At 42.9% G+C, this 71,884-nt stretch overlaps 4 protein-coding genes across 4 annotated transcripts; 1 reads left to right on the top strand and 3 right to left on the bottom strand.

The window, feature by feature from the left end:
* Positions 1-2,481: 2,481 nt before the first annotated feature.
* syngr3a (synaptogyrin 3a) lies at positions 2,482-10,077 on the top strand (the record flags this gene model as incomplete). Its single annotated transcript, XM_080724128.1, has 4 exons — positions 2,482-2,583; positions 7,189-7,423; positions 8,392-8,537; positions 9,862-10,077. 4 exons carry the CDS (start codon positions 2,482-2,484, stop codon positions 10,075-10,077), a joined length of 699 nt encoding a protein of 232 aa, XP_080580254.1.
* A 7,482-nt stretch (positions 10,078-17,559) lies between these two features.
* On the bottom strand, positions 17,560-32,752 carry znf598 (zinc finger protein 598). Its single transcript, XM_080724172.1, has 12 exons — positions 32,525-32,752; positions 31,085-31,197; positions 28,192-28,321; positions 25,795-26,006; positions 25,211-25,434; positions 24,531-24,627; positions 24,166-24,371; positions 23,493-24,036; positions 22,073-22,989; positions 21,358-21,538; positions 19,736-19,880; positions 17,560-19,268 (listed from the first exon to the last, which is right to left on the bottom strand). Exons 1-12 carry the CDS (start codon positions 32,705-32,707, stop codon positions 18,888-18,890), a joined length of 3,333 nt encoding a protein of 1,110 aa, XP_080580298.1. The 5' UTR covers positions 32,708-32,752; the 3' UTR covers positions 17,560-18,887.
* A 1,223-nt stretch (positions 32,753-33,975) lies between these two features.
* On the bottom strand, positions 33,976-42,434 carry slc25a17 (solute carrier family 25 member 17). The gene is made up of 9 exons (XM_080723912.1): positions 42,254-42,434; positions 41,685-41,745; positions 41,149-41,215; positions 39,906-40,057; positions 39,066-39,182; positions 37,722-37,870; positions 37,081-37,176; positions 36,673-36,758; positions 33,976-35,756 (listed from the first exon to the last, which is right to left on the bottom strand). The coding sequence occupies exons 1-9, from the start codon at positions 42,326-42,328 to the stop codon at positions 35,603-35,605; spliced, it is 957 nt and encodes a 318-aa protein (XP_080580038.1). The 5' UTR covers positions 42,329-42,434; the 3' UTR covers positions 33,976-35,602.
* Positions 42,435-44,110: 1,676 nt separating this feature from the next.
* Positions 44,111-49,522, bottom strand: rpusd1 (RNA pseudouridine synthase domain containing 1). The gene is made up of 6 exons (XM_080723768.1): positions 49,399-49,522; positions 48,256-48,488; positions 47,822-47,945; positions 46,899-47,001; positions 46,298-46,399; positions 44,111-44,848 (listed from the first exon to the last, which is right to left on the bottom strand). Exons 2-6 carry the CDS (start codon positions 48,453-48,455, stop codon positions 44,427-44,429), a joined length of 951 nt encoding a protein of 316 aa, XP_080579894.1. The 5' UTR covers positions 48,456-48,488; positions 49,399-49,522; the 3' UTR covers positions 44,111-44,426.
* Between the last annotated feature and the right edge of the window lie 22,362 nt (positions 49,523-71,884).

The raw sequence follows: 71,884 nt of genomic DNA, 5'->3' as shown, positions 1-71,884 counted from the left end.
TACCACCGTGGCCCGTTCGCTGGTTGAAAAACTGGTCGCCCCATCTGGGCGGTATGGTGTAAAATTTGTTAAGAAATTCTACAATAAACTGGGCGTCAGAAAAGACAGTTTTAAACTTGCCACAGTGACAACTGATGAAGTGTTTAAAAAACTGAGTGCCCTACCTCAACACAAGGCCACTGGCCTTGATAAAATTCCAGCTAGATTTCTCAGAGATTCAGCCGCCACCATTGCTCCAATAATTACCCACATAATTAACCTTTCCATCGAACAGGGTCATGTCCCACAGGACTTCAAACTAGCAAAAGTAACCCCCCTGCATAAAAAAGGTAGCAAACTAGACCCTGGAAACTACCGTCCCGTTTCCATTCTTAGCTCCATATCCAAAGTCATGGAGAAAATAGTCTACGAACAGATAGCAAGATATCTCGATGAGAATAATCTGATTTACGAGTTCCAATCTGGATTCAGAAAATCTCATTCCACTGACACATGCCTTCTCTATTTGACTGACCAAATCAAACGCGAAGCGGATGACGGCAAATATAGCGGCATGGTCATGATGGACCTCCAGAAGGCATTTGACACCGTAAATCATTCTATTCTGATTGAGAAACTAAAAGCCATCGGTCTTGACAGCGCAGCAGTGAGGTGGATGCAGTCTTACCTGGTGGGGAGGGAACAGGTGGTGGAGATTAACGGTACCCTGTCCCCCCCCCTCCCGGTAAACTGTGGTGTTCCTCAAGGTAGCATACTGGGACCTCTGTTGTTCCTAATATACGTGAACGACATGGCATCTGCTTGTGACTGCAACCTGTTCCTGTTCGCGGATGACTCGGCTCTCCTAGTCTCGGGCAAGGACCACTTGCAGGTTGAGAAGACACTTAACTCTGAACTAAGTAAGATCTGCACATGGCTTAACGACAACAAATTATCAATTCACCTGGGTAAAACAGAGTCCATCCTCTTTGGATCAAATCATAACCTCAAAAAAGTTGATAACTTCACAATCAAAGTGGGTGACAAGGTCATAACACGAAAAAACGAAATCTCTTACTTAGGATGTATCCTTGAAGCTAATCTTTCCAGTGAAAAGATGACTTCTAAAGTAATAAATAAAATCAACCAACGAACTCGTTTCCTACAGAGGATCGCCCCGATGGTCAATTCCAACACACTGAAGACCATAGCTGGTGCAATAATCCAGCCCCTCTTTGACTACGGAGTCCACGTATGGTATTGTGACGCCCCACAAGCCCTGAAAACTAAACTACAAACAGCCCAAAATAAACTAATTAGGGTCCTGCTTAGACTTCCCTATCAGACTCACCTCACCGCTACTCACCAGTTAAGAGTGGGGTGGCTCAGAGTAGTTGACAGAGTACAGCAACTTGCAATGGGCCTGGTGTACAAGATACACTACACCACTATGATACCCAAGTACCTGTCAAAATACTTTATAAACATTAAGGATGTCCATAATTACAACACCAGAGGCAGCGCCACAGATCACTTTCAACCCAGAGTCAAAACCAACAAAGGGTCAAACTCTTTTTTCTGCTATACCACCAAAATGTGGAAAGCCTTACCGAAGGCCACAAAGGAGTGTGGATCACTAGCATCCTTTAAAATTGCCCTGAAAAACCACTTACAGGCAGCAGCCGTTCGCAACTGGTAAAAAAGAATCTAGCCCAACCCTACCCTCCCCTGCCCCTTCTTTGTATATAGCCTACTGTTTGTTTTGACTTACTGTCTTCTATTTTGTTTTTCTTTACATATCTACTGCATAGTAGATCCTACTGTGTTCTATTTGTCTGTCATTCAATGTTATATGAGATACTTCAATGGTTTCCAGTGGAAATAAGCTTAGTCTTTTCATGGATCTCCTTTTAGTAGACCTTGTACCAGTGAACTGTACCGTCATGAAACTGTACCTTTTCCTATGCAAACTTCTAATAAAGTCTTCAATCAATCAATCAATCAATCAACTGCTACGTCCATGTCCACCTCTGCGCCAATGGCAAGCAGCGCCCTCTGCTGGTTGAAATCTGACCATGTGGGCGGTTGTGTTATGAACATAGGCCTACTGTAATAATTCCAGTGGGATGATGATGTGGTAAACAGTTTAACTACCAGAAGCACCAGATAGCATACCATCGATGACATAAGTATATTATACTGCCCCGTGATACATCTGGTTCCTATACCTATTGGTCCCTTTTTGTAATCACATCTGCACTGTGGACCGTTGCTGCTGATGCTGGGCGGTAGGTAGGTACTAGGTAGTAAGTAGAGGCTACCGTCATTGTGTGAGTGAGTGAGGAAACTGAACGCTAGCACGCGGGCCGGGCACACACACATCGGTCGTGCGCGCCCCCGAACACAGCAGCACACACAGTCGTGCGCCCCAGAGCACGCGCAAAGAGAGGATCTCCATCCAGCCGTGGAGCCGAGAGGAGCGCACCGAGAGAGCGACAGAAGATGGACGGAGTGGGATCGTTCGGAGCGGGCCGGGCCGGATCCACTGTCGACCCCATAGCCTTCGCCAAGCAGCCGCAGACCATCCTCCGGGTCCTGGCCTGGGTAAGACCGAGCCGAGCAGAGGGGCTTCTCTCTCTGTGGTCGCCGCTGCTGCTCAGTGGGACCCGTGACGTGTTCTAACCGCAAATAGGCTCCATAAATCTACCGATCACTGATGGGCAGGGTCTGTGTGGAAACTGACTGTGCTGCCTGCCTCCAGCCAGGCCTATAGGCTATGAATATATCACTCAGTGTGGATAAATCGTTCTGCTGTTCATTGTTATCCTGTAATAAATGAGAATTGGGTTGAATATTGAACGGGGCCCGGGCCTTGCAATTGATTTCCAGATGTTTTGGGCGACATAAAACAGGCCCATTAGGCTATTTATGTGAAACAGGCAGCCTATATGTCCGCTCATTCATATCAGTGTAGCCTGAAGGTGTCGACTAAAAGGATGCTGCGTGGCCTTATAGGCTATGGACCAATACATTTGTGTTGAAATGTTAAGAGACCACCATAATAATTCCTCAGCATTCCACAATAGCCGTCGCTCTTCATTCTCTGTAGGAATTATTGGAGTCGGCAAGCTTTGAGAATCGCTTTTCTTTTTCGCCCTGGACATTTTAACGTGAGAGGTTATTTCATACAGATACAATTTGTCTGTTTTGGGGATCTTTGAAATCTTTAAATGGAGAGAGATTAGCCTATGCCAATTTAGCAGAGAGAGCACGGTCGTCGTCCGCGGGGCCAGTCACGAGATGCGCGCGTCATTAGCATCTTTGATTGGTGGGTGATCATTACGCACGCCGGGGTCTGGAGACGTGGTGTTTTCCTAACGTTTCATTTAGGCCTACTGCATCATCACTCACTCACTGCTGCTTGGAATATCTAGATGGCAATTCTCTAACTTTGTTCAAAGGATCCTCAAATTAATATGTAGGCTGGCTATTTGACCCAGACCCCAATCTGAAAACATTTGGTTAAAATGTTTCACAAATAGCCTATTTATTTGAAACCAGTAGATCTATTTGATTTCGATGCTATTAACAAATGTTGCTGCATGGGGACCCAGCAGACTGGAAATAACTTAGCCTATTTTTATGCATAACTGTGAAGAGGTTATAGCATCATCTCTGACAGTTATGCATAATACATTTGGAAGATTTTCTGATTACAATAATTGCTCATGTAGCAGAGTGACTCACTGCCTCAGCCTGATTTCCTCAAAAGTCTAGTATCTCCCTTGGTTGATATAGGGATATCCCTTTGGATCAATGGTTAAGATATTGGACTTTAACGCGATAGACCCGGGTTTGAATACCGGGCGTTACACTCAGGTAGAAGACCCCAAAGATTATAGCAAAACAATATACTGCAGGTTCAAGTAATTTACATTGTTACTTAGTGGCTCAGAGCCTCTGCCTGATGAGCAAAAGCATAATATCGCCCTGGTCAAGGGAGAGTTCCCCTTTAGGCTAGTGGATAAGATGACGGCTTTCCATGTGGGAGACCCAGGTTCGAGAGGGAGAGAGAGAAAGGGAGTGAGAGAGAGAGGTCTATATATTCTGATAATCTTATACAGAGAGAGCATCCTTATCCTGATAATCTTATAGAGAGAGCATCCTTATATACCGGTACTCATAATCTTACTCAGCCATACAGTATGTCATATTGAACTGAAAGTGAGAACAGTGAGATGTTTTGACACAGCGACTGTTTTAGAATGTTATTGGAGATTATTGAACTGTTTTCTCTTGGGATCCATATCGAAAATTACACATCTTCTTCCAAGGCTCTCATTATAGCATGCTGCTTTATCTGTTTATCTTTATGTATTTGAATATATGCAGCAATTCTTTTGATACGACAAGTATACGTTAGCCTGAAGTGAAGTCTGTAACACATTCAAGTGGCTAAGCAATGTGAAATGCAAGGTACTGCATGCTCACTGTGAGTAACTTGGACCAAGATCATCACTACTGAGTTACAACATAGTAAGATATGTAGCCACTTTATCCCATTGTGTGTTTGAAGTGATCATATGACCGTCCTAAACCCTTGTGTGTGCGCGCGCTCGCATGCGTGCGCGTGGATGTGAGAGGTGTATAGTGTGGGAGCAGATCACATGGCCCTGTTCTGCCACCAAGTGTTTGTCAGCTGATTGTGTGTGTGTGTGTGTGTGTGTGTGTGTGTGTGTGTGTGTGTGTGTGTGTGTGTGTGTGTGTGTGTGTGTGTGTGTGTGTGTGTGTGTGCGCGCGTGCGTGCGTGCGTGCGTGCGTGTGTGAGTGTGTGTGTGTGTGTGTGTGTGTGTGTGTGTGTGTGAGAGAGAGTGAGAGTGAGAGAGAGAGTGAGAGAGAGAGAGAGTGTTTGTTTTGATTTGTTTAGTTGAGGTTTGTTTTTTTATTGGGGTATTTGTCAGGGTGAGATTCAAAAAGGTCACAAAAAGTATTGTGTAATAAAAAGAACATACCATTTAAAATGGAGTTGCAGTTAGTAACAAGTTGCACAACTACGCAATTGGAAGGTAGATTTCATATCCATTTCTCAATGATTTTGGTTAGTTTTCGTTTGTTTTATAAACACACATACGGTACACTTATTACTTTTGTAAATCTTTGCTTTTGACTCAATTCCGTTAACCCGTTATATTTTTCCATCCTAGTCTTTGTTATTTTGTTCGGTTTTAGTTAACTATTATAATCTTCTCTGTGCCCTTTGTTTCCTCTCTCCCTACTGTCCCCATATAACAAAGCATGAAATGGCAGGGGGAACAAAATGATCAGAGAATGAATTTAAAAGAGAGGAGGGAGTACAAGAGTACAAAGGAGAGCATTAAAGCAACATGTTATGAACATGAGCTTGTGCCGTTGCACTTGGATGGCACAGTCACAGAGAATGTTGGGAGGAAACCATGGGATACAAAGTTTCTGCCCGACAGCAACCCTTTCTGGATCTGGGCCCACTTTAAGCTAGAATTATTGAATGCTTTAACCAGTGAAAAATAGCAGATATACAAGCTCACAGTGCAGGTTTGAGGACCACTGACATAGTAGTCTCTCAAGAACAGACTAACTGAGCTCCAGTTAAGTGAAAAGGACCTTTTCTTTGACGATGGCTGGCCAGATTGCTGACATAGAAACATAGGTATTTTAGAAGGATTCAAAAGACACTTATAGAATCAGGTCAAAATTCTAATTTTCGCGATTTTTCAAAAATAGCAGATCTACAAGCTTGCAGCGCTGTGAGCTTGTATATCTGCTATTTTTCAATAGTTAAAGCATAAAATAATGATACACAATAATGTGTACCCGTTCTAAATGGGTTGAAACCTTGAAAGCATTCGTGGCCCATCCATCAATGGCTACTGGCCAGCCATTTGTCTGCCATTTTAAGTGCTCAGATGGGTGTGCTTCGTGTATTTTATTTGAATGATCAATATATCGATTGTGTTCCACCTTTGATCACCTAGCATAGAATACTTTAACTTCTTATTTATTGATATAACTTTTTATGTTAATGTTATTATCATTACAGTCTTAGCGTTTCACCAATTATTTGAGGGACCACTTGCAAAACCTTTTGGCGGCCCACCAGTGGGCCTTGACCCACAGGTTGAGAACCGGTGATCTTCAGCAGTTTACCAAACATTTTAGCTCGAGACCCAAAAGAGAATTTAGACATTTTTGCCCGGGAGACAAACTAGTGAAAATTGCCGATCTACAAGCTCACAACGTGGCGTGAAGCAACACGTTGTGAGCTTGTAGATCTGTTATTTCCACTAGTTTATTTTCACCTCTGACTACTTCTTAAAACATTTGTTTTCAAATTTATGGAATTTCTGAGATATTTCTTTTATTTATTCATGAAATTACTTGAAACATCATGAAAAGTATAGTTTTTCTGGTACAGTACAGTGACCTCATCTCCACCTCTGGAGCATGTGATGCAATGCGTACATCCAGCATCCTCACACATGAATACACATATTTCATCCACACAATTGCTCCATTTGTCTCACGCGCAAACCCACACACATAAATCATGCACTCGATTTTCACATGCACATACTGTACTGTACTCACTAACAAACAAACAAACAAACGAAAAACACACACACACACACACACACACACACACACACACACACACACACACACACACACACAGACACACAAACGCGCGCGCACTTGTACGCTCACATATAGCCCCAGGTCTGTGTGATTCTTGAAAGGAAGTGAAGCATCCACCGGAGACAGGAAATTAGGTCACGCCTTTGTTCTGTGCACGCTCACGTAAATGTTCATTCATACCATGTTCTGATGGGGTTTGTTTACTGAGGGTCTCACTCACTGAAAGTCACTCAGAAGAACAGAAACAGTAATTTATTTTCACCTTTAGAGTTATTTAGTTTAACCACATCACACCATTTTGCCCTATTTTGGGCATGTCTTAATAGGTCAACATTCATCTAAGATTGGCAAACATTCGGAACATATAGGCGATGTACAAGCGCACAACGTGTTGTAATGCAACTCGTTTAGTGTAGAGGGGAAAAGGAGGGGACCAATAGACCCCCTGAGGTGTAGACCCTGTTCAACGAATTATACAGTTTTAAGGTGGTTAACCCCCATTCTCTCTCACTTTCTGTCCTCCATCCTATTCCACAGATATTTTCGCTGGTGGTGTTCGCCTCCATTGTGAACGAAGGCTATGTCAACATGGGCAGTGAGCGTCTCCACTGTGTGTTCCACAAGAACGCTGATGCGTGCAACTATGGCGTGTTTGTCGGCCTGGTGGGCCTGCTGGCTTGCTCCTTCTTCTTCTTGCTGGACTACAAGTTTTCCTCCATCAGCTCGATCAAAGACAGGAAGAAGGCTGTGATGCTGGAAGTGGGCTTCTCGGGTGAGGAGATATATTAGTTATAGATACACTTAGTTATTATTGCCATGTAATCATCTTCACCCATACATACTGTTTACGTATTTATGTATGACAATACCTCTAGACTACCCAATGACTTGTTGTACACTTAGTGCATTTCTCTTATCAGGGTATTTAGTTTACGACAATGCCTTATGACGCATTTACCTTTTCGTCTTTTTGTATAGCAATTTGTTTTGTCAGCTAGTTTGTTTAGAACGATTTTCTAAGCGACACGTAGAGGGCGGTACCGCCATTAGCTGCGGTGTAAACAGTTGTATAAAGTAACTGCAAAGTACTGCACTTGAGTACAATCATATAGTCTGTCTTGATAAGCTGTTAAAAAATGGGAAGAATTGTAAGAATCAATTTTAGGGCCATAACTGGGGCTATAGATTTAGGTACACAATTAGACTTACAAACACATACACATAAGAACACACAATAATGCAAATACCCATTTTAATTTAGATGATAGAACCAGATAAAGATGTGGAACCAAAATACTGGGGTTTCCCCCAAGATGAACGAGTTCATTGTTTTAGTTTGCAAAATTGATTTTGGGCAGGAAGGCCTCAAGAGGTTTGACTTCACAATTCAGTGCTTTTTAAAAGAGGAAATGAAATGGCACACAAGTAAAATGATGAGGTTCTAAAATGATGGCCAAAATCAGAAAGAAGGAAGTCTAATTCTAAAGGGGGAACATTTGAAAAAAGAACACCTGGGCTAGGTTTGTATAGCATGAGAGAGATAGTGTGTGTGTGTGTGTGTGTGTGTGTGTGTGTGTGTGTGTGGTGTGTGTGTGTGTGTGTGTGTGTGCGTGCGTGCGTGCGTGCGTGCGTGCTTGCGTGCATGCGTGCGGAGCTAATCTCACAATCCACATTATTCTATAAATTTTATTGTATTTGACTCTCTCAGAGTAACCTAAACATTCTCATTGGCTTATTCAGGTTTTTGGACCTTCCTGTATTTTGTGAGTTTCTGCTTCCTGGCCAATCAGTGGTCTCGGACCACTCCTGATGAGCTGCCACTCAACCAGGGGGCGGACGCAGCTCGAGCCGCTATAGCCTTCTCTTTCTTCTCCATAATCACCTGGGTAACGTTTCTTAAAAATGTCATTGTTGTCATATACCACAGTGTTTCCCCTATATGCATTTTACTGTGGTGGCTTTGGCCGCCACAGCTTGATTTTTTGGAAAATTACTTTTTTTATATGATGCGCTTCGTGAGCTTGCAGGTGCATCACACAGCAGCTTGCGACAAAGTATGAATTGGGCCACCCGTGTTCTCGTACTCTCCTGGGTCTATAGATGCCTCAATGGTCCACGTCACACTGATAGTATGCGCACGCAGGTCGGCACCAAATGAACCACACTGCTCATAGGATGCGCTCACGTGTAAAAATACATTCCATCAAACTTTCAAATGCTGTTTTTCTCCCAGTGTGAAGGAAGAATGCTTAGGATTTTACTATGATCTCTGATCTTGAAATATGTAATCCTTGTTTTCTGTTGATTGTAAACAATAATAGCGATTCAAAACAGTTGCCCTTCAAACCCTTGCACCTCCATTTGCAGTCATCAGAACGGAGGGAACGCTCCACAGGTCTATGCCTGTGGCGCCGGCTCGCTAGAATGAGTTTTGTTTTGTTTTAGCATTTTCAATGTGTGCATTGAACTCCACACTGTAGGAATCTTCGCGTGCGTGCATTTGGAGCCCAGCCCGCCTATCTTGGAGTTACAACTCTATCCTATGGGAAACACTGCAAGCTTCACCCATATAATATATCGTAAACATAGACCATTTCCCGTTAATGGCTTTGTTTGTATTAGATTTAGCTTTTGTTTGCATTTTCTACAGTCATAAAAACATTACTGAACCTACCTGAGTGACAGAGTCAATATTGTCCAAGTGTGGCATGAAGTGTGGTGCAATCTATACCTTCCTCTGTCTTCCCTGATCTCTGTCTTCTCTCTCCTTCGTTTCCTCTGTCTTTCAGCCACATGCACACATAGACATCAAAGGGGGCTTGAGCCCCTGCCCTTTTATCCGTCTGTAAAAAGTGCCCTCTCCAGACCATGAATGCAGTTTTTACTATGGTGAAAGAAATGCAAATGCCCTCTTTCCATGCCATACCTGAATGCAGCATTCAAAAGAATTGCCTTCTCCAAACTCTCTCCTGAGCATCTCATGTTGAAAGAATTGCCCTCTCTTTGTAGAAATCCATGTATGCCACATCTCCAGCATTGCCTTTTTTATGCTGTGTTCAGGGTGCACCGAAAATAGCAGACCTCCAAGCTCACAACCCGTCGCAGGGCCTTTTGGAGGTCTGCTATTTTCGATATTTCCACGAAAAGGCACTTTTAGAAATGTCAGCCCCTGCCTCTCTAACATTCTCTGCGCGTCCCTGCTGTCTTTAGGCTGGTCTGACGGTGCGTGCGGTCCAGAAGTACCTCCTCGGGACCGACATGACCCTGTTCACCTCCGACCACGTGGATGGCATCCCGCCTGCTCAGCCCTACCCTTCCAACGTACCAGAGGGCACCACCACCACCACCGAGACCACGGACACCTACCAGAGTCCGCCATTCACCGAGAATAACGCAGCACCCACGTACCAGGTTCCCATTTACTAGGAAGTATACATTTAATGGATGAAGAGAGAGGTAGAGAGAGAGGGAGCGAGAGGGTTAGGCGGACGGGATGAGAGGAGAGTGGAAGGATACTGCTTTCTGTGATGTCATGCGTAATGTTGTCGTGATCACCACTTTATTTGGGTTGAGTTTCGATAGTGCAGAAGTGGCTTCCTCCAACACTGACTCCTGTCCATTCTTTTCTCTCCTTACTTAACATTCCTGCAATTTTCTACATGGACTATATGTAGTACTGGACAGGACACATAGCCTTTTATCTCCTGTAGCTAGTGTCTTAAGATTTATGGGGAAGAAAAGGACAGGAACTGTGGCCACTTTGTAGTATTGAAACTCGTCCTTGGTTCACCTTTCACAAAAAGGAGGGGTACAGACTGTCAACGCGTTAGTGACTCCACCAAAATCTTAGTGAGATTATGAAACAGTGCAGCAGTCTCTCACATACAGTAGCCTACGTTTAAAATAAATGTCAACTGTTCAGTCTTTGTAGCACCTCGGAAGCAATTGTTGCATTTTCCTTTCATGCCAAACAAAAAGGGGTGATTTAGGTATTATTTGTTGGTCCCCTTTCACTGCTGCAGTTACAACTGACGACATGTATTGAATCTGCATGTTTCTGAATTTAGAGAACAATTAAGTGCCATACTGTACTGTGTGTCTCAGAAAGTGACTTAAACTAGTAGTTTACCATATGCTGTAATGGAAAATGTAAAAAAAACTAGAAAAATAAACATGACAGCAACGATGACAATATTTGTGACCAAGTGCAATATCTCATGTTCTGTAGATAGATGGGTAGGTAGGTAGGTAGGTAGTTGGGTAGGTGAACCACTGTCACATTAAGCCATGTCTCAAATCACATCCTGCCTCTACTGCTTTGTAGCACACTAGAAGTCTACATTTGTCCTTAAACAGACTAAAGAAAAGACTTTAAATAAAAAGATAAAAAATACTTCTCATGGGTTTCATTTGTAGTACTACACGGCCATGTTGAGGACCAACACAGGTGTTTCAATTTGTCTTATTGGCATAGAAGTAATGTTCTTCGCCAATCAGAACACCTGTGTTGGTCCTCCTCAACATGGCCGATGTAGGACTACAAATGAAACCCATGAATTGATGACTTTCACAAGACTGGGCCACAAAGAAGAAAAAAAACGTAATTAGAGAAAATACTAATCTAACTGATTCACATTTTTGAATCAGAATAGGAACGTGTACTACACCAGGGATGCTACTCTCCAAGCTTGTGGGTTATTATTTGAGACACTGGCTAATGTTGAGTGTTTAAAAAGGGAGGGGTGAATGGGTAGGGGAGATTCTGGGCGAATCAAGTCTGTTTCTGTTTAATTTCTAGAAGCTGCCAAACTGCCCTGTGTTCTCATTGCCGTCTTCTGATTCTCACATCAGATCTACCTGTCGCTGGTTGTTATTTAATACAAAGAATTTAATTGTGTTCACAAAGCAGGAGCAACAGGCTTTTAACCACTTGAACCCTAGCTTCCCATTTCGGGTCCGAACACTAGGCAAAAATAGCAGACCTGCAAGCCCACACAGCGGGTCACAACAATGACACATTGTGAGCTTGTAGATTGACTAAAAAAATAAAATAAATATGTGTGTAGAGGGGGAAAAAAAGGAGTGGGCCTAGTAAACCCATGTGGGACTCCGGTCAACAAAGTAGCCTATATAGGGTTTAAGTGGCTAATTATTTGATGATGGAGAATGATTCAGCTTGGTGAGGAAGAGAAAAAGAGGAAATCAGCAATGTCTTTTTTTTTGGTGACTAGACTTATTTGATGTCCAAAAACATTTCTCTCTGTGCGTGTGTGTGTGTGTGTGTGTGTGTGTGTGTGTGTGTGTGTGTGTGTGTGTGTGTGTGTGTTTGGGGGGGACACGGTCAGATCATGGGGGGCCATATGGGTCATAATGTAGATAGATAGTTAACATGACAACCATGTAAGAGTAATACATGACTGTGTTGTGTTTCACATACATTTACCACTTATTGTATACGGTATGGGTGTGTGTCTGTATGGGCATGTGTCTGGCTAGTGTGGGAGCATGTGTGCCTTTGTGTGTGTGTGTGTGTGTGTGTGTGTGTGTGTGTGTGTGTGTGTGTGCGTGCGTGCGTGCGTGCGTGCGTGTGTGCGCACGTGTGTGTGTGTGTGTGTGAGTGTGCGTGCGTGTGTCTATGTGCTCATTCTTTATGTAATTTGTGTGTATGCCAGGCTGCCTGTTTGGTTTGACATTGTGTGTGCGTGTATATATCTATGTAATTATGGAAATCCACAAAGGTTTTGAGGTGTATACAGTTTTTCTTTTACGTTTATCTGAGGGTTTCTTTGTGGTTAGGAGGAATATACTGCTGGGGAGTTAGAATTCTAATTCTAGAATTGTGATCAACATTCCTGCCACTCAATCATAGACTGTCAACTAAACATTGTCTGGTATATTTTGTCACTTTCGAAACTATGAACCCAACAGATTTCTTTGTTGTTATTATTGATAATTATGAAGAATAAAGGAGCCAAATATGAAGAAAATACTGTTAACCGTCCGATATTATATTGCTATATTGATGACGCCTCATCTGCTCTCCTTATTATCTGGCCCAATGTAAACTGCACCCTCTGCAGGTGAGGAAAATTATAGCGCTGTAGGAGGGGTAGTAAGTGGCCACTCTCAGAGAAATCTGTGCAATTTTGAGGAACGTGCATGAAATAACTTTACTGAGAACGCTACATGTTGAATATGACTTTTAGTGTACTGTAAAATGTTTAATTCTTAAAAATGTAAAGAGTTGATTTGCAATTTGAGATTATATTGATTTTGCATTTATCTTAAAATTATTTGCATTGACATATTGATAGATTTCACTAGCCACCACCACGGAAATCCTCTTCTGTGTTCACGGAATTTGACTTTATTGAGAGAATAGCCTCTTGGCTTGTGCAATGACATCATCTCAGCCTAATGATTGAGGATCAATCATAGCCATACCCGTGGTGGTGTTGGGGGCGGGCGGTTAATGGGCATATCCATCATTTGACTCAAGGGGCTGGAAAATGTATACTGACATGGTTTCACGGCTAACTTTCTTACAACACATGTCCGCCGTGATTGTAATCTTACTCATAAACTCAGTCAGTGGGTCAATAAGAGACAGACTTCATTTAGTCTGGAGGGGTACAGACTAGTGCTGCTAAGTGTGGCTGCATTAGCATTGGGTTGGGCACCTTTTTTGGGGGGGGGTGGGGCCCAGGGTACATGTGGGTTTGGTCGGCTCCAAATGCTTTCAGGTTCTTTGGCGTAATTCCGGGGTCTCGTCTGGTCTGGGTGGGTGGTGAATGATCAGTGAACGTGCTATTAGCCCTATTCACGACCCGCCCACTCAGCATCCCCCGGGTGCTTAAGTCCCGTTTTGAAGGGGTAAATCCTACCATAGCCTATGGAGTTAGCACAGAAATCGCAAATTTAATGCAATTTCCGAATAGTAAAGTATAAAATACGGCTAGCATGATCAAGTACACAAGATACTAAACGGCACAAAGCACTATAATTTACTTTACTGTTAGAAATAATGATTTGTTGGCTTTAAGTCCAGTATAGTTTCCCCTTCTAAATTGAAGTCAGCACCCGGGGAAAACTGAGAAACGGAAGTAGGTGGGCGGGCCGTGAATAAGGCTAATTGGGGTTGTATAAACTACACCTGGGTATTAAGTACTCAGGGTTCGATTTGTAAAAAAAAGAACAAAGGATCACTTGAGCCCATTTTTAAATAATAGCGAATGATGCTGACATATTTTGACAAATTCTCACAAAGTTTGACAAATTTCCCAAAAGGAAATGTGAGTAGGGGCGGGCGATATGGAAAAATACAATATCACGATATTTTCCCAAGCTGTATCACGATCATACAGTCTATGATCACGATATACGATTTTATCACGGTTCTTTTTCAAGTTGGTTTTTATGGTTATTTTTCAAGTTACTTGACAAAAACTAGACTCTCTGGGTTCCTTTTGGGAGGTCTAAATTGAACTTTACAAGTATGTAACTCTGACAGTATACAAATGGAACCACATGGACCCTTATGGGTCCATTTGGTTCCATTTGTATACTGTCAGAGTTAAGGGGAGACATTGACATTTTAAAGTTTGAGAACTACTGATTTAGACAAAATGCTGGTTTAAATTGAATTCTGCAATGAATCTCTGTATTAACGATTAAACAGGGTTTTTTACAAGGCTCCCTCAATTGTATCACGATATATATACGATACCTCTGAAAAGGCATATCGTGGAGACATGATATATCACCATATCGCCCACCCCTAAATGTGAGTAATGTATTTAATTAAGACTGACCAGAAGAGGGCATGAAACATATCCCCCACCATCCATCCGCCCCCAGCAAATCGAACCCTGATGACTCTCCTCTGGTGTGGTTGCCTTCCATTTGGGTACCACGTAGTGCACGTGGTATACCCAGGGTTGGGTGTTACTGGGTAATATTAGTTCAGGTTGTATTACTGTTCTCAGTGCTTCAGTCTCTTCAGTGTGGTAGATCAGGGGTCTTCAACAGGGGGTCCGGGACCCCTAGGGAGTCCTCAGAGATACTAAATCTTTGTGTGATAGGGAAAAAAATCCTTTTTAGCCAGATAACTAGATTCTGAGAACTTTAACCAAAAATAGCAGATCTACATTACAAGCTCACAACGCCTCGCGCTGCGATCGGCTATATGTAGATCGGCTATTTTCGGCAAAGAGGTTTGGTGTAGAGGGGAGAAGTATTGACAGTTCACGTGGTTAAATATCTGAAAACACAAGTTGACATGAATCCAAAATACACTGATGATTGTGCCACTGTCAAATATGAAACTATATGGAATCTATGACAAGGTTGTGGGGGTCCCTGCTTCATCTCTCTCTCTCAGTTAAGGGGTCCTTGGCCTGAAAACGTTGAAGACCCCTGTGGTAGATAATACGTAATAACAGCATTCTCTCTGTGTTTTGTGCTCTGGTCTTAGGCCCATGTACACTATACCGTGGTATTGGTTTGATTGTAAAATTCAGTACGTTTATTGAAGTAAATGGAACCTGTGTGTGGTGCTGTCCAGGGTCTGGTTTGTCCTGTACTACTGATGATAATAATTACTAATAATGATTAATTATTTAATGAACATGATAATAATGATGATAATAATAACACACTCTTTGTTTAAAAAAAGAAAACATTTTTGTTGGACCAATCTTAAAGAGGCTTGCTGCACCAAAAATCTAAGTTTTCACACCCCATCACGTTATGCTATTTCAATCGAATAAATAAATAATGACACCATGCGGTGATGCAGTGTTTTTATATTAAAACATAAATTAGTGGATCATGTCACACAATTCCTTTGACCCAAGAATTGGTTGATGATAAAGGCCCAGCCAAACCAACAGCCAGGGACGTGCTGGCCATTGGGAAAAGCGGGACAACTCCTGAACGGCCGGTTCATTCCAGATTCCAGGCCGGCCTTCGTTCCATTTTGGGGGCTGGGCGGCCAACAAAGTAAATCGTCACTGTCGGGCAGAAACCTCGTATCTCCAAGTTTCAAATGTATACATTTTTTCGCAAAGCAAAGCCCTGCTTCATTAGGCCGTTGCACAAAAGTAGTGAAAACAGCAGATCTACAAGCACACAACGCCTCGCACCACGAGGCGTTGTGTGCTTGTAGATCGTCTGTTTTCACTAGTTTAAATCATTTTTAAAATGATAAATACATACAAGGTTTCCACCCGACAACGACGAAATACAACTCATGTACAGTAATTGGCCCACTGGCTTGTAACTTGTCATGATCTGAAATGGCAAATCTTTGAGTAGCAGCAGCGCTATAGAGAGACATATCTCTCTATAGCGCGCAATGAGGGCCTCTACAACTCTTTTTCCCGGGCTGAATCAGGGGCCCAGCACGTCCCTGCCAACAGCTAACGAATACATAAACCAGGGAAAATTGGTTTTGTGGTGTGCGGCCCCTTTAATATTGTAGTTTCTTTTTTTTCTGAGTTGTTTCTTCCTGTTCTGCTGGTGTTTGACCTCCTCTGTGTATAAAAGCTGTGTACAGAGATGTACATGTCACTGTCTATTATTATTATTATGAATGTCTCTGGACTGCAGACTGACTGTCACTTGAATAAATAAAGCAGACATGTTTTGGACCACTGGTCTCTCCATCGCTTGTTTTTAACATCAATTCACCTTGATAAGAGTTCACATGGTCTCAACATAATGTAGAATTGGAGAAACATACAACGCTGCCTCCATGTCATTATCAGACATTTCATCTGTAATGAAGTGCTCCAGGATTTAGTTTTATTACTGATCCTAACTGATAGAAATCTGCAGTTGAAACGGTTGAAACTGCAGGCAGAAACTATTAACCTAACCCCACTTGTCCTTTAGCCTCGTACCCGCCCTCTTCCGGAAACCATTTCATTTGTTTCTGGATAACGGAAGTTAGTCGTTTACTAGGCTACTTGTCCTTCATACTCTGGTTATAAATAAAGCCAAATTAAAATAATTCTTTCAAGGCATTGATGCACAAATCGGTATGCTTACTGTACCATGCCCAGTCATGTTTTCAGATTTTGGAGTACTGCAAGCTTAGTTTTTGTGCTTTGCACAACATCCAAAGCTGCACATGCACAGTTGCGCACGCGCGCGCGCGCACACACACACACACACACACACACACGTTTTCCCCTGGTTTGATTCCCACCCAGGGCACCTTACATGTCATTCCCCTCTACAAAAGTTATAATACTGTAGAATCTGTGGCTTGTAATGCAGGAGTGGATACTTTCCAGGCACTAATGAGAATTGACGACTGAATGATTCCCATAAATACCATTGTCATGCTGCTGTCAAAAACAAGTTTTAGTGTTGTGATTCTACCTGCCTGCCTTTGAAATATGTTTTCAATATTATAAAACATTTTATTCTGGCCTGGATGAATACAAGTTTCAACTGCCCCAAAAAGAATAGACAACTGTCACCCATTTGTTCCAAAAGGGTGTGCGGTGTTATGCGCACACGCACACACACGCGTAAACAATATCGTTTGTGTGAAATATTGTTGAAGGACAAGTGTCTCTGTGTTAAAATAAGAAAGAATGGCCTCCTGCTTTCCAGGTGTTGTCACAACCATCAAAATGTTAAATTGATCATTTAAAATCTTAAATAATCATTTATTGCTACTTAACGGCAATGTTGTGCTGTTTTTTAATGCATTGTTCATTAATAAAGTAAAGCATTGATCAGGTAGCAGCAATAACGTCACAGATCTAACTTCTAGTTTTAGATCTAGTTTTAAGCTAAACACAAGAGTCATTTCCCTTTAGGCTATTTATGGGGGGAAAACAATCACATAGTCAGAATACTAAAGAAACATATGGAAAGCAGGCAAGAAAACGGTTTAATTGCTTAAGGACAAAAATAAATGTTTCCCAAATTTAGAAACCACAAAAATCTTTTAAATTATAACCTGGGCAACTGAATCAACCATGGGTTTATAATAATAAAAGATAGCCACTTAAATCTTTTCGTTGACCAGCCAATAATCTGAATCTAATGCAGAGGATAGATGGGTCAAATAAATGGCACATTGAAGAAAAAATAAATTAAATAAACAGTGTGATTGAAAAAGTGATGAAGTCTTTTTGTAGGCTAATCCAGAAGATACCATGGGTTCATAATATGGCAGATTTCCAATGGAATGTTTGCAATGGGTTTTGATACATTGAGAAAATACTCTATAGTAAACTAAGGCTTATGATATTCAGAATTCTTTTCATCAAGATAGTCACACAAATCTTTTAGTCTTTTTTTAACTACATATCCAATTCATGATAATAATGACATAAAACATAATGGTTGCATTTATTTTGAAGAACAAAAAATTAGAAAATCTTTTAGGCTTGTGTTAACGACATACCTTATTTTATGCAAAAACCCTATGGGAATAAAACATTGGAAATCTGGAGCAGGAACCCATTGACAACTCACTTCCCAATTTCATGATGATCCATAAACCATAAACATGATTATGTGCAGCCCAAAGTCAGTCCCATTCCAAAACCGTCTTACTGTATGTACCTCTGCCAATCTGGACAGTATGTAAAAATGCTCAACTAAAACCAAGGAATCAAAGATTCCATTAGGAGTTCTTTTTTTGTCATCAAATTTGTTTTGTTAAATAAAAATTGTGGAAATGTGCAAGCACAAAAGGAACGAGAAAAACAAAAATATAAATCAATAATTAATTATACACAATTATTCTTGCATTAAGGAGCATTGTGTTGTACTCTTCAAGTAAAGCATTAGTCTCTTTTCCCTCTCTTTTTAAACAACAAATCACCAGTTTTTAATTGGGGTTGCCAGCTGGAGAAGGTCCACACTGATTCTGAGCTAAAATAAAGGGGGCAAATAGTCAATATGTGGCAACCCGTACTCATTCCAACTGTAGTTGCCAAAATGGTAAAACCTTTCAAACTTAGCAGATCAATCCTATATCCTCACCAGAACCTACTGAATGTAATGTACAACACAGCTCATCCTTTAGTCACCTTCTTAGTGAACTACAGGCCCCAAAACCTTCTCTGGCGCAGTCACCATGGAAATGGGCTCCTCCTCATCGCACTGGCCGGTACTGGGCTTTGTTCAGGCAGTAATAAGGGCACCTCTGGGTTCGCCTGCCAAGTGCCAATGTTGAGTGACGAGAGGGCGGAAGGCTGAAGCACGTGGGGCTAGCTGATGATGCGACTGATAGACTGCAGGGAAGGGAACTCCTCGTTCTGCCCGATGTGCAAGGTCTTGTGGGAGTTGAAGTCTTTTAGGGACAGCACCTGTCTGCAGGTGGGGCACACCTGGCAGTCCAGCTCGGCAGCCGCGTTGGCCGCAGGCGTGGCCGTCTGCCAGGCACTCTTCTTGTTCTTGTTTTTCTTTCCCCCTCCGCCGCCGCCTCCTGACTGTTTCTCCAGAGCCTTGGAGTCACCGTGGGCTGTTAACAGTTCCTGCTGTTTGTTGGTGTCTGGTAGGAGCACTAGCAGCTCATTGAAGATACGGTTGAAGTTGTCTCCCAGCAGATCCTTACAGCTACGATGGTACTGGGCTGCTGAAATCAGACCCTGAGAAGGAAGGAAGGAAGGAAGGAAGGAAGGAAGGAAGGAAGGAAGGAAGGAAGCAAGCAAGCAAGCAAGCGATTAGAGGGTCAAGTTCATATGGACTGAGGGAGATTTAGTTTTGATTGGTTCCTTAATGCAACCAGCCGAACTGGTGACAACAAGCTAAGCTTGTTTGTAAGCGTTTATGAGGTCTGTCTACTGCACTGTATAAAGCCCTTGATCATGACTTTAATTTACATAATTATATATGTATTTATTCTCTCTTTCCAAATGGCAGCAAAGAGCTGAAGGTTTCACATCAAATGTTACATAAGGTAAAAAGAATTGAAAATATAGAAACATTTGGTACAATTTTATTTCAAGGGGGGGGGGGAAATATCATTTAAAAAAAGATTGCAAATATGCATGTTAAGAGCTAAATGCAAACTTTCCATTAAGCCATGTGCCTAAATAATTTTAAGAAGCCCTACCTGTCTGAATTGTCCAGAGAAGTTTTTGAACTGGTTGAACTGGGACTCGTCATCGTGGAGGTAGTCTTTGATGGACTGGATCAGCTCCATGTTCCTCTGCTGGAAGTTCTCTGGCACCAGGTACACATGATCCACCTGGGGGGTACTGGGGAAACGCATGCATATTAACCCATTTAGAACGGGTACACATTTTGTGTTTCATTATTTTATGCTTTAACTATTGAAAAATAGCAGATATACAAGCTCACAGCGAGCTTGTAGATCTGCTATTTTTGTAAAATCATGAAAATTTGAATTTTGACCCGATTCTATGAGTGTCTTTTGATTCCTTCTAAGATTTTCTGAAAAACCTGTGTTTCTATGTCAGCAATCTGGCCAGCCATCGTCAAAGAAAAGGTCCTTTTCACTTAGCTGGAGCTCAGTTAGTCTGTTCTTGAGAGACTACCGTGTCAGTGGTTCTCAAACCTTTTCATGTGAAGGACCCCCAAAATGATATTTATTTGGCCACGGACCCGCATCTCAAAATATTTAGTTCCAGGGACCCCCCAGAAGCAAAATTTGAGTTACAAATGTTCGCTTTGAAAATACATATATTCAAAGATTTGCAAACATTTTCATGACTTTTTCAAAAATAGCAGATCTACAAGCTCTCAGCGCAGCACCGCGCTGTGAGCTTGTATATCTGCTATTTTTCACTGGTTAAAGCATTCAATAATGCTAGGCCTAAATGGGTTAAATTGATAGGCAGGCAGCGTGTGATACATAGGACATCAAATTAAAGTGATAAAAATCAGTGGTAAAATTAGAATCAATGATTACATTTTCTTTCCCTTCTTTCTAGCAGTCACTATTAGCCCACACACCCAACTCGATATTTCTGCCAAATGGTGTTGCTAGAGGAAGGGCCATGGGCTCACCAAAACCAATAAGGTTCATTCTTCTATCTGTCAGACATGTAAAGTGTCAACTTTCACTTTGGCCTGCCCTGAGAATAGAGGAAATGGCATCGCTAAAAGTGTTAAGTTTCATCCTCCAGGGAGTATGATATGAATGTGTTCCATGGCAATCCATCCATTAGTTTTATTTAGGGTACATTTTGGCGGGTGGTGGTGGTAGAGGAAAGCCAACAAACGGGACAATCTCACACAGAGAGAACTAACAAATTGATACAATAGGGATAAAAACATAGACTGTACAATTAACATCTGCAACAAAAACAGCAGACACATTACACCCAAAGAAGATCAAATCGAGGACATTAAGCAAATGCTTGTTTAAACAGTAGTGTTTTAAGCGGTTCTTACAAATACCCACAGACGCTGCAGACGCTCAGAACCTGTTGAAGGGCATTCCAGAGTCTGGGAGCTACAGACTGTAAGGCTCTGTCGCCTTTGGTTATTAATCTGGAGCATGGAGGGTCACAGCAAAATCTAGCCTGATATTTTCAAGACATGCTTGGGTTCAAAGTGGTGGACGGACAGACTGACCAACCAACATGACCATCCACTAGTGCGGATAAAAACTAAATGAAAATGTCAAGATGACAGGCAAAAGGGACATGTATTGGATGGACAGAATTACCCTGGTTTTGAGTACAATTGAAGGGGCTGGTCAGTACTCACCTGTCCAACACAGGCTCAATCACGTTGCTGTTGAGGGCGATGCCGGTGAAGCCGGGAGGGGGCTTACTGCCGGGAGGGGGCTTACTGGGCACGCTCCCCATGCCGGGCGGCGGTGGGGGCATGGTGGTGCACAGGGCAGGAGATGAAGCCTTTAGAGGAAAAGAGCTCTTGAAGCCTAAGCCTGAGACACACACACACACACACACACACACACACACACACACACACACACACACACACACACACACACACACACACACACACACACACACACACACACACACACACACACACACACACACACACACACACACTTATTAAACCATTCACATTTGCATGCACAACAAGTCTGATGTTATTGGATTATCATATTGCTAATAAATGTTTAATACCTTTAATAACCAGGGCTTAAATAATGAACTTAAACCTGATTCAAAAAGAGTCAGGTGAAAAGCAGAGGCTGGTTCACGTACATGGATGTGGGAACATGGCATAACATGTGAAGGGGCTTACTGTAACAACTAAATTGGGAGAAGCATTAAAATGAAAATGAAGATAAAGACACAAAGAGCCGGGAAAGAAATCTGATGCCGTATGAATGGTGAATGATTAAAATGTATTAGTAGAATGCTATCAGGGTTCGGTGACAGTGGGCAAAATGTTGAGGCAGTTCTAGGTAGTGATATAATTCTGTTCCACCTGCGCGTGTTCGTACCTGGTGGAGGTTTTGTAGAAATGAGGGCAGGGAACTCCTCCTCCTCTTCTGGAGGTGGGCTTGGATCAGGACGCTGGGCTGGCACCTTAGTTGCCTTCTTGGTGGCCGGGGAAGATGGTTTCTCCGAGAAGCCGTTGGTTAATTCGCTCAAGCCACCTCCTGACACCGCCGAGGCTGTTGCAAGGGCAGGGAACTCCTCCTGCCTCCTGCCGTTGCCAGTGGAAGCTTTGCTGGCCTTTTCTGGAACGTTCTCCTTCTGCACCTTCATTTCATTAGAAAGGTTAGCTGCTGTGGCGGTCACTGCCGTCTTCGGCTGCTGTTGTTGTGGCGGTTGATTCTTCTTCTTGCTGGCTTTGGCGGCTGTGGGCTTTGGGCTGGAGGGGTTAGAGGTCGTATTCGAGGGTTGACTGCTTCCTTTAATGGTGAGCAGTGAGGAGATGTCCAACATGGTGGGCACCGCCCGGAACTCCTGCTGTGTCAGCCCTCCACTCTCATTGTCCGAGGACGCAGGAGAACGGGCTGCCGGCGCGGGCTTGGGGTTCTCCGCCACTTTCTTTTTCCTCCGCGACGACATGGAGGAAGAGGCAGAGGTGAGGGTTTGGGGTCCAGAGGACAATGCGGGCGAGGGGGCAGAGGAAGGGGGGGCTTGATTGTTACGGCCGGAGGGGGGAACAGGCTTGGACGAGGCGGCGTGAGCCGACCAGGCTGAGCGGTTGCTCACTGAGGGCTTGAGAGGTCTGATCTTGGAGACGAGGGCAGGGAAGTCCTCCTCCTGGAAGTTGTTAGTGTTCCTGGGCTGAGCAGAGTACGCTGGGGTCATAGGCGTGCTCATTACGGAGACAGCCGACAGACTGGGGAAGTCATCCTCCTTCAAGGCTCCCTGGGTGGCCTTGGCTGCTGTCGGACCCGACTTCAGGCTGAAGGGGACAAACACATGCACAGATGCACACATGCACAAACATGCACAGACACACACACATTACTAACATTTCAGCACTGTGTGACTGCACAGAGAGAAAACTCATCATTCAAGTTTCATACATTTTAGTAAACCTTGTATACATTTTTGGTTTTGGACAAAGCTATAATGGTGTGGTACCGAAGGGCCCGGTCATCTAGAACAGGGTAGATCCGTTCATTATGGTATGAGTCTCTACAAAAGTAGACCAATCAAAGCAAACTACACAGCTCGGATGACACTTCTATGCAAATCACACCTCATCTCACTTTGCTAAGCTCACTTTAGCACACCTTTGTTGCTTCGTTTACAAACTGCAAACCTAGTAAATTGCGTTCCATAGCTAAAGATTGTGCAGAAATGCCATGTTATTAGACTGTGTCTTTTAAATACACCTTTGTCATTACATACTGAACATAGTCATAGACGTTTGTGTGTATGCAACCTTGTGCTAGGCTGTACCTAGGCATGGGTGGGGCAGATTTTCCTCCCAAAGCTGGAAAGTCGTCTTCTTCGTCCATTGGATTGCTATCTTTCATGGTCCTCATTGGCCTTGGCATGGGCTGGGCCGCTTTTCTTCCTCCCAAAGCCGGGAAGTCATCTTCTTCGTCCATTGGATTGCTATCTTTCATGGTCCTCATTGGCCTTGGCATGGGCTGGGCCGCTTTTCTTCCTCCCAAAGCCGGGAAGTCATCTTCTTTGTCCAGTGGATTGCTATCCTTCATGGTCCTCATTGTCCTAGGCATGGGCTGGGCTGCTTTTCTTCCCCCCAAAGCCGGGAAGTCATCTTCTTCGTCCAGTGGATTGCTATCCTTCATGGTCCTCACTGGCCTAGGCATGGGCTGGGCAGCCCTTCCTCCCAAAGCTGGAAAGTCATCTTCTTCGTCCAGCGGACTGCTATCCTTCATGGTCCTCACTGGCCTGGGCATGGGCGGGGCCGCTTTTCCTCCCAAAGCTGGAAAGTCATGATCTTCGTCCAGTGGATTGCTACTTCTCATCGTCCTCACTGTCAAAATGGGTCACACACAAGGAATCATGTTTCATGTACCACGAATGTTTCAATCACCTGGTCAATGGTCAGCACATTTAAAAAGGTTGAAGCAACAGACATAACTGTCCTTTGTTTTAGGTTTACCTGGAGGTTCTGGCATTGGTTTGATAAGTCCTGTTCTGTGTCTGGACTCCTCTGACTCTGTCCTGTCAGGCCTCTCCATCCTCTCGTGTCGTTCCTCTTTGCGGTGTTTGGCTGCGCCTCTGTCCTGCATGGCACCTCGCTCCTCCATCCTGCGCACCGCCATGGAGGCCCTCATGGCTGCCGCTACGTCCCTGTCCTCCTCCTCACTGCACACACACACACACACACACACACACACACACACACACACACACACACACACACACACACACACACACACACACACACACACAAACAACACAAGTAGTAAGACACAGCAGGACAATAAACTAAAGCCAACAACCCGACTCATCCAAGTCACTCACCGGGTGTACCTCCAGCTCTTCTGCTGTCCACCCTGAGTTCGTACTCTTCCTCCTCTAGCTTGGCGCACTTCCTCATAGTCCTCACCCGTCACAATAGCTGAGGACACACAGACACACACAGTCAGTGGTTGCCTTCATCTGTTGGGCTCGGACTGAACACAAGTCTCTGTCACTTTAGATTTGAACCACTTTAACCATTATTTTATGCTTTAACTATTAAAAAATAGCAGATCTACAAGCTCACAGTGAGCTTGTAGATCTGCTATTTTTTGTAAAAATCGCGAACATTTGTACAGGTCTTTGAATGTTTTTGACCCGATTCTATAAATGTCTTCTAAATCAGTGGTTCTCAAACTTTTTCATGTCAAGGACCCCCAAAATTACATGTATTTGGCCGCGGACTCCCATCTCAAAATAAGTTGCAAATGTTCGCTTTTAAAAAGATATATTCAAAGACTCGCAAAAGAAATCACGATTAAAAAAGAAAAAAAAAACTGTGCCGCGCTGTGAGCTTGTATATCTATTTTTCAATAGTTAAAGCATTAAATGATTCTTGGCCTAAGTGGGTTAAGGTGACCCAAATTCAAAACAAACGAATATGTAAACAAATGAGTTTGAGGTCAATAGAAATATATGTTGTAGCAGGGCAGAGGCATGAAACTGCCCATGCATGCACACACCTTCGTTTCTCCTCTGCTGTTGCTGTCTGGGAGTGTAGGTGAACTGAAGGTCAATGTGTCGGTTCTGTCTGGCCTCTGCCCGGTTCTTGCTGTGCGACTGAGCCTTATGGGCCTTGTAGTCTATCTCCGTGCGGAAGGCGTGTGTGAACTGTTCCGTGGCACAGCGGCCCTCCTCGCATAGGTAGTGACTCTCTCTGAAATGCTCACTCAGGTACTGGTAGTCACTATAAATCACATAAAAAAAAAACACACACAACTGATTAATATCGATTGCCACTGCAGGGTGTTGGAGGAGAGCCTGTGTATGTGTGGGAATTTGTGTGCAAGAGTTGAAGCTACAGTGTGAATGGATAGTGGGGGCATGAGTGAAAATCACTGACTGATTGAATAAGAGAAGGAAAAAGTGATAAGTGAGTCAATGAGCTAAAGCCAATGGATTAAATGAATCAGGAAGAGGTTTGTGGACAAAGAGTGATGTGTTCAAAATATAGCTTTCGCTGACGTCCAACTCTGTCATCTGCAGAGTCAGTATGTGTGGTTGTGAGAGACAGCATGCGAGAGGGTGTGCTGCTGGCTGTACAAACCAGTAGTATTCCTGCGCGCCGTCAGCATCACAGAAGTGGCAGAAGTAGTGGTCCCTGCGAAGGTGCTTCAACAGCTCATCGTTGTCCAGGTAGCGGTCGTCACAGAACTTGCAGAGCGGGTGTCCGCGGTGACTAGTGTCGTCAGGGTCGCCCTGTGTGCGGTGACGTGCCAGGTCCTTCCGGTTGTACCACTTGCGTTCATGACAGAAAATCTGAAGGAAGCAGAGGTCATGTTTAGACTAGTCTTTCAAGATTGATTTTAGATTTGCACATATCTCAAACAAAGGCATTGAAGGTTTTAAATATGACATTTTTTATACGTTAGCAACTTGCATGATGATGGCTTCACTTTTTATATTTTTATTTTTTGGAGTGAAACACTGTCAAATTTGCTTTGTAATTTGCATATCTTGTCTAGAGCGGACACGGAAACAGCTGTTTTTGTTCATGTATGTGTGAGTGGGAATGATCAAATAAAGTAGTTGGGATCTAAACCCAGACTGAACGGTAACAGAACACTCTGTTTAAGCTGTGCGCACACTGCTACTTATCAGTGTGACGTTGTCTGATAAGCTGTCTATTTCATTGATGGATGGCCACAACAACCATCTGACAACGTCATCAGAGCGGCCTCGTTCAATTATTAGATCATTAGAAACTCAGTGCTCAGGTAAGGATTATGTTACATAGCTTAATAAGAATGACATTCACTTTGTCTCTGAAACAGTGTAGTTATACTAGTTCAGTGGTTCTCAATCTGTGGACCCCCCAAAATAATTTGGGGGGTCCCCAGATGATTAACTTAATGTGAAACATTGTTTTCTCTCTCAACAGTAAACAAACCAACATACATTTTAAGTGTATAGACTACTAGAGGTTCGCGGCGCTACGCGCCGCTCACATCTACGCCCCCTCGCCTCGTTGTTAACGTGAAAAGCTCATATGGCTAAAAAAAAAGTTTTGTGAAAAAAAAGTTTTTTGAAAAAAAAAAAAAAGTAAAAAAAAAAATGAAAAAAAAAGCACGTTTCCGGTCGGACATATTTGACGGCCGGACGCACTTCCGGTGAAGAACTCCGCAAATTAAAAAGAGTAACGTTACGTTGCTGTAATGGGATGTACATACATGAAGATTATGTTAATGTGATCGGGACTCGTGCCTAAGTGATGGAATGTACTGGAATGTGGACAGTAGTGCTATTGACTATGCAAACGTGAGTACATCATTTGTTTAGCTAACTGTTAGCCTGGTGTTGACTCTACGTCAGCACGTATGGCGCTGGTGTGACGTGAGGACGTCGGCACGTGATCAGTCCTAGCCAATTGGACTGCTTTGGGTCGTCGATCGGTAGAATGCACCGCTCTGTAGAATGCACCGCTTGTAGAATGCACCGCTCTGTCAGTTCTAGAATGTAATATAGGATAGAGGGTATATGCACATTTCTAAAGTGACAATTTAAGAACTTTAAAATGACAAATTAAACATTGGCCAAACTGTCAAATATTAGAGGCAGAAATGGTGAAAATAGCAGATCTACACAACACGAGGCGTTGTGAGGGGCGTCCCCAGTTAAAATATGATTATTTTGGAGGTCGCGGCCTGAAATGGTTGAGAACCACTAGTTGATAGTACTTTTCAAGTACAACAACAATGTGTTGCAATGCGACGCGTTGTGAGCTTGTAGATCGGCTATTTTTTTGGCAAAGACATTTGATAGTGTGAAGGGGAAAAAAAGACTGTATCAAGTACGTATAGAGGGTTTAAGTGGTAGCCTACCGGATATGCAGCTCGGTAAAATAAAAGGTGAATTGATCATCACCATAAATCACCATAAATTAAAGCTGTACTGTGGAAGCTGCTCAACTAGTGGTCAGTAGCGGTATTGCTTTTTTCGGCCGGAGTCGCCGCGGACCACCGGAACGGGGGTCCGCGGACCCCCGCGGCCGTTGCGAGCACCTCCGCCTCGCCGATACGATTCCGTAGAGCCGTCTCCCATCATTTTTAGACCAGGATTGAGGGAGTAGCAAGCAAGATTCCTTCACCAATGTAAACACAGTTGCTGAGGGAAGCTACTTCCTTTAGAGACAGCAAGACTCGCTGTGATTGGCCGGTGGTGTATGATCGGCGCTGTGATTGGCCGGTAGTGTATCATGTGGGAGATGACATCATTTTGCCGGGAAATTCTCCCCCCCTCACAACTCATAGAAAACATATAAAGAGAAGGCTTCAGAAGCTGAAAATAACAGAGTGGGGGTTCTAAAACTTTAGCGATTTAACAGTTAGGACAATTTTAAGATTTGTTTTATAAAAACAGTTACATGGTATAACTTTAAATCTTCACGATCGATTTTTATCACGATACACGATAATATGGCTTATCGTCCCATCCCTGGTGTTACCTTGAGGTGTTTGGTGCACAGCTTGCAGCAAAAGAGTTCATGCTGCTTCCTCATGTGCTGTTCAAGCTCCTCGAACTTGGAGAACACCTTGGGCTCTGGACAGTGCGGGCACTCTGGTAACAGCAGCCTCCTGCAAAAGTAGGCCCAGACAAGAACAACTTCAATGTTTACATGCTTCCTAATGAGACCATGCTTTTTCAATATGCAAGAAAATGTTAATTTTGCATTACATTTCTCAGCCATGGCTGTCTTTGTTATAAAGCACTGTGGGAAACCCTGCGTACAACGATGTGACATCTGTGTTTCTAAATAGCGCAGTAAAAGAGACATAGGAAAGATAGGGCAGACAGGGATCTGACATCTGGCACAGTTACGAGCACCAGTAAAATGTGGATGCAATAGGATATCCTCCATTGTAGTTTCATTTGCATATATATATGTCATAGTATATTAGAGAAACAGCACATTCGAGACGCGGAGCACTCGTGGTGCGGCACGGGGCGGAGCAAGCGGTCGCCACAACAACGTACTCCAGGCGGTGCGCCGCTCTATTGTCCACGACACTGCGAGCGGCTACCGAAGCCCCCCTGTATCCACGAAGCCCAAACGAGTTACGAGGCCCCCCTGGGTCCACGAAGCCCCAAGCGGCGCGAAGGCCAGCGGACCTTGGTCCTGCTCTTCGCCCCCGAGCGCCGCAGGCGCGAGTGGCCGCGAAGAGCGGGCCAGGGCCGCGCGGCCGGCGGAGCGCCGCGCGAGTTACGAAGCCGTGGTGAATGCAATCGTTATATTTATGCCCAGGCCGTAAGGCCTGGGCAAGCGCACGTTAAACGCCCTGTCCAAGTGACTACAATGGAGCTAATGGCTAGGCTAGGCTAGGCTAGGCTAGGCTAGGCTAGTAAATAAAGAGTAAACACTTCCGGTCTGCGGCGAGTTCAAAGCGTGACGTAACTCTCTTATATACACTCTGGTGAATGGCAGAGCAGTGGCTGACGTCGCCATCTGGTGGTGATTAGTGTGTGGTGAACGTCAAAACGAGTGCTCCTTGACAACTTTTACTGGTTTCTTGAACATACTGTAACATATACATATATGCATAAGAAGAACACGTGTATGCAAATGTGTTGCGCGCACGCAAACACAGAGAGAGAGAGAGAGAGAGAGAAAAGGAGAGAGAGAGAGAGAGAGAGAGAGAGAGAGAGAGAGAGAGAGAGAGAGAGATCAGAACACTTTTAAGAAGCAAGCAGTGGGGAAGATTCTATTTTAACCGGATATGTTTACACTTTTCTGTGTGTCTCTATCTGAGTATCTGTATGTGTGTGAGTGTGTTTGCGTGCAGCACACACATTAACATTCTCTATCAAAATTAAATCACAAGATCATAGCATACTGAGAGACCCTGAGACGGAGCCAGTGAGACAAAAGCCCTTGGAGAGAGAAACAGAATAAAACATAATACAAAACTAAGGGAAATCAAAACAGAACAGAATTTGAGAATAAACACAATAAGAAAAAGAAAGAAACACTAAAAGAGAGAATACAAACATAATCAAGAATCAGAGAAACAGAAAGCATCTCAAGCAAAGAAGAGGTTACCTATTTGGGCTGTATAAACTGACAGGTGAAACAAAAAGTGATCAATGAAGTAAATCAAATGACAGAATTTCCTCTTTTGTCAAGTTAAACGCTCTTAAGATTCCAGATGGATCCCTCATTCAATGCTATTTTGACAATGCTTACACCTCTTGGATCTCAATTTCACTAAAAACTAAGCTTAAGACCTCACAAAACAAACTGATTTGACTGCTTCTCTGCATTAAGCCCAAGGCCCCCCTCATTCCAACACATTTTGCTAGTTTGGGATGGCTCAAAGTAGAAGACAGGGTTAAGCAAATAAAACGGGATTGATATTTAAGATATTTAAGATGCCCTCAATACCTGACTAACTACTTCTCCAAAGTGAGTGACACCCACAGCCACAACACTAGAGGGAGCGACCGTGATCTGGTACAACCCAATTTTAGAAAAACAAAACAAAAACAAAAACAGGAAAGTTCTCATTCTACTACTGTGCAACCAAAATGTGGTGTCTGACTGTACCTCGTGCTGTTTACATTTCTGACTAATAAAGTATTCAATCAATCAAAAAGGAGTGAAGACGGTCAGTAAATACATTAACAGAGAAATAAAAAGAGAAACCCTTAGACTGTGTGAATTGGGAAAAGAACAAGATAAAGGAGAGCATGGCAGTCTAATCTCTCTGGTCCAATCTCTGTTCAATTCATCATATGCATTACGCAATGGATGCAGAAACAGTAAACAGGGTTGCATGTAAGAAGGAAAACAGTGAAGTGACGACAGTGACTAAAAGCCTAGTTTATACTTAGAGGAGTAGTTGACTCAAGGTTAAGGTTTGGAATAAGTTTAGGTTTAGGCAATGTTTTACTGAGGTTACATTTACGAATACCTAAACCGACTGCTCCAAGATTGCCAGATTTGACCCGGGCGTTATTGTATTCATTGTAAAGCACCAACATTCCAGTCAATGTTACTGGTATAGCATTGTAGCATTGATCACTCTAACAAGCACATCTCATTTTCTATACTAGAATAGAACTTCCAAAACATGATTGATTCAAACACAAAAGTAGACAATCTTATCAAACCTCAACCGATGGCCTATCAGCAAAAGTCAAGTGACTAGTGTACATTTCCCCACCAGCATTGCTGTATGCTACATTTTAGGCAAACGTTTGAAAAGCTGATATCAGATTGATATTGGGCAACATGTTGAACAAATCAGCTTTAACGCTATTTAACATAAATGTGTGTTAAGCAAGACTTTATGTTTTGCCTCAGACCTCTGTTCCAACAATGACATGGTCCTGAGTATTACCTGAACTGGGCATAGATTTTGGCATCGCCAAAGTAGATGTCGTATTTCTTCTCGCACTGGAACTGCTGGTAAGGCAGCGAAGAGAAGGCATTCAGTTGGTTCACAAACACCACCTGTAAACAACAGCGAGGATCAGCACATCTAATAACAGCAAGTCCTATTGACAACAACTCAGACTGAATCCCTGGGTACTAAGGGCTAATGTAGACAGGTGCTTTTGTGGCAGAATGTAGGATACTTTATATGAATGCTGTTGTGGCTAAAAAACTGTATATACAGAGAACCAGACAGTAATCTTCAATTCAGTACAAATACGATTATGGATATTATTAATAGTATAGATTAACTAGCCTATATAATACCTTACACAGGCTCAATCAAGCTTAATCTAATTTGACGAGATAATTCAGCATGATCCAAAACAAACATGTTAATAACTTTGTTAGTTGAATGACAGACAGACACATTGTCCACACTGTGGCCAGGCCACTTGACAGCACAGGACAGCACAGCACAGCATAGCACGGTCATTTGACTCATTAATAGGGTGGTTCCGCTCTGGTACAAGCTGTTTCACACACTGTGTTGTAGAAACAGATGGAACATGCTGCTGTACAGCCTTATTACATAACCAAGTAGTAACACACTGATAACGTTAGCTGGCTACTTTAGCATGCTCGCTCCCTTTAGGAATAAAACCTTAATGTGCTGACCAAACGGAGAAAATTACCAGCATGCTGACAGTGGTACTAGTTAGTGAATCAAAACTGAAAACTGCTAGCGTGGCTCATGGCTGCGCTAATACCAGTGGTGGGGAAAGTACTCAAATGTTCTACTTAACATTATTCAATTATGTAAAGAAATCTTTTGATCTACAAGATCACAAACAATGCATTTTGAGCTTGTAAATAGTCTATTTTCAAATGGCCTAATAGAATATAGGGCTGAAGAAGTGGTTAATGTATATTTTGTAATAATTATAAAAATATACAAAGTAACTAGTAACTAAAGTTGTCAAATAATTTATAGTGGAGTAAAAGTATAATATTTGCCTCTGAGATGTAGGGAGTAGAAGTTAAAGTATTGGAAATTGGAAACACACAAGTAAAGCACATAACTCATCATTGTACTCAAGTACAGTACTTAAAGTAAATGTACTTAGTTACTTTACACCATTGGCTAATACCGGCTCTGGCTAATGTTGGTGATTTCGCTAAGGTTACCCATCCTAACCAATAAGTAAGCCATTCCAAATCCAACTAGAACATTGCTATGATGAGCTGTTCTGTGCTGCAAGCAACGGCCTGATCTGAAGTTAATTCTAACTTCTCAGATCAGATCAGATCTTTTTTAAAACGCGGCTAACCAACGCAGTGCCAGACCGATATGCGGCCTAGTTCCCCATGCAGCCCCGGACTAGAGTAGAGCAGGACGCCGCACCTTGTCCAGCTCCTCCCGGCAGACGGCGCAGTACTTCTGCTCGCACAGCACCCTCATCTTGGTGGAGCAGCGGTAGCACACCGGGTGGTCACACTTCCCCAGGGCGAATATCTCGAAGTCCATACAACACAGGACACAGTTCCTCTCGCTTTCCTTTCGCTCTCTCGCTTTCCTTGAATCCATGGCGTTCAAAACAAGGCACAAATTCCTCAGTTAATTCAATTGGGGGTTCAGATTTGGGCTCAGTCAGTCAGAGGCGCTGGCTGGAGTGCTTACGTAATATGAAAGTCGGGTGCGAAAGCCGCGCACGGCCGTCAGCGTTGAAAAACGCAGATCTGTATAGCGTGTGTGGGCTTGTCTCCAGGTTGTACTGCAGCCACAGCCCTGCTGCTGCTCGCTGCTCACTGCTTCAGTGTCTGCTTTGGGTTTGCGCAGGCGTCCTCTGCTCCACGTGCCTGTTTTGGCCTTGCCTCAGTGAGCTGTCACCACAGACACCAGTGTCTCCAACCAACTCCATCACATCCTATGTTCTCTGTCTGGAGTCCAGACGCCTGAAAAGTCATGGAAATGTGGGACTGTCCCTCGCAAAGGGGGACATCTGGTCACCCCCACATTTCCATGACTTTTCAGGCGTCCCCCAAATTGAGACTCTGTCCCACATTGTGACTGGCAGGTGTTGATATACGTGCGCTGATTGTTGCTGAAGCTCTTAAATTAACATGAGCTCACAGCAAGCTAGACTGGACCACACTGGACTACTATATTAATATGTTATAGGGCATTCCATTGTAATGTAAATCTCTCATTGTCTCTTTTACCTGCTAGATATGTTTTTAAGACTGTTATTAAAATAACAAGAGAAATATCCCCTATAGGGGGGTAAATAACAAATTAATAGGCTTAGGGCTGTGGTCAAATATGACATCAAAGCATAAGCATTTATTAGCAACTTAAGTAATAATTTGCTATTAACTCCCTGCCCGCCCGTCCCACATTGTCCCACACAAGTGGTACTTCTGTCCCTCAAATGAACAGTTTGCATCTGGTCACCCTAGTCTGGACCTAATGTTCTTCAATGTCCATAATGTCATACAGGTGGTTACTGTTTGTATTTTCCCTGTGTCGCATTTCATATTGCAGAAATGTAGTGACACCATTTTTTTATTCCAGATTTTTGAAATTGAGGTGCATTTAGGACCCATTTAGCCCTAGAATGGCAGTGATATTATGTATTATGTATGTAATATCACACAGCCATTCTAGGGCTAGGATGAGGCATGGGAACACTAGACTACACAGTTGGGTAACTGAGTCTATTTAGAAATGTGCTTGTGCTTAATTCATTTCATGCAGACTAATATGAATAGAAATAAAAACCCTGCAAGAGAAATATGGAATGTATAGATTTTATTTTAAAAAAGGAAAGAAAAATCTAGTTCAATCTCCCGAGTTCCAGATAAACCGTATCACTGCCCTATAAAAGTACATCCCTTAAGGCATATCTTACTGTAAATGAAATAAAACAGAACAGAATAATGCATTTATTAATATCAATGGCAGGAACTGGCATGCAATCATTGCCAATCTCTTTTGACAAACCACGTTAATAAATGTGCTGTGTAAAAAACAGACATACAGTCAAATTCAAGGAGAGTTCCCGGTAGTGTTTTGTGTGATTATCTGAGTTTAAACAATGGATTATTCCTACTATGGGCAAAACCTTGGATGAATACCAAGGCGAGTCACTCACTAAAAGACAGGACATTCAAATAGTAAATTCATGTATCATTGTATCAATAAAAAAAAAACGTTCAGTACATTTGCTTGTTCATGAAAAATAAAATGGATACAATATATACTTGCACTTTTTTATGAATAATATAAGATTTAGTGATTGAAGAAACCTCAAACACCCTTTGGATATGATTTTGTCTATTGTCTATGGATTCCTGCTTGTATCAGTCGTACCCTGGAAGTAACACAGCTGTGGCACAAAGAACTCCTACCTATGAATTATTGCAACATTTCTTTTTTATATCAATTCATTAAAATGAACATTCTCAGCTCATCCATTAAAATGCTGATAACTCAAACTGGTCCACTCATTGATAGTATAGCAACATTCAGTACAGCTATTTGACCAGCAGAGGTCATATTTGTCACTGCCCTGATCAAGTGCTTTTAGACAGTTCAGAACCAGCACCCAGTTGTTTTTCTCTATGCTCAATAAGTTAGGAGGCAATTCAATTTACTACACCTTCAGTGTTTTTGATACACTGCACTTAGTATGTAGCCAGACTAAAGTGAGATGAATTATCTTAAAACTACAATTAATGTATGAACTAGCACAAGCTAGCTGTCGAGTTAAACAGGGATTTATCAATGAGGGCATTCAAATACGATTTGAAGATAAAAAGGTTTAAAGTGCTCCCAGATGTCCAACTAACATTATCGGGATTTGGACATTTTTGGAACTCAGGGAACTCCATATAAGGGCAAATAATGGATTGTATTCGTGTGGTTGCCCTAACAGGGCATCATCTGGGAATGCCCATATACTGTATGGACATATTGTGTCAGTCTCATGTAGTCCATGGTGAATGCGTCAGTCTCATGGTCTATAGGGAATGCCCATATATGGACATATTGTGTCAGACTCATGTGGTCTATCACATCAGACATCTATGATATCAGATGCCCATAAATGGACATATTGTGTCAGTCTCATGTGGTCTATGATTTCCAAGTGTCTTGGCCATGTATGGAGCATGAGGTGTGACAGACAGAGCTGCAGGTTTTCTTACTAAATAGCGACCTATGGTCACAATGAAATACAAAGGATGCCTTCATTACGCAAAAAAGTCAAATAGTACACAGTTGTGGCAACAAGAAACAAGTCCACTGCAGCATATATCAGTAATGATAAAGACTGCAGTTGTAAAGGGCAGCTTCAAGGTATGTCTATGAGTGCAGGTTGACTAGTATGACCTTGATACATTCCTCATTACAGTGGGCAACAGGACAAAGAGTGCTCTACATTCTAATAGTGGCATACAGAAATGGTAACCTTCACCACAGCTAGCGATTGCTGTAAACAGGCTTGGTCAGTCCCATGACTCTGAAGGTGCCGCTGGCTATCTTTTCATAAAGCAGGAACATGAGAGCAGCAGTCAGCACCGTCTGCAGCAGTTTGGCCTCCAGTCCTTTAAACAGTCCCAAAATGCCATACTTCCTACAGTAGGACACAGGAGTCAAATGAAAAGGTGAACACACAAATTAATATTTTGATTATACCATGACTACCTGTGCTGTAGTCACATTCCTAGATCAGACCCCCACTGACCTCTACCTGCACCTCATACTCCCCATCTCCTACTGTACCTGTCCTGAGGCACCCTGCTACACTCCCCCACCAGCTCTGCCTACACACCCAGTAGATACTTAGGTTCTGACAGCTACTACCCATGTATTGCTTTTGCAACAGTTGCCAACAAATAGCAACAAGATTCACTCAACATTTAAGTAAAAAAAGTGTGTGCGCGTGTGTGAGCTTATTTATTGCTCTCACAAAGGACTCACAAAGCAATTGTAGGGCCTGACATATTTCGCTGTATATGCACTAAGGTCTATGTTCTATATCCGTTACTAGTCTATTGCTGCACCTCAAGGTCTATCTATGTTCTATATCTGTTGCTATTCTATTTCTGCACCTCATGCATGTATCGGTTACGATATCTGCTGCTATTTTAATTGCCCCATTCCATTGTCATTTAATTTGACCATGCACCTTAAAATATGATAGAACATAATTAGCTACTGTATGAAGATCTTTTTTGAATATCTGGCCTTGTTTACCTTGTTCTTTCTTTCTATCTCTATTCTTATTCCCTTTACTGAAAAACATAAAAACACTAGTTTTTCTTTTGGATTATGTAATTAATATGTAATTATGTATTACATCCCTTCTCCTCATGGTCCCATGTCTTTTCATACACACACAACCCCAAGACATTGTCATCGGTCATACATACTCCAGACAGACAAAGATGGTGGGAGGTAGAACCGCCTGGCATGGATGGATATTTTACCTTAGTTTGCTCCTCTGTGTGTTTGTGTGTGTGCACGTGTGCGTGTGCATGTGTACAAACCTCACTCTGTTTGTCAGTAGACATTTGATAGTCCTGAGACTGGCCAGTAGTTGTGATTTCTCAGTGGGCTCTTTAAGCTGACCAAACTGAAAAAGACAAGAATAACTTTTTAGGCACATCAATATCATGTCATCAAGCCTTAGATACATCCATGCCATACACACATATGCAGTTTCACACCTGTGCAGACAGTTCCAAGAAATATGTGCCCACCAAAAACTTAGTAACCACTTAAGGCCTATACCTGTATATGTTGTCATACAACAAATAGAAAGAATAGCTGATCTAGAACCTCAGTTAATCGGTGAACTACTGGGCTTGAACATCTGATTGAAGTTTTGCTATTTTTGAAAAAGTAAAAGAATTACCCATCTTTCTACACACATGCAAACACACTATTTAACCTACCCTAAGGATGGACTGGATAGTCTGTAATGGGTACGTGAAGGTGGTGGCAACAGCTTTTGCAATGGCACCAATCAGGAACACCTCCACAGAGGAGAGCTAGAGAGGAAAAAACAACATATACCAAACTATTTCATTTTTTAAACAGACAAAGACCTAACAAGCTCATAAACCATGATAAGCTGTGACCATCTTATACTAGCTGTGCAGTCGTGAGAATCATGAGAACAGGCTTACCAAGTCTCTACATATCTAGCGTCTACTCATCCAGATGATTACTTAATCTCCTTTCATATCCTACTGATTTCTACAATCTCATCCGCTCCTCTGTAAGCTTGGGCCAAAATATAATATAATATAATATAATATAATATTATATATATATATATATATATATATATATACATGTATATAATTATATTATATTGTATCAGCTTACTGTAAATTTCAGCATATTGCAAACACAGTCCAGCATTACTGTCTGTTACTTCCTGTCATAAAAACACATCATGTTGCTGACAAGACCAAAACTGTAGTGCTTCTGCTTCCTTTATTTTTAAAAAAGAAAGAAAGAAAAAAAAGGTAACTTCTTGGAACTGAACAAACAGTTCTCCACCCCCAGAGAATCCTCTCTTCCTCCTCACCTCCCTGTGGGCTCCTCTCCTCAGCTGTCTCTTCAGACCTTCATAGATCATGAACTGAATAGCAGGGTTCAGCACCAGCAGCAGTGAGGGGAGGGTCCCGTTCCACAGGGCCCCCACTCCCTCATAACGAACAATCTGTGCAAAGGCATCTGGGAACAAACAAAAAATCTAAATAAAGGGCAAGAAATTATAAATCATGAAACAATCAGGGGATGTGACAAGAAGTTGTAATAAAAAGATACCACACGAATTGAAGAATAAAGAGAAATCGTGGCCTCTAGGTCAGGGGTTTTCAAAGTGGGTGACGGGGCACCCTGGGGTGCCGCGACGGCAGTCAAGGGGTGCCGCGAGATCATTTGATAATATTTGGAATTTATTTGGACACTCATTTTAAACTTATTTTCAGTCAGTTCTAACCAAAAGGGCTATTATCTCAACGTTTTCCTTGCAACATAATCACTAAAATATCGTAACTGTCAGGCAGAAACCTGTCGCACAAAACTAGTGCCGATCTGCAAGCACACAAGCACACAACGATCTGCAAGCACACAACGATCTGCAAGCACACAACGCCTCGCGATGCGAGGCGTTGTGAGCTTGTAGATCTGCTGTTTTCACTAGTTTAGTAAATTTTATAGATGATAAATACAAAACGAACGGTTTTGGACATACACTGTTTCCCCCCGACAACGACGATATGCTATAAATATAAGGTGCTGGGAGTGAAAATTATAATGTAGGGGTGCCTCGGATTAAAAAAATATTCATAGGGTGCCCTGAGACAAAAAAGTTTGGGAACCCCTGCTCTAGGTGATAAATGCTTATGTTTGTCATGATGAGCGCAATTCGCATGTCTGCAAGTTTGAGACGCAGCAGCAGAATGTGTACAGCTGGCAATAAATGGAGCTGGGTGCCAGTTTACCACCCTCAAACTACCTAGAGCAGGGCCCTTCAACAGGGGGTCCTCAGAGTTACTACAGGGGGTCCTCCAAATCTTTGTGTGATAGAAACTATTTTTTTCCCCTTTTTTATATTAACCACTTGAACCCTGGCGTCCATATTCGGAGAATTATAGTCAAAAATAGCAGATCTACAAGCTCACAACGCGCGCTGCGAGGCGTTGTGAGCTTTTAGATCGGTTATTTTCGGCAAAGAGCTTTGGTGTAGAGGGGGAAAAGAGCAGACTAAGTACATAGTGAAAGGTCAAGTTTATTAAGTATTGACGGCTCAAGTGGTTAAATATCTGAAAACACATTGACATGAATCCAAAATACACTGATGAAACTACTTTATATGGAATCTATTAACAGGTTGTAGGTATTATGTGTACAATGGAGATTTTACCCAGCATGCCGGAGTAGCTAGTGGGTCGGATGTCTGCATTACGAAAGTGTGCTCCCTGAAGCTTCAACCTTGTATTCACCACCCACAGAGGAGTGGTGACAAGCACATTTACAACACCTGAGGAGAAATGGGAGATATAGAGGAGATAATAGAGGGATGGATGGAAGGAGAGAGAGAGAGAGAGAGAGAGAAAGAGATTGGAGTCAAGGAAGGAAATGGTTGGATTACATTGGATTCATTACATTGGATAAATGTAGTTGCACCCTGTGGAGAGTATCATGCTTCACTCCTTTTTTATCCCTAGCCTAGTATATTGTGATAGTAATGGTTGCTACAGGGTGTTTGTTCAGTAACAGCGGTCTCCCCGTCTCATCTAGCTCTTAAGCAAACAGAAAATAAATGTTCACGTGCGATACCGCTTTCATCCTATCAGGAGAGAGAACTCATTAAGGATCCAGGATAAGCATGTGAAATTATAACTGATGAAACAAGGAAATGAGATGACGAAATTGGAGTGCTGAATATTTAACCTGATAAATGGGTTTGCTTTCCTTGTTATATGAAATTGGTAATCCACCTGCAAATGTCTTTCGTGTTTATTAAAGCGCTAGAGAGATGGGAGGTCCCGTTACTCAACAAATACTCAGTAATGATTACTATCAGAATATAGAGGTTTGACTTTTTAACAACAAAACAGTTACTTTCAACCAAGGTAAACCACACCACCTGGAAATTGCATTGCATTTCAAATTAAGTTAAATTGATTCCGTGACTGGGTGGTTTACCAGGCTAGTTAGGGGCAGGCTGAATAAATAAATAAATACAATACAAAATTCTCACCTGCAAAAACACCCATAATTAAGTCACTTCCGGGTGTTGATTTCTGGCCCCTAAGCCAGCTAGCCTTCATGCTGTGGAAGCAGTAAAAGTACACAAAGTTGGAGCAGCAAAGACTGCAGATGACTGGGAACCAACCTCTGTATGGGGCTAGTCTGCAAGGGGGAAGAAAACAGAGTCACAAAAAAAACATTTTAATAAATTATTCACAATGTTTCTGTCACAAGATTGATAGCTGTTTTATTCATTATTGGGGACATTTTATGCTTTATTTCTGATAGTGGCTACAGATTACAGATGTCAAGATTCAAATGTTTAAATATACAGTACTGACAAACTGAGTGAGCCTGACACTGTAATAAGTTATGTTCCGTAACCATGTTTATAGAGTGCCGTGAAAACATTCAGTCTTGCTATATGTCCCCTAATGTAGTTCACATTGGGAGACCCCAGGAGTCCTTGAGTGGGTTCTAGGGGGTCAATTGCAAGATCAAAAGGTTATGCCAGGCTATTGTAGATAACCAAAATGTTCAATACCCGCACTATTTCTCTTGTACAAATGATTACATTTACATTGCAATATTTAGAGTTAGTTTCATAAAAAAAACATGGCTTTAAATACACATCAACACATCAAACATTCATTTTTGTAATGCCCTAAAATATGACCTGACTGGCTGTTTTAAATTGAGGCTCATCAGTCTAGCTGACCATGGCAGGTTTTCGTATTATTTTGACTGTAGCTTGGATTTTGTGTCATTAACCACTGAGGGGAGGAGGACATTACAGGCACAGTTTGTTATATTGTTATATTGTTGTTAATGTACTGACATATTATCTTGCTTATTATTAGTGATGTGTATTACCTGCTTATTGTAAGTCGCTTTGGATTAAAAGTGTCTGCTAAATGCATAAACTGTAAACTGTAACTCAGCACATATTTGAGAAATTATTAGTGAAATAGTTGGATCTCTTCATTGGTAAAAAGATTATTTTTTGTGTGAACACCAGTATGTATTTATGGAAAATAGAACTTGATTTGTCTAAGATAAATTAGGATTTAGCAGTGTTCCCTCGACTCAAAACTGGGTTGATAATCGGGTTGTGATTTTGTGAAGAATACCGGTATAACCTGTGGATCCTGTGTGAAATGAGATGAAAGCCACTGTACTATTATATCATGAGTCATATTCAGGCCAAGGAATTCCTTTTGACTTCACTCCCTTCTGCTTGCCATATTACTCACAGTCCCTCTTCTTTGACAATCTCTGCCAGAATGGTTGGAGTTGACTGAGCCTTCCGCTTATCATCCACTGAACAACCCAGAAACAAAAAGATGAAGAGAATGAATATCAGGATACGTATTTTCATCTCAAAGTCTTGATCTTCTTTGTCATGCTACTGCAAATGTAATACCATAGCTACTACTAACTAGTAAGCTCAAGGTCAAGTTCAAAGTCAACTTTAGAACAGCTGCACAAATGTTCCTGAACTTGCTGTTAATTGTCAGTAGGCTGAACCAATGAGATACATTTTTGGGTTGAAAAGGTCACAATTGAAAAAGATATAGAATAGGCTATATGTTTTGTTGTTGTGATTTGTTTAATTAGCCTGTCATTGTGCAGATTGTGTTCCTTTGACTCATTCCATGTGGAACTTTTGTACAAAATGTCAGACTGTAAGAAATGCTTAAAAATGTATCAACCTTTTAGAGTTTATTCATATTAATGTTACCACTTATGCTTGTTCTATTTTTTCTGCATTGATACTGTTAGTGTTTACCTTGAAGTCTTAAGCGTGCAGTATCCAGGGGAAAGAACACTGTCATTGCAGTCACACTTCCCTATAAACAGTCATTTTTAAAACATCTTTATAGACAATTGTCAATAGAAGATTGCACACACAAAAAAGAAAGCATTAACACATTTAACATTACATCAGAACCAGGGGGAGTTAAGCATTAAAGAAAGAACACTACTATATGTCGTTTTAGAGCTTTCTCAGTTTTTGAATTAAAACTTGTTTTAATATAGCCTGTTTGGTTTCATTTTCAAGTAATGTAAATAAAGGTTTTGAATGGCAAAATCATGTGGATGCATATAAAGACAGCTAATCAGTAATAATATGATACAACAGAAGGGGTGGTAATATATATTTTGGGGATGAACCCTCAAACAGTCAATTAATTTAACATAATAAATATCATTATGACGATCTTGAGTACGTGATCACACGTAGCTATAGGCTACTTGTACAGGTAAGGTATAATAACAGTATTTAAGCAAAGAGGGGGGACCATCTACCACAACTTCTAAACATGTTGACGTTAAACAAGTAAGTTGTTTATTTACCACTGCTCCAGCAACTGCATGCACCAAGCTTTCGTACGAGAAAACGTCTGTGAATCTGAAATCGCCGGGGTTCATTTTGACAGATTATCTGTGATCGTTCGGCTAAACTGAAATATATAATACGAACGTGGGTTTTTGATTTCAGGCTCTATTAAAGATTATCTGTCATAGAAACTAAATACTGCAGTTCCTCTGTCTGGGATTGAGAACTGTTAGCGCTTCTTCCTGTTTGCGTCCAACTCCAGGCCGGGAACCAATCGTCAACCATTACGTGACAGTCTAGTAATTCGATTGGCTCGCTCAAAGTGGGAGTCCGGGGACCCCATGGGGGATCCCCAGCCCAGGGGTCCTTGAGGAAGTTCCAGGGGGTCCCCAGCTAAATGATAGTTAGGAACCAAATGGACCTTTATGGGTATGTAAGAAACTCAAATTAACATTGATTTTACAATATAAATTCTGGTCTCAGAGACAGAAGTAGTTTGGGGGTCCTTGGCATGAAAGGTTTAAGAACCACTGGGCATTGGGCAAGCATATCTACTTCCATCCTCCTGATTAGTTATTACAGCTGCCACACAAAACATTATTATTACAAAAACAGTCATTACAAAACAGTTATTACAAAACAGTCTATGCATACTTTAGTTTCAATGACCCCCAGTTTGATAAATCAACCCGGAGTAAGACCTGTAAACTAAAGGCTCCATTTGGTTTTACTAAACTTATCAATCATGAATTATAGGTAGTGATACCCCCAGGAACTCCCCAAGGACACCTGGGGTCCCCTTCCTCACATAGTCATTATGGTCCGATATATGCTTTGTCATTTGGTCAGGAATTCCGTAAGTATCTGTGTACCGTAGTTATAAAAATACAAGTGAAACTAGACGTTCTTATGTTCTCTAGTTGTAGACTCGTAGGCCTACGTGTAAGTGATGAAAAGAATAACCGTGGCCACTGGCCATCAATAATTTAGCTGAGGATCCCCCAGACCCATATTGAGAATTAGGCTATAGGAGGGGTGTGGAAAGGAGAGGATGGGGGCAGAAGAGTTAACATAATACGATTAGAGAAAAGGAGGCAAGAGGAAGATGATTTGCACTAACTGTATACTTGTATCCTCGTCACAGTAGGTTCCATTTAGTTTGCAGGAATTCAATTCTTCCATAACACTTGCCTCCTCACAATGTCATGGATTAATTCAGGATAATAAATATTTAATATTTCTCTAGTAGGATTTCTTATAGGCCTATATATCCTTTTTATCCTGTCCAACACCATACTAAATGATACACAGTTGTTCCTTTTCCTCCAGGTATTGGTCTAAGTACTGGAGACACTGAAAAAAGGTTAGACCAAGGCACTCTCGAGGGAAAGTTAACACTTATGTTGCAATGATTTTTTCTCTTCAATGTCTCGCGTTGCCATGGTTACCATAGACTTCCATGTAATTGTGCAAGTGTGTAAAAAGTGCACGCCCATGCCTAGATGATGCACCACGTGTGTAGATGCTGTTCACAGCTTTCAAACAAAAAAATCCGCTTGGAAATCCGTTCAGGCATTCATGATTTATCAGCCATTATGTTTTCTTCAGATGTAAACAAACATGGCTGCCATGTTTGAAAGAATGGGTTGGTATGGGGGTTAAACATGCAATTTCGCGAACGCGATCATGCCTAATACATTTCTGGAGGTCCAAAAAAAAATTTTGATTTTTTTTTTTTTTTTTCAAAAACGGCCCAAACTCGGGAAACTCGGGGTTGGCACAGCACTAGTACCAATACAAACTCGGGAAACTCGGGGTTGGCACCATATGTGTTAAAAAGCCTTTATTTAAGGGCTAATGCATAGCAAGAATATTTAAAAACTGCACCGCAGCTTTTTAATATATTTAATGCACTCCTTACTTTTTTTTTCTAGGTAGGCACTGCTCTTCACTTGTATTTATAGCTCATGATGCAATCGTTTCCTTGTTATTCATGGGAAGAGATCATTTAAATAATAATCATAAATATGCTTGTCCACATGTACTATTTGGCTTACAGTAGTACACAACATGCCAAGCAGTCAGCAAATGAAAACTTATTTCATGTTGTTACATTTACAGTAGAATAAATACAAAAATGAAGACACAGAATAGAACACATCAACCACAAGATGGTGCTACTGAGTAATGTCAGTCCCCAGCCCATTCACTCAGCCACTGTTGACACTTCATCCTCTGTTCCTCACTCTCCTCTTCCTCCTCACACCTCTGTCCCCTTCTCCCCTTTCTCCTCCCCTCCTCTCTCGCTTCTCTCTCTGCCTCCTCCTCCCTCTGTTTCCTCTCTAGCTCCTCCATCCTGCACCCCAGAATGGCCTCCACAGTGCCCTCCAGAGGCCGCAGCGAGCGCTGCGGGAGCCACTTGGGGTCAACTTCAGGCAGAAAGGGGTCTCCGGCATTAACGAGCAGGGGCTGGGGTTCCAAGGGAATGTGGAGGAGGTGTGCGTGGAGCATCATGCGGTATGGGGCGTCGTCCGCTCCCGAGCTGTAGGTGAAGTCTCCCACGATGGGGTGGCCCATCGCACAGCTGTGGACCCTCAGCTGGTGGGTCCGGCCTGGGAAGGAGGGAGGGAGGGAAATTGTGAGAGAAGAACTTAAAATAAGAAAACCTTGTCAGCTTCTTTTGGTACACCGATGTTAATTCATCCATTTGCACACACTATGAGTGAAATGAAGAGCCTGGTTCCAGACGAATCTGCCATTGCAAAATAAAACGCCCTCAGTGATATTGTCCAGCTACGCGAGGCTATGAAATGACCACTGAGGATTTTCTTGTGTTAACAATAAGAAAAACGTTCTATAAACAAGGATACACAGGGCCTTTGGATGATGCGGGAGTTGTCATCCTGTGCCTCTATACTGACATTTCTCCCAATCACCTTTCCTACTGTCCATCTCAACAAAGCAAAATAGGAATGCAGTGAACTGTCAGTGTCCACTGCCCTAAAAAGGACCACATTGGTGTCAGTTGTCATTGTCAACCCAATTCACAGCAACAGCCATATATTGTACATAAACAGACCATTTTGGGATTTATGGCTTTATTCTTTAATTCCGCATTTGCACCACAATGATTAAAATGTTGCTTAATTGAGTCAATGATTAGCTAAATTTGGATTACCCACTACTAGTCGGGGATCCACATGCCCAAAAGCTCAAGGAATAGGGTTGAACCTGTGATTTTCTGCCGCACTTTCTATTTCTGTTTTATCTATTCGTTTGGTCATTAAGGTCCACAGAATGAGAGGCCTGCTCTGCCGGAAACATCGCGAAAAAGAGTTACGGCCATTTGTATATTCACTGTCCCATTGACTCCACTAGAAATATTTAAAAAAGAAAATAAATCTGCTTTAAGTAGCATGTGAGGGGTCAAACTAGGGGTTCTTCATCATTCTGAATCCATTACAAGCATTTGTTTTGCATGAAAAACATTCCTTGGGCAAAATAACACTGTGAAAACACAAACACTGTGAAAACACTGTGAAAAGTGATGAGTCATCACTTTTTTTCCACTTTTCACAGTTTTGGATGGCCAAAATTTTGCCCAAGGAATGTTTTTCATGCAAAACAAATGCTTGCAATGGATTCAGAATGATGAAGAACCCCTAGTTTGACCCCTCACATGCTACTTAAAGCAGATTTATTTTCTTTTTTAAATATTTCTAGTGGAGTCAATGGGACAGTGAATATACAAATGGCCATAACTTTTTTCGCGAAGTTTCCGGCAGAGCAGGCCTCTCATTCTGTGGACCTTAATGACCAAACTAATAGATAAAACAGAAATAAAAAGTGCGGCAGAACATCACAGGTCCTCTCCCATTATGAGGGACTGGATCCCCGGCTATACATACAGTAAGAAGTCATGAATGTTTTAATTTTCTTGCTTTAAATTGCATTAACATCTAGTGTGTTTGTGTGTGTGTGTGTGTGTGTGTGTGTGTGTGTGTGTGTGTGTGTGTGTGTGTGTGTGTGTGTGTTTTAAGTGTACAGTATATGTTCTGTACCAGTGAGAGGCTGGAGCAGCACCTTGGTGACAGGGTCTCCGTCATACGTCCCATACTCCAGCACTGTGACCTCAGTTTGACATGGCTTAGGGTTCTCACAACCTGAAGCAAAAGGACAAGCAAAGCAAGGCGCGACAGTGAGAGAAAAGATAGAGAAAGTACGTGTCAATGACACAAACCAAATCTTCTGTTACAAATCGTCTATTACAAAATGTACAATAAACAGGGGGTTGTGTAACATCATGACTGTTCTCTCCATACACACCAACACAAGTACATGTACATGTACCATAGGGCTGGAAGGTACTATATCATAGTACAGACATGGATTTATGCAATGGTATTTTTACTATGCCATCGTCTACCTCGTCTAGCTGTGGCCATAGCTGAATGATTGGAGAGCATGGGAAGCCAATAGACCACTTTGAATGTAGGATTGGCATAATTTGGCAATTGTATTAACAAGATAAGGTCATGAAAATGTCACATCATATCACATCACAAAAAACTATACAGTCAAATACCCCTATAACGTCAAAGTTCTGAATACACAAAATATTATGATGTGATATTTTGGATACATGACCCAGCCCTAACATACCCTCTGTTCCCTCGATGCACATCATGTGTGTCTTTCCCTCTGTGGAGTTCTTTCCAATAGAGAAGTCCAGAGTCCTGGTCCCCTCGTCCACCCAGCCACGCACCTGTAACACAACACTACAAATGAGCTTCATGTAAAAAATGACACACACTTTGCTTTTTGATTTAATAACATCCCTCCAGCTATCTATCTATTCATAATATCTGTCAATCTATTGTGTGGCGTGCAGAAATGTGAAGGTGTTTTGAGTTGGGGTGCTGAAATTGTCAGCAGATGTCATACGAAGCTTGAGGAGCAGTGTTTCGTTAATAAGGTATACTCAGGTAAATCCTGTCTGTATACCATTATAAGCATTACGTGAATTGTCATCAAACTATAAATATAAGCAGCTATGTGAGGTGATTTGTGTTTGGAAATGGATGTTGAATGTTGCCCACTCATATTATAATGCCTGCCCAGTTATAATTGGTTGGAGACCCATTTTAACCATTTTCGTTTTTGTCAATCCCAGGATAACACCATTCTCAGTTACTCATTAACTAGCAAACAAGAATCTACCATCGCACTGCACCTCCTGCCAAATACCGTCCTAATACAGTATACCCAGGTATAATGTCTGGAAGTTGGAAAGAAACTGTTACAGTATGTCATACTTCTCTACATTAAACTTCATGAGTTAAGGATATATATACTATTGCCGGCTATTGTTTGTCCACTGGTTAACCATCCCAGGCACAAAGGGGGACAGCTACCGTATTTTTGTAGCATCACAGTTTACGCCACTTACCAACTGTAAAAGTAAGCTACATTACAAGAAAAAGAACTGTATAATTGCACAGTGCACTGCACTGCTCATTGCAAAGCAGCAACAGCAAGGACCATATTGGAGACAGACAGACAGACAAGTCCCTGTGTTCCCATACCAAGGCGAGGTAGGCCTTGGTGACTGTGCGGTCCTTGAAACATCGGTACGCTCTGCCGGCTGCAGCCTTGTTGAGGGCCACACACAGAGCCCCACTGGTAGAAAAATCCAACTGGTGACAGAACCTAGCAGGGAATCACCACAGGGAGCACCATTGGACAGAAGAACTGTTGCTTGAATACAGTAAATAAGCTGAAAAAACTAAAGTGAAATGAAATAAGAAAGAAACAGCATTTTCTGGCTGTTTATGGCTCACACCATTGTGCTCCAGTGTTTTGCTCAAGGTACTTAATCCTTTACATACTGTGTAGGAGTAGTAAGGATGGGTGGGTACATTTGGGATGGAGGTTTTGAAAAGCGAGTGTCACACAACAGTCTAATTACTGCGTGAAAGTAATAGGTTAACTTAGTCCTCTTTATCGCTCTCTCTCTCACCTGAAGCCATAGTAGGTGTCAGGATCAGCCAGGTCAGGGAAGCGATGTCTGAGTTGTGCCTGCACCGTGTGATTCTCATACCACATCTTGCTGTCAATGCGGATGTCCCAGTGCTTGTCCACCACGATGTAGTCATTGTCCTGATGCAGTACACGCAGTCCATCCACACTGCAGGCTGGCTCTGTGGTGGTGGCTGCCATGGTCAATGACTGACCAACTCAACTCTCTTGGTCCTAAAGAAAGAGAATTGTTTTGTCTTGACAGTTTATCTTACTCTTTCACAGACGCAAACAATAGACATTTTTTGTAGTTGCACTGGTGGTGTGATAATCAATTTGTGAACTATTGGGTTCACAAATTCAGATGGATGTGGATGTGTGACACAGCTTACTGATCTGGGAGTTTTACCTGTTGCCTAATAGAAGCTACACTGTAAAATCCTCAGTATTACTAATATCCATTTGTAACTCAGTGTGCAGATGTATGTATGGAGCTTTGTATGCAACATTGTGCACAAAGTTAAATAAACTCAAAACTCAGAATTTATTTTACAGTTTAGCCCTCTCTTTCCCATTACTGCAAACCACCAACTACACAAAGAACTGAATATAATAGCCTAGCCTTTGATCAAGACTATCATGATGTATCATCATCGTCATCTTATAGGCTTACAGCCTATAATGACATTTGCATATCATAGATACGAATTATCATAGATAAGAATTGTAAAAGTCAGAATCTATAATAACACAAGTCTTGATCCAAGGCTAGGGAAATTAGTATAGCCTAATACATGACTATTTTTTTCCCCCAAACATTATCATTTAATTTTTTATAGGAGATACCAGTATAGCAGCTAGCCCTGGAAGACCAATGGTAAGCAAGTACCACCTCATGCACATGTTTACAGAGATGAGAGATGAAACAGTGATTCATCATGACATGCAGTAAGTCAAGTGAATTAAATCCATTATGCAGTAGAACAGGATGTCTGTATGTCACTTTAGAGATGTGATGTGCTGCTAACACATGTGCTAGCATGCACCACTGACTAGCTATCTAGCTAAGCTTTAAGAGTTAACACTGCCGGGCCCATACATACAGCAACTGAAAAAGTCAGATATATTTAAGAGGTTAGTTTACCTTCATGAAGGAATGAACACAGGACAGGTGGACTGGAAATCATAGATGTAAACAAAACACCTCAGGAGTTTTGTTTACATCTGTGGTCAAGTGTGAGTCGCATGCTTAGCTGAGTGGACTGGCTGTGGGAGCAGAGAGGACGCATGCGCGTTCTGACCAGCTCCTCCTCCAACTCCACCCCTCTCACTTTGTCAGTCAGCCAAAGAGAGACGGTGTCGGTAGAAGATCTGCCCTAGCTGAGAATCTGCCTGGGGTACGTCACTTCCGTTGCTTGCGCTGTTGCGATTGGCTTTTGGCTTTGAATAACCTTTATTGAACACGGAAACGATACATTCCCAAAACTACGGCAACTCTATAAGGCCAAAATTCTCCCTCACCTCCAGTGAAGCTCTGCGTCTTTTATTGAATTCTTTATTGTACATTACATTATTATTTCTTGCAGTCGAATGAGAACATCACCATGGCAGGACGTGTTTTTCGCTCACGCTCCGGAACCAAAACACCAAAGGCTTGGTTCATCCCACATTTTCTTCTATTTCTACTATGGATCACGGATTTATGCTATAAATCACCACAGATCCTAACACCAATGGAATACGAGAATCTTTTATGGGAAATGGACAAAACGGACGAAAAACACAGTGAGTTATATCTTCTTGCCAAAACGGTAGCTAAGCACCCGAGCTTTGGATCTCATGTTATTCAATCTCTGCTGGCTGCTAACCGGAACAAAAGAGACAAACCCCTGAATGGTTGTATGAGTCGATCTTTGATCTTCTTATTATTACTACAATCAGGTGATATAGAGTTAAATCCGGGTCCTGTAGCTACACGACAGATGACCCGAAGACTAGCTGCTCTCGCCACTGCAGCTGGCTTGACTACGGCGGATCCTTCTTTGTCAGTGACCAGCGAAGCTAACGATGCTAACTTAGCTAGCCCCTCACTGATGAAAACAGAGGGACTCACAACGGGCTACTCCAGCTGCCCTGACCAGCGGATCCCTGACGATTACTCGGCAGTCGCCTCCGCGGACTTACGGATCGTCGAAGGACCCCCTGGCTCACGGACCCCCGGAGAACCCTCGGTGACCGCATGACTAGCTCAGCACGAGACCAGCATCATCGACGCAAGTCACGCAACACCGGACCCCGGCGCCCCCCCCGACCCACCCGATCTGCAGACGCACCCGGCGGACCCCTGCATGGACCCGACGGACCCCCTCGTGGACCCAGCACCCCAGAACAGAGTCTACATTAACTCTGCTCCACGCTGGATGACCGAGAAGGCCCGAGAACTTTTCTCAACCTGGGTTAAATCGGTTACCACAACCCCCCACCACCCCAACCCCCAACTTTACACGGAGACCCCTTTGTCCCCCTCTGAAGCCACCAGAGACTACAACCAACCCCTCCTCCCCCACCGACGCCGACGCAAACACCTCTTCTATGGACCTTGCCATGGATTTTGCCAGCCGCTTTGTGAAAAGAGGAATTCACATTATGCACTTAAACATTAACAGTTTGTTTGCTAAATATGAACAAATCAAGCATATGGTTCTCGAAGGTAAGGTCCATTTTCTAACCTTCTCAGAGACTAAACTTGATGCCTCTATCACTGACTCTCAGATTGAAATTGACAACTACTCTGTAATCAGAAATGATAGAAACAGATTTGGTGGTGGTGTATGCATGTATGTTCATAACAGTATTAAGTATATCCCCCGCCCTGACCTACAACACAGCTCTTTAGAAACTGTATGGGTGGAAGTGATTCTTAAGAAAGCTAAAAACATACTAATCGGTGCCATCTATAGACCGCCCGACCAAAATGATTTCTGTGAGTTACTGGAGGAGAGCCTTGCACCGGTGGACAATGTTGAAAAATACATTATTGGAGATTGGAACATAGACATGCTTCGTAAAGAAGCTCCTCTATTCAAAAAATTCAATAAGCTTTGTAATCAACAGGGTTTCACTCAGCTCATCACCAAGCCAACTAGGGTTACAGATAACTCTCAAACCACCATAGATCTCATTGTAACCACAGACAAATCTAAAGTCTCCGCGAGTGGGACTATTGAATGTGGTGGCCTAAGCGACCATGATATAATTTACTGCACCCGTAAAATACATAAGTCCAAAGCTGACGGCCACAAAACAGTTGAAGCTAGAAACCTCAAAACCTCGAAATCTGACTGGTCCCCAGTACTAGCTAGCACTCAGGTCGATGAAGCCTGGCTGGGCTTTAAATCCATTTTCAACACCCTAGACGAAGTGGCTCCTTTGCGTAGGGTCAGGGTTAAAGCCCGCTCACAGCCATGGTGGAATTCGGAAATCTGTGAATCAATGAAACTCAGAGACAAAAAATACTCTGAGAAACGCAAATATAATCACAAACTCAAAAAAGGCCCCAATAAACACCTTGAAGCCAAATTAGAAATAGTCAGTTTAGAGGCTAATAAACTGAGAAATCGGACAACCTCCTTAATCCTTTCTGCCAAAAAACACTACTTGGATGAGAAAGTTGAGGAAAACATCCACAAACCACGAGACCTATGGAAGCTATTTAAAACCCAGCTAGGCTGTGGTGCTAAACTTAGATCCATAGCCAGCAACATATCCATCCAAACTCCCATAACCCTCCTCACTGACAGTCTCGATGTAGCAAAAAATCTCAACATCTATTTCACCTCCATGGCCAAAAATCTGGTCAATAAACTGCCCGCTCCATCTGGGCTGTTTGGTGTTAGGCACATCTTGAAATTCTACAGGAACCTTGGGGTATGCAAAGACAATTTTAAACTTACCACGGTGACAACTGATGAAGTGTTTAAAAAACTTCGCACCCTACCTCAATTCAAGGCCGCTGGCCATGATAAAATCGCCCCCAAATTTCTCATAGACTCAGCTGCCACCATTGCCCCAATCATTACCCATATTATCAATCTATCTATCAAGCAGGGTTATGTCCCCCAGGACTTCAAATTAGCTAAGGTAACCCCCCTGCACAAAAAAGGCAGTAAACTTGACCCTGGCAACTACAGGCCAATCTCAATCCTTAGTTCCATCTCTAAGGTAATGGAAAAAATTGTCTATGAACAGGTGGCTAAATATCTTGAAGAGAATAAACTGATCTACGAGTTCCAGTCTGGCTTCAGAGAGTCCCATTCCACAGATACATGCCTCATCTATTTGAATGATTACATCAAACGTGAAATTCACGATGGCAAATATTGCGGCATGGTTATGCTGGACCTCCAGAAGGCATTTGACACCGTCGATCATTCTATTCTGATCGAAAAACTCAAAGCTATTGGTCTTGATAGCACAGCAGTGAGATGGATGCACTCTTACTTGGTGGGGAGGGAACAGATGGTGGAAGTCAATGGAACCCTGTCCCCCCCCCTCCCAGTAAACTGTGGAGTACCTCAAGGGAGTATACTAGGACCACTGTTGTTCTTAATATACGTAAACGACATGTCATCTGCTTGTGACTGCAATCTGTTTCTGTTCGCGGATGACTCGGCTCTCCTAGTCTCCGGCAGAGACTTATTGCAGGTTGAAAAGGCCCTTAACTGTGAACTTAACAAGATCTGCACCTGGCTCAATGACAACAGACTCTCAATTCACCTAGGCAAAACTGAATGTATCCTCTTTGGATCTAGTCAGAAACTTAGCCTAGTTGAGAACTTCACAATTAAAGTAGGTGACACTGTGATAGAAAGAAAAAACTACATCTGCTACCTGGGTTGCATCCTGGAGGCTAACCTATCCAGTGAAAAAATGACCACCAAGGTTATCAATAAAGTCAACCAACGAATTCGCTTCTTGCAAAGGGTTGCCCCGCTGATCAATACTAAATCCCGAAAGACACTAGGAGGAGCTCTTATTGGGCCCCGCATTGATTACGGAGTCCTTGTCTGGTATCGCGACGCCCCAGCCGCCTTAAAGTTAAAGCTTCAAACAGCCCAAAACAAACTAATTAGGGTTGTGCTTGGTCTCCCTCCTCTGACCCACCTTACCGATCATCACCACGAAAGCGTGGGATGGCTCAAAGTAGCTGACAGAGTACAGCATCTTGCAATGGGCCTGGTGTACAAGATACACTACACCTCCAAGATTCCCATGTACCTGACAAACTACTTCTTAAAGGTCAAGGATGTTCACGACCACAACACCAGAGGCAGCTCCACTAATCATCATCAACGTAGATTTAACACTAAACAAGGCTCTAACTCGTTCTCCTGCTACACCATCAACATGTGGAACGCCCTTCCTCAAGCCCTAAAGGAGAGCAAATCCCTAGCCTCCTTCAAAATTGGTATGAAAAGTCACCTTCAAACAGCTGCTACCCTTGACTTGTAAATAGACTAAGCCCCCATGCCCCCCCCCCCTTTTTTATTATTCTTTTTTCTGCCTTTGTATTTGATGTTATGCTTTTGAAACTGATATTATCCTAGATAAAGTACTATGTTCTATCCGTCTGTCTTTCAATGTTATATGAGATACTTAAAGTGTGGTTCCTGTGGAAATAAGCCTCGGCTTTCTAGGATCTCCTTTTAGTTGACCTTGTACCAGTGATTTGTACTGTCATGAAACTGTACTTTTTTCTATTGCAAACTTCTAATAAATTCTTCAATCAATCAATAGTGATGTTAACATTAAGAATTATATTGCTTTGAAATCTATTGCTAGGCCTTTTTTTAATCTATTGCTATTATATTTGAAATCTATTGCTTTGAATTTAGCATTTATCACTTTAGCCAGTCTGCTTAATTAAAATTGTTTTATCACTGGCAGTAATTAACAGGGTTCATGAACGAGTATGTTAAATTAAGTCTTTTTATGATCTTTTATTATTATTAGTCACATTTCCATGCACCACAATGCTATTTCTGCCAGACATCCATGCACCACAATGCTATTTCTGCCAGACATCCATGCACCACAATGCTATTTCTGCCAGACATCCATTCGCCACAATGCTATTTCTGCCAGACATCCATTCGCCACAATGCTAAGACATCCATTCGCCACAATGCTATTTCTGCCAGACATCCATTCACCACAATGCTATTTCTGCCAGACATCCATGCATCACAATGCTATTTCTGCCAGACATCCATTCGCCACAATGCTATTTCTGCCAGACATCCATTCGCCACAATGCTAAGACATCCATTCGCCACAATGCTATTTCTGCCAGACATCCATGCACCACAATGCTATTTCTGCCAGAAATCCATGCACCACAATGCATGATGTCAGAACTAGCATTGTGGTGCATGGATTTCTGGCAGAAATAGCATTGTGGTGCATGGATGTCTGGCAGAAATAGCATTGTGGTGAACGGATATCTGGCAGAAATAGCATTGTGGTGCATGGATGTCTGGCAGAAATAGCATTGTGGTGAACGAATGTCTGTCAGAAATAGCATTGTGGTGCATGATTTCTGGCAGAAATAGCATTGTGGTGCATGGATGTCTGGCAGAAATAGCATTGTGGTGCATGGATGTCTGGCAGAAATAGCATTGTGGTGCATGGAAATGTGACTAATAATAATAAAAGATCATAAAAAGACTTAATTTAACATACTCGTTCATGAACCCTGTTAATTACTGCCAGTGATAAAAAAAAATTAATTAAGCAGACTGGCTAAAGTGATAAATGCTAAATTCAAAGCAATAGATTTCAAATATAATTGTCAGGGTGCGGTTCAGAGGACCCAATATGCAGTACGACAAAAGCACAGGAGCAGGATTCAAAGTTCAGTAGGTTTATTTACCACAACTGGTGAATACAATACAGGTGGCTTGTAGCCTGAACGCACACAGAACACACTAACACTAAATGACGACCTGACAAGGAACTGAAGACACAGGGGCATATAAGTAGACAAGGACTAACTAGACACAGGTGAACACTAACAGACAATCAACACTGGGATAGGCTAACAGGCAAACGAGCAATACAGAGGGTGTGACAAGGCAGGTAACAGTAAACATGGCAGACAGGAAACATGGGGGGAACAATACTACAAAATAAGATACAGAAAACACGGCACTACAGTACAAGACAATACTGAACAGTACTGAAACCACAGACACAAGTCAGACTAATAGAGAATAACTGAACAACCTAAATAAGTCCAAAACCTAAATAAGGTTATCCGTGATAACTCTAGAACATACTGAATGGCAAACAAAACATAATAAGTATAAAGTGGACAGTCATCAATAACATATCATGACACATAATATAGAGTAGACTGTCTAAGTCCACGGTCTGCGGTGCGGACCGTGACAATAATAGCAATAGATTAAAAAAAGGCCTAGCAATAGAATTCAAAGCAATAGAATTCTTAATGTTAACATCACTATCATGTTCTCATTCGACAGCAAGAAATAATAATGTTATGTAGAATAAAGAATTCAATAAAAGACGCAGACACTGCTCTAGTACAGAGCTTCACTGGAGGTGGGGGAGAATTTTGGCCCTACAGAGTTGCCGTAGCAACGGAAGTGACGTACCCCAGGCAGATTCTCAGCTGGGGCAGATCCTCTACCTACAACGGCACTCCCATTACAACCATCCTTTTATATATACTCTATGATTACAACAAGCAGCGCCCATGTTGCTCCGCCATCTTGGAATGATGACGACTTCCGGTGGTTAAAAAAAAACATAATAAAGTCATGCTGTACATTCAAAAACGTGTTTTTATTCTGCTCTACTATGATATATTTAATGATTCTATATAACTGGTCTGTGTTGAACAGCAAAAAAGTATTATATAAAAGTATATATATGCATACTACTATAATGATTTACTATTTTATTTATAATATTTATCAATGGATCAAAACTGAAATGACTTACTAATAGTAACATTTCAGGGTGCATGTGTGCACATGCCTGTATGTGCTGGCCCTGTGTTGGCCCTGTGTTTTATTTAATGCATTTCTCTGTTTAGCCAGTAGGTGGCAAATGTGTCTTGTGGAATTTTCCACTACCTCTGTACTGTGGGCCCCAATTAAGAGAAAGTTAAATCACCTGTATAGCTCAGTGAGCAGAGAACTCTTCAGTTTGCAAGTTGTGAGTGCAGTAGGCACATGTTTCTGACTCCACACAGTTTGTAATCATCACAGGATCAATGCTTGTAAGTTTGTGCTTTCTTTTCTTGTGGAAATGTAATTTGTGTTGCTTACAGTGCTTTGATTACAGTTATGTGTACTCTTTTTAGACATGACTTAGCTTCTAATGCAATTGTTTGTGCAGTGCATGGCACTAGCTGGAGTTACTACAACCAGCAGGATTATGATGATGATGCATAATGTGTTGTTGTTCATTCTTTTTTGCATGCATGTTTAAGTTAATGTCATGTATCTTTTTGAAAGACATTTATGAGAAATCTTGTGTTATATGCAGCACAGGGTGTATTGCTGATGGATGTTATTTCTTTCTCTTTTTTGTAGTTTTACTGTGTGAGTCCTACCCATCGAGTGGACAAATAAACTCTGCTTAAAAACAAGGACTTGTACAGTTGACTGTCTGTCTAGTTAAGGAAAGGGGAACGCACTCTTTAACGAGGGCAGAACAGTAAAAAAGCAGACTCTACGGTGATTCCAACGTCAGTGGAGTGGATTCTAAGCCTGCTCAGCGAGTTCAACCATCGCAGCCAACATGTCGGAAAAACAGCTTGTGGTGAGATCGGAGTGTGGACACTCGTCCAAAGCATCGAAGCGCTCCAGCAGAGTGGCAGTAGAAGCTCGCGCCAGAGCTGAAGCTGCTCATACTAAGGCAGCCTTCGCACAAAAGGAGATAGAGATAAAGGTAAAGCAGGCTGAGCTACAAGTAGAGGCAACACGGCTTGAAGCCACACTGGTGGCCATGAACCAGGAGAAGGAGGCGGCAGCCGCTTCAGCTGAAGCCAATGTTTTAGAGGCCGCTGTGGGGGACGGGGGAAGCATCGGCAGGCTGTCTGGGGTGCCTGGCACAGAACACGGCTCGACTCATCATCGACCGTCTGAAAGAACTGAGAGGTATGTACAGGAGCAATATGCCTACTTGAACACTATACATCCTTCAGTTGCGCACATTGATGGTCCAGGCCCTGGTGCTGAGTTTACTTCCCCAGCAGCCGACAAGCCTAAGCAAGATGAGAGGCAGTTCTCATCTCCCCATACCCCAACTCCAAACAAACCAGTCCCACATGTACATTTCACCCCAAAGAAAGAGGGTGAGTGGAAGTGGCATACACCACCACATTCTATTGAACCAAAGGATTCACGGTCACCCAAAGACAATGCAGAGCATAAGGAACAGTCACGTAAAGATGATCGTCATGTGTCTGGTGACTCACGTTCCTTAGATCTAGCCAAGTTCCTAGCTCGCCGAGACCTACTCTCAGCTGAGCTCACAAAGTTCAGTGACCAGCCGCAAGATTATTGGGCTTGGAAGTCTGCATTCACCGACGTCATTGAGGACCTTGATTTGAAACCCAGTGAGGAGCTTAGCTTGCTAATTAGGTGGCTTGGACCAGAATCCACTGAACATGCAAAGAGGATGAGGTCAGTTAACGTCAGTGATCCTGCGGAAGCCCTCACTATGGTCTGGGAAAGGTTACAGGAGTGCTACGGCTCCCCAGAGGCCATGGAGTCTGCTCTCTTTAACAAGCTGCAACGCTTCCCTCGGATCTCAAACAGAGATCCTCAACGCTTGCGGGAGTTAGGTGACCTTCTCCTGGAAATTAACCATGCCAAAGAGGAAGGTTACTATGGAGGCCTGAGTTACCTGGATACTGCCCATGGCATCCGCCCAATCCTGGAGAAGCTGCCCTACAATCTACAGGAGAAATGGATGGTGCATGGCACACAGTATAAACAACGGCATCATCTCAGCTTCCCACCTTTCTCAGTGTGTTCACCTTCTTCATCCGTGATGAGGCGAGGATGAGGAATGACCCGAGTTTTGTTACAGTAACCCCTACCACCACTCCACTTAATGGAGAAAAGGGAGAAAAAGGAGACAGATTCCCACTGAGATCATCAAGAATGCCTATATCAGTACATAGGACAGAGGTGGAGGGAGCTCAACCAAAGGATGGAGCCAAGGAATCGGACAATCCTAAGAAGCAGTGTCCTATCCATAAGAAACCTCATCCCCTGCATAAGTGTAGAGCCTTCAGACAAAGGCCCTTGGAGGAGCGGAAGTCCTTCCTTGAAGAGAACGGAATATGTTTCCGTTGCTGTGCCACGACTTCACACCAAGCAAAGAACTGTAAGGCTGTCATTCAATGTTCAGAGTGTGACAGTGACAGGCACATTGCGGCCCTTCATGCTGGCCCAGCGCCCTGGACAGTGGAGCAACCCACCAGGCCCTCTGAAGAGGATGGCGGGGAGGAAGAAGAATCTCCCTCCTCTGAAACTACTACATCAACTTGCACAGAGGTTTGTGGAGGCAGCACTACTGGGAAATCCTGCGCCAAAATTGTCCTTGTGTATGTATACCCCAAGGGCCAAACAGCCAAGAAGGTGAAGGCATATGCCATTCTAGATGACCAGTGCAACAGATCTTTGGCTAGGTCGGCCTTCTTCGAGAGGTTTGGCATAGTTGCTGACACATCCCCCTACACACTCAAGACATGTTCGGGTGTGTCAGAAACTGCAGGTCGAAGAGCAAGGGGTTTCGTGGTGGAGTCGGCTGATGGGAAGACCAGCCTTACACTGCCAACGCTTATAGAGTGTGACCAGCTACCTGATAATAGGGCAGAGATCCCAACGCCATCCGTGGCAAAGTATTACACTCACTTGAAGTCCCTAGCCTCTAAGATACCTCCATTAGACCCCAAGGCAAAGATTCTACTCCTACTAGGAAGAGACATCATCCAAGCTCACAAAGTGCTAGAGCAGCGTAATGGGCCTCTGCATGCTCCCTTTGCACAACGTTTAGCCCTGGGGTGGGTGATAGTAGGAGAGGTCTGCCTCGATGGTGTACACAAACCATCACCTGTGAACGCCTTCAGAACCAGCATACTGGAGAATGGACACCCAAGCATTATCACCCCTGTTGTGGATGGCCATGACATCACTCACTACTTCTCCTTAACTGTGCTGTGACTAAACCAATTGTCTCTCTCTTCACTCAGGCTGGCACACCCAGGCTGACACACCTGCAGCAGATTACAATTGCTGCCACCCCACTCACCAGCCTGCTATACAAGCCAGCCAGCTCAGTATCTCCTCAGACACAGACCCAGCAACAACTCCCACAGTGATGCACTCTTAGTTTTGTTTAACTTTAATTCAGTTATTTTACTTTGGCCTGGAGATGGCCGGTAACCCTCTTTTCGTTTAGCCTTTAGTTTTTACCTGGTTTTGTTAGGCAGGGAGGGGGGCCAGCTTCAACGTCCCTATAGGGGGTGGCCTGCGCCCCCCCTCCATTCTTTTGCTTTCGCCGGCATCTCCAGGTCCCTTTTGGTTGGTAAAGTACCTTGACTTTAAGTTGCCTTTAAAAGCTGTTTACAATTAAAGTTTAAAAGCTGTTTACATAAATGTTTAAAGTGTTAAAATGGTTTATTAAAACACGTTAAAACTTGTTACTGTGGGGAAAAGGTTAAATAAAAACCGTTAAAACGTTCCATTTTGTGGTGTCCTTCCTTATGTTGAGGTCTCCACTTTGAGCCATTGGTTATTTTTCCTTGAATTGTTTGAAGACCTTAACATAATGGGGGCTCGTCAAACTATGATTTATCTCTATCCCTAACTTTGATTAAAATTTGTTAAACTTTGTTGGTGTGCACCTTTAAAATATTTTGACGGTTTTGGATTTATTTGGTCCACCTTAAATGTAATTGAGTAGGCTAATTCAATTAATTAGGCTATCTTTTGTTTGCAATTTACAATATCAGTACTTTATTTCAGTATAATTGGTTAAAAGTAACTTTACTGAGTTTCTGATTTGACATTTGCTTTGATAGACCTAAGTTTGTGCACACCTTTATTGGGACACCACTTAATTAGTGCTGTGTTGGGCAGTGTTTTTCATTGCTGGTCTGTGTCTCATCTGTGTCTCATCGGGCGTTGGCTCATTTGCCTTTGTTACAAGCGTTTGTTCTGGCCTTTTGCCTTAAACTAAAGGTTACTAGGTTAACCTCGGGTTTTGCTTTTGCAAATATTTGATGCGCTTGTTTTTTTTGGTACCTTTTTTCGCTTTGCGATAACTTTTCAGTACATGTTGGTCACTAGTCATTGTTCAAAATGGACTTGGATGAATTTGTTAAGCAGCCTTCTCTTGATGTATTTCACAAATGCACCAAAGAGAATTTGATTTCTATTGCTGATCACTTTACTATCGAAGTCTCAAAGACTAAAGCAAAGAAAGTCATAAAACTTGAATTATGGACTGCACTGTTTGAGAAAGGCATGTTGCCTGATCCTGGTACAGCTGCTTCACCAGCAAAACCAGCTGCTTCTGATCCAAGCATTAGGAAGCTAGAATTGGAGCTAGAGCTGCGCCGTATAGAGTTACGGTCACAGGAAAGTGAGAGGGCAGCTAGACTTAAGGAGAGTGAGAGGGCAGCTAAACTTAAAGAGCATGAGCTCAACGTTAGTGTAAAACTTAAAGAGCATGAGCTCAACGTTAGTGTTCAATTAAAGCAAATGGAATTGGATGAGCAGACTAAACGAGAAATACGCTTAAAAGAGTTAGAGCTGAACCAGCCCTCTCCCCCACGTGTTGGTGGTTCACAAGCTGAGTTTGATGTTAACAGATGCATCCGCATGATCCCTCCATTTAATGGTAAAGATGTCGATAAGTACTTTGTTCTGTTCGAGCGCACAGCTGAGACTTTGAAATGGCCCAAAAATGTTTGGCCATTACTTTTGCAGTGTGTGCTAACTGGGAAAGCCCAGGAAGCATACACAGCGTTGTCACCAGGTGACAGTCTTGATTATGACAAAGTCAAGGCTGCTGTGCTTAGAGCATTTGAATTGGTGCCTGAAGCCTATAGGCAGAAGTTTCGCCGGTTCAAAAAGCTCGACGGTCACACTTTTTCTGAGTTTGGTCGGGAGAAGGAAGCTCTGTTTGACCGCTGGTGTCAGTCATCTAAGGTAACTGAGTTCGACCAATTGCGTGAGCTCATCCTCCTAGAGGAGTTTAAGAACTGTTTGCCTGATAGACTTACAACCTACATTAATGAACAGAAGGCTTCGAAACTTGCAGTTGCAACTGTCCTTGCGGATGAGTATGTGCTCACCCACAGGGACAGTTTCGAAAGGGCTCCTGTTTCCTCAGAGCGCAGTTCTCACTCCTCATGGCGTAAACCTCACTCTTTTCACTCAGAGAAGTCTAGCTCTTCTAACTCAGACAGATTTCACTCTTCTCAGTCAGACAATGTTTCATCTGTTAAACGGGAGGGTGAGGTGAAGCCTGAGAAGTCAGACAGTGGGGAACGGCCAACATGCAGTTATTGCAAGAAAATTGGTCACACCATTAACAAATGCTTTACCCTTAAGAACAAGTCTCAGCCACCAAAATCTGTTGCGTTAATTAAAAGTCAACCTTTGACTTCTGTTTCAGTAGAGCCGGTTCCCATTCCTGACCCTGAATTCCAGCCCTTTCTAATGAAGGGCTTTGTGTCTCTGACAGAGGGGGATCCTAAGGTACCAGTTACTATTATCAGGGACACTGCGTCCAACCAATCGGTAATCTTAGAGCATGTTCTGCCATTTTCAGGCAAGTCTGCAGTTAAATCAGATGTTCTTGTTAGAGGGTTTGATATGCATTATGTGGGCCTACCTCTCCATAATATCTATCTTGAATCAGACTTGGTCAAGGGGTGTGTTAAGGTGGGGCTCCGTGCACAACTCCCAATTGAGGGGGTCACTCTGCTCTTGGGCAATGATTTGGCTGGTGGTAAAATGCTCATTAATCCAGAGGTAATTACTGTTCCTCTTCCAGAGAATTCTGATGACTTAGCAATAAAATTCCCCAAGGTTTTTTCAGTATGTGCCGTGACGCGTGCAAAGGCCGAGCATCAGAAACTGGAGGCTGAGGTGGAACTGTCTGACAGTTTTCTGGTTGACTGTTCAGCAGCTTCACCTGCCTCTCCAGAGGTCCCTGCCCATTCTGTTTTGCCTCCACTTGATTCTAAGGTGTGCATGTCACGTGAGCAGCTAGTTGCCGATCAAAAGCGTGATGCATCACTAGCGCCTCTCCTTGAAAGTGTTGTTTCAGGACAGGAGTTGGATGATGTGTCAACAGGGTTTTTCCAAAAGGGTGACGTGCTCATGCGTAAGTGGACACCTCGGAAGTTATCTAGCCATGATAGTTGGGGGGTGGTGGAACAGATTGTTATCCCTCAAACTTATCGAAGTGAAGTTTTGAAACTAGCACACGATAACCCACTTTCTGGCCACTTAGGGATTAACAAGACCTTTGATCGTATCTTGCGGTACTTTTTCTGGCCAGGGCTAAAAGGTGACGTGCGTCACCATTGCAAGACGTGTCATGTTTGCCAGGTTGCTAAAAGTCAAGCGATCTCTCCGTATCCACTTTATCCAATCCCTGTTATTGGTGAGCCCTTCGAGCATGTGCAAATTGACTGTGTGGGGCCTCTCCCTCGCACTAAGAGTGGTAACAAATTTCTGCTAACCATAATGTGTACAGCGACTCGCTTTCCTGAGGCCATCCCTCTGCGTTCTATTACAGCTCCAGCTGTCGTTAAGGCCTTGGTTAAGTTCTTCTCTCTGTTTGGTCTGCCCAAAATCTGCCAATCTGACCAGGGTTCGAACTTCATGTCACGTGTGTTTTCACAAGTCATGAAGGAGCTTAACATCACTCATGTGTGTTCATCCGCTTATCATCCAGAGAGTCAAGGTGCCATTGAACGCTTTCATAGAACTTTGAAGAACATGTTGCGCACCTACTGCCTTGAGTTCGACAGGGACTGGGACGAGGGTGTCCATCTTCTCCTTTTTGCTGCACGTGAGGTGGTACAGGAGTCCCTCGGCTTTAGTCCCGCCGAACTGGTGTTTGCACACACAGTGAGAGGGCCCCTTAGACTCTTGCAGGAGAAGTGGCTGGGTGATAGCAAACCTCAAAATCTGCTTGATTATGTGTCAAAGTTTCGTTTCAAACTGCACCGCGCTGGTGAATTGGCAAGACAAAACATGACCGTTGCACAGGGCAAAATGAAAAGATGGTTTGACAAAGATGCAAAAAGCAGGAGTTTCAGTCCCGGTGATAAAGTGCTGGTTTTATTGCCGGTTCCTGGCTCTTCTCTGCAGGCGCGTTATAGCGGGCCTTACAGTGTTAAAAAGAAGGTGGGCGATCGAGACTACATAATCGACACCCCTGAGCGTCGACGTCATAGTAGGCTGTGTCATATTAACATGTTGAAGCCTTATTTTGACAGGGAGTCTCAATCTGTTTCCTCCCCTTCTGATGGTCCAGATGTCAGTGTGGCACCAGAGATTTCCAGTGCAGAAACTGATGGTGACAAGGTAACTCTGGCGATGTCTAGCAACGCCAGTGTTCCTCCTCCTGAATCTCAGGATGACCAAGATGATATTGTAGGTATATCCAGTGATGTGATTCAGGGGCGACTCAAGAATTCAGAAATGCTTTCTAACCTTCATGATTGTCTTCCAAATTTGGTTCAGTCTCAACGTGAGGACGTGATCGGTTTAATTGGCTCTAATTTAAAACTCTTTTCGGATGTGCCGACTAGGACGCATGTGTTGCAGCATGACATTGATGTCAATAATTCTCCGTCAATCAAACAACACGCCTATCGTGTGAATCCTGAAAAAAGGCTTCGTCTCCAAAAACAGGTGAACTACATGTTGGAAAATGGCATAGCTGTGCCCAGCACAAGTGCTTGGAGTTCACCCTGTCTTTTGGCTGCAAAGTCTGACGGCTCGGATCGGTTTTGCACCGATTATCGGAAAGTTAATGGGGTCACAAAACCTGACTGTTATCCTCTGCCTAGGATTGATGACTGTGTTGATAATGTTGGCAGTGCCAAGTACGTTACAAAACTCGACCTACTAAAAGGTTATTGGCAGGTGCCGTTAACACCTAGGGCTCAAGCTATATCTGCCTTTGTGACCCCTGACGCTTTCCTAGAGTACACTGTAATGCCATTTGGTGTCAGAAACGCTCCAGCAACGTTCCAGCGTCTGGTCAACACAGTACTGTCGGGTCTATCGGGCTGCGAGGCTTATTTGGACGACATTGTTGTTTACTCCAAAACATGGGAGGAACACATTGAACAGCTTCATGCAGTGTTTGGCAGGTTGGGTGAGGCCAATCTCACTCTGAATCTTGCCAAGTGTGAGTTCGGGCAGGCTACAGTCACATACCTCGGCAAAATTGTGGGTCGGGGTCAAGTTAAGCCTGTCCATTCTAAAGTTGAAGCAATCCTCTCATTTCCTGCTCCAGTCACTCGCCGTGGTCTAATGCGGTATCTAGGAATGGCTGGTTACTATAGAAGTTTCTGTAGGAACTTCTCTGCCGTCGCAGCCCCATTAACCGACTTGTTGAGCCCAAAAGTGCGTTACAAATGGTCTCCGAGCTGTCAGCATTCTTTTGATAGTATTAAAGCCTTGTTAACTAATGCTCCAGTTCTAGCTGCACCTGCGTTTGAACGGCTGTTTAAACTCGCTGTGGATGCAAGTGATGCGGGGGCGGGTGCGGTCCTCCTTCAAGATGGTGATGATGGCATTGAGCATCCGGTCTCGTATTACTCCAAAAAGTTTAATCGGCATCAACGTGTGTATTCCACAGTTGAAAAAGAAGCGCTTGCGCTCATTTTGGCTCTAAAACATTTCGAGGTTTATTTGGGCTCTTCGAATGAGCCTACCCTCGTCTACACCGATCACAACCCTCTCGTTTTCCTGAACCAGATGCGGAACACAAATCGAAGGTTAATGAGGTGGTCAATATTTCTACAGCATTTCAATGTGGAGATCAGGCATATCCGTGGCAAAGATAATGTCCTGGCCGACACATTGTCACGCTCCTTTTCTGATGAGTGAATGACCTCACGTTGCACTCCCGGTATTCGCCATCATAGGGTGGGGGTGTTGTGGATGGCCATGACATCACTCACTACTTCTCCTTAACTGTGCTGTGACTAAACCAATTGTCTCTCTCTTCACTCAGGCTGGCACACCCAGGCTGACACACCTGCAGCAGATTACAATTGCTGCCACCCCACTCACCAGCCTGCTATACAAGCCAGCCAGCTCAGTATCTCCTCAGACACAGACCCAGCAACAACTCCCACAGTGATGCACTCTTAGTTTTGTTTAACTTTAATTCAGTTATTTTACTTTGGCCTGGAGATGGCCGGTAACCCTCTTTTCGTTTAGCCTTTAGTTTTTACCTGGTTTTGTTAGGCAGGGAGGGGGCCAGCTTCAACGTCCCTATAGGGGGTGGCCTGCGCCCCCCCTCCATTCTTTTGCTTTCGCCGGCATCTCCAGGTCCCTTTTGGTTGGTAAAGTACCTTGACTTTAAGTTGCCTTTAAAAGCTGTTTACAATTAAAGTTTAAAAGCTGTTTACATAAATGTTTAAAGTGTTAAAATGGTTTATTAAAACACGTTAAAACTTGTTACTGTGGGGAAAAGGTTAAATAAAAACCGTTAAAACGTTCCATTTTGTGGTGTCCTTCCTTATGTTGAGGTCTCCACTTTGAGCCATTGGTTATTTTTCCTTGAATTGTTTGAAGACCTTAACAACCCCATACCCAAACGCCCCAGGGCAGGGAACCCCGAACGCCCCAAGGCAGGAAACCCCAAACGCCCCAAGGCAGGAAACCCCGAACGCCCCAAGGCAGGAAACCCCAAACGCCCCAAGGCAGGAAACCCCAAACGCCCCAAGGCAGGAAACCCCAAACGCCCCTCTACCAGAAGGGAAGTACCGAGAATGGGAACTGTGGAGAGACTCGCTCAAAGAGCTCGAAGAAGTCAAGATACCACGTCAGTACACTCCCATCTCTCTCAGTCAGGCACAACACAAGGAGTTGAGCGTTTTCTGTGACGCATCCACTACAACAGATGCACACGGTAATACAGATGTCGGCTTCATATTTGGCAAGGCTAAGCTTGCTCCACGCCCTGAGACAACTGTGCCAAGACTTGAGCTGTGTGCTGTAGTTTTGGCTGTGGAAATGACGGAGGTGATCATGGATGAGATGGGCACCAAGTTTGATGCTGTGACACTCTATTCTGACAGTCAAGTGGTCCTAAGCTACATTCACAATGACAACCGAATATTCTACGTGTATGTACACAACAGAGTGCAACGCATCAGAATCCCCGATTCCGATCCCGATTCCCCTCTTATCCTCACACCTGCGACACTTCTCACACAGAAGGTCGCAGGGCTTCCTCCTCCCCAAGGGGTCTTTGATGAAAGGGATCTCTACGGCAAGCAGTGGAGGCAAGTGCAATCTCTGGCCAACACCTTTTGGCATCGCTGGAGAACCGAGTACCTTCCTACCCTGCAAGAACGTAGGAAATGGCAAAGGGAAAAACGTGATCTTCGCGACGGGGACGTTGTCATACTAAAAGATGACCAAGTGACAAGGAACGAGTGGCCCATAGGCATCATAGTTCGAACATTCCCCGGCTCGGATGGCAGAGTGAGGAAAGTGGAGATCAAGACAGCGAAGGGCGGGTCATGCAAGACGTTTATGCGACCTGTGACACAGACTGTTTTGTTGCTTCCTTCAGAGACTTAAATGTTTTCCCCATGTTTTGTTTATGGTGGTATCTTCTCAGATGCCAGGCGGGGAGTGTGCTGGCCCTGTGTTGGCCCTGTGTTTTATTTAATGCATTTCTCTGTTTAGCCAGTAGGTGGCAAATGTGTCTTGTGGAATTTTCCACTACCTCTGTACTGTGGGCCCCAATTAAGAGAAAGTTAAATCACCTGTATAGCTCAGTGAGCAGAGAACTCTTCAGTTTGCAAGTTGTGAGTGCAGTAGGCACATGTTTCTGACTCCACACAGTTTGTAATCATCACAGGATCAATGCTTGTAAGTTTGTGCTTTCTTTTCTTGTGGAAATGTAATTTGTGTTGCTTACAGTGCTTTGATTACAGTTATGTGTACTCTTTTTAGACATGACTTAGCTTCTAATTCAATTGTTTGTGCAGTGCATGGCACTAGCTGGAGTTACTACAACCAGCAGGATTATGATGATGATGCATAATGTGTTGTTGTTCATTCTTTTTTGCATGCATGTTTAAGTTAATGTCATGTATCTTTTTGAAAGACATTTATGAGAAATCTTGTGTTATATGCAGCACAGGGTGTATTGCTGATGGATGTTATTTCTTTCTCTTTTTTGTAGTTTTACTGTGTGAGTCCTACCCATCGAGTGGACAAATAAACTCTGCTTAAAAACAAGGACTTGTACAGTTGACTGTCTGTCTAGTTAAGGAAAGGGGAACGCACTCTTTAACGAGGGCAGAACAGTGTATGCTAATGCATGTTTGCGTGCGGCCACACATGTTTATATGATGTGTTAATACCAAATAGAAATGATTAAAATGCATCATTATAAAAGGAGGGGGAAACTCTGCCCTCTGCTGCTTTTTAGGCAGCACTGAATCTGTTCCTTAGAGATTATGCATGACAAAACAGTAAAACATGATATAGACCTAATGTAGGCCCACATGATAAATTATTGTCCACAAAAGCCAGACTAATGTCAAACAGATAAAATAAATTAACATTAGACCAATTAGAACAATCCGAAATGTATTATTCATACCAAATTATTACTATTTCTTATAACTAAAACAAATACTATTCTATGCTTCTATTGATCTGATTAGCAGTCTATGATAATATGTAATATCAATGGTGATTTTCACTTTGTTGGGTGATCAAGACAGCTTTGGAAAACGTTATTCACACCCAATTTAATTGTTTTGATTAATTTAAGAGCAGAGCCATCATTCCAAGATGGCGGCAGCGCTACAGCTGCGCCATCTAGTGGTGATTCCATATATTTAAGGACTGCCGTCTCTTATTATAGAATCTCTTTGAGTCAGCCTAAAGCTATGGCCTAAAGTCAGCCTGAATGTTCTTCTTCTTCTTTTACGTTTCCGGCAGTGTAGACGCCTCATGGCGTATTACTGCCCTCCGCTGGTTTTGGTGTATAACACCTTTGTTCCCTCATCCCTTTATGGATTAAACTTGTCCACCCGAGTGCACCCCACAGTCTTCCCGTTCCCCACTTTGTCTCTTATTGTCTCTCACTCTGCCCCACTCGTCTGAGTGGGCGCAAATCCTTCCCTCAGAGTACTGTCAAGGTCCTCTCCTGTCACGTCCAACACATTGAGGAACCTTTTGGCTGCATCCAGCACCATTTTGATTCTTTCCGACTTTGTTTTAATCTCCGCAGCACAGTTAATAACCATAGCTATGAACACTAGAAACGTCCTCTTGTCCATGGTAATGTGCTTGTCGTCCGTCTTTCCTTCTGCGCTTTCTGTTTGTACTGTTGCCCTAGTTTTCGCCTCCACTCTTCACCGCTTCCGAGTATGACAGCTGTCCCCTTGTTAACAATCCGGATGTAGGTGAAGTTTTCTGTGCTTTCGACGATTAGGGAAGGGAAGGGGAGAGGTCAGAGGGCAGTCGAGGCGAGGCCTACTCAACCACCCCATAGCCCCTCCCCCCAAGACACTATAGGCCTTCTCCCTCTGTCAGACAATTTTCCCTCACTAGTGACAATTAATTTCCTGGATTTCAACTTAAGGTGAATACTGCGCAAGACCAAGGGCCTGGACAGAGCCATAAATCGTATCGGATGGAACACCAACATTTGAAGCACTCCACAATACACAAATATGGAGGACAGGTTATAAATCACCACAATCCGAGGCAACGAGAAGCGGGGGGGATTCCCTCGAAATCCTCTCCCCTGCATCAGAACAACTAGGGACACGCAGAAGCCCTAGTGCAAGGCCGCTATGGACAAGGGTCTGGAAAACGTCAGAGCCGGAGCAGCTTTTGAGATGGATTACAAGTGACCTTTGAACCTCAACTGCTAAGATGATCTGACCAGAACAGAATCAGACAATAGTATTGGGCTATCAAACTGCCCATGGACTTCTCACCGTCATCATGAATTAATTCATGGGATGCCAAAGAATCCTGGCCAAACGCAAAGTGACATTGACTTTCCCCAGTTAAAACGGGTCTCTTCTCAGTTGGACTGAAGATTTATAGACCCCCAGCCCCCCCCTCCCTGGAACACTATCGCCCCCCCCCCTTACCATCCCCCTTGTCCCCCCTTTCCCTCCCATTGGACCCTAAAAGGACTTTAAAAAAAAGGCATTGATTTACTGACGATTGTTTACACTGACATGATGAGAATGTTGATGTTACAGTACCTCGTTGTGGGGATCATCGGGAAAATTAATGATGATTAGAAGGAAAAGATTGCTAATAAATAGAACCACTAAGTCATAATTGCACGTCCTAATGAAGTAGGCTTGGTTATGTTACAGTATATCAAGTGATTTTGTTTTGTTTAATCCAATTGAAATACAAGAATATGTTGTCGGGATGATTTTTGCCTCCCCAATATTTTGATAAATGTGGAATATTATAAATGAAATGTATGTTTTTTAATGTTATATAATAATTGTATCGTTTAGGGATCATAGAAGACGTGGGTGATTTAAGTGTTTTGGCTTTGTTGTAACAAACATTTGATTCCTTTAGTCTGCGATAACACTGGTAGAGTTCAGGTATTGCATCAGGAGAGAAGAATGTGAAAGAAAACATAACATTTAACCTATACAAACTAGGCCGTCCAAGTGATAGAAACTAAAAGGTCTATATATTGAGTGATTAGGCACCAGCCACAAGTTGACGTGGAAAAACCAGATATTTCGTAACTGGGCGTGCCAAATATAGATAAATCAAAAGATAGCGTGCGAAGTGTAGTATAAGTAGCGCCAACAAAGACTGGAGTTGGGGCATTAGGGTCTGGACGCGCTTGGCGTGATGGCTGGCTGGAGGACTCCAGCCAGCCAGGACAAGATTGGACATTTTAACTTTGGAAAAGTTAGAACTTTGTGAACCGTTTTAGCCTAGGTGGCATGGACTCTGGAAATATCCTATATTTTATGGACTTCAGTTTCATGGACAATATTGGACAATATTGGACATTTTAACTTTGTGAACCATTTAGCCTAAGGATATTTGGCTGATGGACTTCAGTTTCAAGCTTTTGGAAATGTATATTTTGTTTTAATAATTTTTGTGACTTTTATTATTTCAAAGGTTTTTTAATAAACCATTCTGGAATTATTGGACCTTAAGAACTTGTCGCGTGCTCTTTTCCCAGTGCACTTCTGGAAACCCTTCACCTCATCTATGCTCAAACTGGTATCGCATTGTTTACATGGCGTCCCTGTTCTTTTTATTGAGTGTGGCGGGCGTGTTACGCACGCTAGCTCAAGACGGAGCACTATTCTTTTGGAGCAGCTGGACAGCAGAGGAGCCCCGTGCACGGCAAAGTGGAGAGGGGTCAAGCGGCAAGAGGTCTGCTGCCCGTCAGAGGAGGAGCATGTGTACATGGACATGTCTGAAACGATGGACCTTTTGATAGGGGAATCAAACATGAACCTTGAAGGAACAGAAACTATAATCCACTTTTATATATATGGTAGGGCCTATATATATATTTAAAAATATATATATATAAGAATAGAATAAATGACGAGTAATAGATATTTACCACAGCTGACACAAAGTGTCGTTATAGTGATTTAAAGGGTTTGAAGGGTGACACGTGTAGCCTGCATATCACCCTAAACCAGATTAATTTTCGATAGAACAGTTTTAGCGGGGACTGGTGTTTTTCTCCCAGGGACCTACAAGGCAGCGAGGAGAGAAGTGAACCAAATCCCTAATAACTTAATGTACGTTTCCAAAGCAGAGATAGTAGGGCAACTTCGTATAGGTACAGATTGTAGTTTGGATCCACCTCCCTTTTCCCTCTCTAGCATGTAAAACTCTAACTAATTACCTGACTAACTGACCAGATGACTGACTGACTAACTGACTTTTTACTAACACTAAGGAGGTGATTACCAAAGTACAATATATACTTCATTGAAGTTATTTTGTGTAAAAGAGATAAGTAATAGTAATGATGTTAATTGTTATTATGTACTTGAGTTACTTAAATAGAGGTTTTGGGTAACTAAATCACCTAATCGGATGTTGCAACAGATAACTAGATCCTTCCGTAAGGTTGTGAAGCAGGGCTCCCACGCGCAGGGGGCAGCCACGAGAACAGTGACCTGGAGAAAGAGGTCACTTTTGGAACCTGTGAAGTACAAGGGTGATAAATAGTCGTGAAGTACTATAATCCACAACACGATCGAGGAAACAAGATCGTGGCTGGGACCTGCAAAGACCAGGGTCAGCTCTTCATCAAGTTGTTCTAGGAGATAC

Source organism: Nannobrachium achirus (assembly GCF_963921795.1).
Source record: "Nannobrachium achirus genome assembly, chromosome: 4".
NCBI lineage: Eukaryota > Metazoa > Chordata > Actinopteri > Myctophiformes > Myctophidae > Nannobrachium > Nannobrachium achirus.
Note: the sequence above shows the minus strand (reverse complement) of the source record. Positions and strands in the feature narration are given on the sequence as shown.

Excerpts from the sequence above, each read along its gene's own strand:
- znf598 (XM_080724172.1), bottom strand. The coding sequence starts at position 32,707 with ATGGATTCAAGGAAAGCGAGAGAGCGAAAGGAAAGCGAGAGGAACTGT. Across the intron at positions 28,322-31,084 it reads AAAATCTATGCCCAGTTCAG|GAGGCTGCTGTTACCAGAGT; the intron begins GTAATACTCAGG and ends CTACTTTTGCAG. Across the intron at positions 25,435-25,794 it reads GGCGCGCAGGAATACTACTG|TGACTACCAGTACCTGAGTG; the intron begins GTTTGTACAGCC and ends TGTGATTTATAG.
- slc25a17 (XM_080723912.1), bottom strand. The coding sequence starts at position 42,328 with ATGAACCCCGGCGATTTCAGATTCACAGACGTTTTCTCGTACGAAAGC. Across the intron at positions 39,183-39,905 it reads AATTATGGGTGTTTTTGCAG|GTGTTGTAAATGTGCTTGTC; the intron begins GTGAGAATTTTG and ends ATTTCTCCTCAG. Across the intron at positions 37,871-39,065 it reads TAGCTACTCCGGCATGCTGG|ATGCCTTTGCACAGATTGTT; the intron begins GTAAAATCTCCA and ends GTTTGTTCCCAG.
- rpusd1 (XM_080723768.1), bottom strand. The coding sequence starts at position 48,455 with ATGGCAGCCACCACCACAGAGCCAGCCTGCAGTGTGGATGGACTGCGT. Across the intron at positions 47,002-47,821 it reads CCAAGGCCTACCTCGCCTTG|GTGCGTGGCTGGGTGGACGA; the intron begins GTATGGGAACAC and ends GTTGTGTTACAG. Across the intron at positions 46,400-46,898 it reads GTGCATCGAGGGAACAGAGG|GTTGTGAGAACCCTAAGCCA; the intron begins GTATGTTAGGGC and ends CTTTTGCTTCAG.